The sequence below is a fragment of the Cavia porcellus genome, unplaced genomic scaffold (assembly GCF_034190915.1).
Source record: "Cavia porcellus strain 051 isolate PalLab524CR breed Dunkin Hartley unplaced genomic scaffold, mCavPor4.1 scaffold_19, whole genome shotgun sequence".
NCBI lineage: Eukaryota > Metazoa > Chordata > Mammalia > Rodentia > Caviidae > Cavia > Cavia porcellus.
The window spans coordinates 70578730-70650818 of NW_026947502.1; positions in this window are offsets into that span (position 1 = coordinate 70578730).

A 72089-nucleotide genomic window follows, 5' to 3' on the forward strand; every position below is an offset into this window, starting at 1 on the left:
ATTGCCACTCATTTCCTATCCTAATTCAGATCCTCCGATTCACACCACACCGCGATGTTTTTCTCACTCCTACTAGTGAATGTAATTTTACACACCCATACAATGCGCACCACCCCACGATGTTTTTCAGAAATCTATCCTACATTGTCACTGCATGTTCCCTGACCTCCACATGCTGACCACCCCGCGGTGCTTTTCCCCATCCTACATTGCCACTCACTGCCTATCCTAATTCAGACCCTCCGATTCAAACGACCCCTATAGGTTTTTCTCACTCCTACTAGTGAATGTAATGTTACCCACCCATATATTCTCACCACCCCGCGATGTTTTTCAGATACCTATCCTACATTGGCCCTGCATGTTCCCTGACCTCACCATGCTGACAACCCTACGGTGCTTTATCCATCCTAAATTGCCACTCACTGTCTATCCTAACTCAGACCCTCCAATTCAAACCAACCTGTGATGTTTTTCTCACTCCTACTAGTGAATGTAATGTTACTCACCCATACAAGGCGCACCATTCCATGTGTTTCTCACTCCTACTAGTGAATGTAATGTTACAGACCCATACAATGCGCACCACCCCGCGATGTTTTTCAGAAACCTATCCTTCATTGCCACTGCATGTTCCCTGACCTCCCCATGCTGACCACCCCGCGGTGCTTTTCTCCATGCTACATTGCCTCTCACTGCCTATTCTAATTCAGACCCTCCGATTCACACCACCCCGTGATGTTTTTCTCACTCCTACTAGTGAATGTAATGTTACACACCCATACAATGTGCATCACCCCGCGATGTTTTTCAGAAACTTATCCTACATTGCCACTGCATGTTCCCTGACTTCCCCATGCTGAACATCCAGCGGTGATTTTCTCCATCCTACATTGCCACTCACTGCCTATCCTAATTCAGACCCTCCAAATCTCACCACCCCGTGATGCTTTTCTCACTCCTGCTAGTGAATGTAACGTTACACACCCATACAATGCGCAACACCCCGCGAAGTTTTTCTCACTCCTACTAGTGAATGTAATGTTACACACCCGTACAATGCGTACCACCCCGCAATGTTTTTCTGAAACCTATCCTACATTGGCACTGCATGAACCCTGACTTCCGCATGCTGACCACCCCGCGGTGCTTTTCTCTATCCTACATTGCCACTCACTGCCTAACCTAATTCAGACCCTCTGATTCACACCACCCCGTTATGTTTTTCTCCTCCTACTAGTGAATGTAATGCTACACACCCATACAATGTGCACCACACCGCGATGTTTTTCAGAAACCAATCCTTCATTGCCACTGCATGTTCCCTGACTGCCACATGCTGACCACCCCGCAGTGCTTTTCTCCATCCTACATTGCCTCTCACTGCCTATTCTAATTCAGACCCTGCGGTTTGCACCACCCCGTGATGTTTTTCTCACTCTTACTAGTGAATGTAATGTTACAAACCCATACAATGTGCACCACCCCGCGATGTTTTTCAGAAACCTATCCTACATTGCCACTGCATGTTCCTTGACTTCCCCATGCTGACCATCCAGCGGTGCTTTTCTCCATCCTACATTGCCACTCACTGCCTATCCTAATTCAGACCCTCCAAATCACACCACCCCGTGATGTTTTTCTCACTCCTACTAGTGAATGTAAAGTTACACACCCATACAATGCGCAACACCCCGCGATGTTTTTCTCACTCCTACTAGTGAATGAAATGTTGCACACCCATACAATGCGCACCACACTGCGATGTTTTCAGAAACCTATCCTACATTTGCACTGCATGATCCCTGAATTCCCCATGCTGACCACCCCGCGGTGCTTTTCTCCATCCTACATTGCCACTCACTGCCTATCCTAATTCAGACCCTCCGATTCACACCACCCCGTGATGTTTTTCTGACTCCTACTATTGAATGTAATGTTACACACCCATACAATGCCCACCACCCCGCGATGTTTTTCACAAAACTATCCTACATTGCCACTGCATGTTCCCTGACCTCAACATGCTGACCACCCCGCGGTGTTTTTCTACATCCTACATTGCCACTCACTGCCTATCCTAATTCAGGCCCTCCGATTCACACCACCTCGTGATGTTTTTCTCACTCCTACTAGTGAATGTAATGTTACACACCCATACAATGCGCACCACTCCGCGAAGTTTTTCAGAAACTTATCCTACATTGCCACTGCACCTTCCCTAACCTCCACAGGCTGACCACCCCGCGGTGCTTCTCTCCATTGTACATTGACACTCACTGCCTATCCTAATTCAGACACTCCTATTCACACCACCCTGTGATGTTTTTCTCACTCCTACTAGTGAATGTAATGTTACACACCCATACAATGCGCACCACCCCGTGATGTTTTTCTCACTCATACTAGTGAATGTAATGTTACACACCCTTACAATGCGGACCACCCCAAGATGTTTTTCAGAAACATATCCTACATTGCCACTGCATGTTTCCTGACATCCACATGCTGACCACCCCGCGGTGCTTTTCTCCATCCTACATTGCCACTCACTGCCTATTCTAATTCAGACCCTCCGATTCACACCACCCCGTGATGTTTTTCTCACTCCTACTAGTGAATGTAATCTTACACACCTATACAATGCGCACCACCCCACGATGTGTTTCAGAAAATATCCTACATTGCCACGGCATGTTCCCTGACCTCCTCTTGCTGGCAACCCCGCGGTGCTTTTCTCCATCCTACATTGCCAATCACTGCCTATTCTAATTCAGACCCTCTGATTCACAACACCCCTTGTTGTTTTTCTCACTCCTACTAGTGAATGTAAAGTTACATACCCATAAAATGCGCACCACCCCGCGATGTGTTTCAGAAAACTATCCTACCTTGCCACAGCAAGTTCCCTGACCTCCCCATGCTGACCATCCCGCGGTGCTTTTCTCCATCCTACATTGCCACTCACTGCCTAACCTATTTAAGACACTCCGATTCACACCACCCCGTGATGTTTTTCTCCTCCTACTAGTGAATGTAATGCTACACACCCATACAATGTGCACCACCCCACGATGTTTTTCAGAAACCTATCCTACATTGTCACTGCATGTTCCCTGACCTCCACATGCTGACCACCGAGTGGTGCTTTTCCCCATCCTACATTGCCACTCAATGCCTATCCTAATTCAGACCGTCCGAATCCCAACACCCCGTGATATTTTTCTCTCTCCTTCTAGTGAATGTAATGTTACACACCCATGCAATGCGCACCACCCCGCGATGTTTTTCAGAAACCTATCCTACATTGCCACTGCATGTTCCCTGACCTCCACATGCTGACCACCCTGCGGTGTTTTTCCCCATCCTACATTGCCACTCACTGCCTATCCTAATTCAGACCCTAGGATTCACACGACCCCGTGATGTTTTTCTCACTCCTACTAGTGAATGTAATGTTACACACCCGTACAATGCGCACCACCCCCGGATGTTTTTCAGAAACCTATCCTACATTGCCACTGCATGTTCCCTGACTTCCCCATGCTGACCACCCCGAGGTGCTTTTCCCCATCCTACATTGCCAGTCACTGCCTATCCTAATTCAGACCCTACGATTCACACCACCCCGTGATGTTTTTCTCACTCCTACTAGTGAATGTAATGTTACACACCCATACAATGCGCACCACCCCCGGATGTTTTTCAGAAACCTATCCTACATTGCCACTGCATGTTCCCTGACTTCCCCATGATGACCACCCCGAGGTGCTTTTCTCCATCCTACATTGCCACTCTCTGCCTAACCTAATTCAGACCCTCCGATTCACACCACCCCGTTATGTTTTTCTCCTCCTACTTGTGAATGTAATGCTACACACCCATACAATGTGCACCACCCCGCGATGTTTTTCAGAAATCTATCCTAAATTGTCACTGCATGTTCCCTGACCTCCACATGCTGACTACCCCGCCGTTCTTTTCCCCATCCTACATTGCCACTCAATGCCTATCCTAATTCAGACACTCCGATTCACACCACCCCGTGATATTTTTCTCACTCCTACTAGTGAATGTAATGTTACACATGCATACAATGCGCACCACCCCGCCAAGTTTTTCAGAAACCTATCCTACATTGCCACTGCATTTTCCCTGACTTCCCCATGCTGACCACCCCGAGGTGCTTTTCTCCATCCTACATTGCCACTCACTGCCTATCCTAATTCAGGCCCTCCGATTCACACCACCTCGTGATGTTTTTCTCACTCCTACTAGTGAATGTAATGTTACACACCCATACAATGCGCACCACCCCGCGATGTTTTTCAGAAACCTATCCTACATTGCCACTGCATGTTTTCTGACCTCCCCTTGCTGACCACGCCGCGGTGCTTTTCTCCGCCTACATTGCCACTCACTGCCTAATCTAATTCAGACCCTCCAATTCACAACAACCTGTGATGTTTTTCTTAATCGTACTAGTGAATGTAATGTTACACACCCATACAACGCGCACCACCGCCGGATGTTTTTCAGAAACCTATCCTACATTGCCACTGCATGTTCCCTGACTTCCCTATGCTGAACACCCCGAGGGGCTTTTCTCCATCCTACATTGCCCCTCACTTCCTATCCTAATTCAAACCCTCCGATTCACACCACCACGTGATGTTTTTCTCACTCTTACTAGTGAATGTAATGTTACACCCACATACAATGCGCACCACCCCGTGATGTTTTTCTTACTCCTACTACTGAATGTAATGTTACACACCCTTACAATGCTCACTACCCCGAGATGTTTTTCAGAAATCTATCCTACATTGCCACTGCATGTTTCCTGACCTCCCCATGCTGACCACCCCGCGGTGCTTTTCTCCATCCTACATTGCCACTCACTGCCTATTCTCATTCAGACCATCCGATTCACACCACCCCGTGATGTTTTTCTCACTCCTACTAGTGAATGTAATGTTACACACCCATACAATGCGCACCACCCCGCGATGTGTTTCAGAAACCTATCCTACATTGCCACTGCATGTTCCCTGACCTCCCCGTGCTGACAACCCCGCGGTGCTTTTCTCCATCCTACATTGCCACTCACTGCCTATCCTAATTCAGACCCTCTGATTCACAACACCCCGTGATGTTTTTCTCACTCCTACTAGTGAATTTAATGTTACACACCCATACAATGCGCACCACCCCGCGATGTGTTTCAGAAACCTATCCTACATTGCCCCTGAATGTTCCCTGACCTCCCCATGCTGACCACCCCGTGGTGCTTTTCTCCATCCTACATCGCCACTCACTGCCAATCCTAATTCAGACCCACCGAATCACACCACCCCGTGATGTTTTTCTCACTCCTACTAGTGAATGTAATGTTTCACAACCACAATTCGCACCACCGCATGATGTGTTTCTCACTCCTTCTAGTGAATGTAATGTTACACACCGATGCAATGCTCACCACCCCGCGATGTTTTTCAAAAACATATCCTACATTGCCAGTGCATGTTCCATGACCTCCCAATGCTGACCACCCCGCGGTGCTTTTCTCCATCCTATATTGCCTCTCACTGCCTATCCTAATTGAGACACTCCGATTCACACCACCCCGTGATGTTTTTCTCACTCCTACAAGAGAATGTAATGTTACACACCCATACAATGCTCACCACCCCGCGATGTTTTTCAGCAACCTATCCTACATTGCTACTGCATGTTTCCTGACTTCCCCATGCGTACCATCCAGCGGTGCTTTTCTCCATCCTACATTGCGACTCACTGCCTATACTAATTCAGACCCTCCAAATCACACCACCCCGTGATGTTTTTCTCACACCTACTAGTGAATGTAAAGTTACACACCCATACAATGCGCAACACCCCGCGATGTTTTTCTCACTCCTACTAGTGAATGTAATGTTACACACCCATACAATGCGCACCACCCCGCGATGTTTTTCTGAAACCTATCCTTCATTGCCACTGCATGTTCCCTGACTTCCCCATGCTGACCACCCCGCGGTGCTTTTCCCAATCCTATATTGCCACTCACTGCCTATCCTAATTCAGACCCTCCGATTCACACGACCCCGTGATGTTTTTCTCACTCCTACTAGTGAATGTAATGTTACACACCCATACAATGCGCACCACCCTGCGATGTTTTTCAGAAACCTATCCTACATTGCCACTGCATGTTCCCTGACCTCCCCATGCTGACCATCCTGCGGTGCTTTTCTCCGTCCTACATTGCCACTCACTGCCTATCCTAATTCAGACCCTCCAAATCTCAACAACCCGTGATGTTTTTCTCACTCCTGCTTGTGAATGTAAAGTTACACGCCCATACAATGCGCAACACCCCGCGATGTTTTTCTCACTCCTACTTGTGAATGTAATGTTACACACCCATACAATGCGTACCACCCCGCGATGTTTTTCTGAATCCTATCCTACATTGGCACTGCATGATCCCTGACTTCCCCATGCTGACCACCCCGCGGTGCTTTTCTCCATCCTACATTGCCACTCAATGCCTATCCTAATTCAGACCCTCCAACTCACACCACCCCGTGACGTTTTTCTCACTCCTACTAGTGAATGTAATGTTACACACCCATACAATGAGCACCACCCCGCAATGATTTTCAGAAACCTATCCTGCATTGCCACTGCATATTCCCTGACCTCCCCATGCTGACCACCCCGCAGTACTTTTCTCCATCCTATGTTGCCACTCACTTCCTATCATAATTCAGACCCTCCGATTCACACCACCCCGTTTAGTTTTTCTCAATCTTACTCGTGAATGTAATGTTACAAACCCATACAATGCGCACCACCCCGCGCTGTTTTTCAGAAACCTATCCAACATTGCCACTGCATGTTCCCTGACCTCCCCTTGCTGACCACCCCGCGGTGCCTTTCTCCATACTACATTGCGACTCACTGCCTAGCCTAATTCAGACCCTCCGATTCACACCACCCCATGATGTTTTTCTCACTCCTACTAGTGAATGTAATGTTACACACCCATACAATGCGCACCACCCCGTGTTGTTTTTCTCACTCCTACTAGTGAATGTAATGTTACACACCCATACAATGCGCACCACCCCGCGATGTTTTTCAGAAAACTATAATACATTGCCAACGCATGATCCCAGACCTCCCCATGCTGACCACCCCGCGGTGCTTTTCTCCATCCTACATGGCCACTCACTGCCTATCCTAATTCAGACCCTCCAATTCACACCACACCGTGATGTTTTAATCACTCCTACTAGTGAATGTAATGCTACACACCCATACAATGTGCACCACCCCGCGATGTTTTTCAGAAACCTATCCTACATTGCCACTGCATGTTTCCTGACCTCCCCATGCTGACCACCCCGGGTGCTTATCCCCATCCTACATTGCCAGTCACTGCCTAACCTAATTCAGACCCTCCAATTCACACGACCCCGTGATGTTTTTCTCACTCCTACTAGTGAATGTAATGTTACACACACATATATGCTCACCACCCCGCGATGTTTTTCAGAAACCTATCCTACATTGCCACTGCATGTTCCCTATCCTCACCATGCTGACCCTCCCACGGTGCTTTTATCCATGCAAATTGCCACTCACTGTCTATCCTAATTCAGACCCTCCAATTCAAACCCCCCTGTGTTGTTTTTCTCACTCCTACTAGTTAATGTAATGTTACACACCCATACAATGCTCACCACCACGCGATGTTTTTCAGAAACTTATCCTTCATTGCCACTGCATGTTCCATGACCTCCCAATGCTGACCACCCCGCGGTGCTTTTCTCCATCCTACATTGCCTCTCACTGCCTATCCTAATTCAGACCCTCCGATTCACACCACCCCGTGATGTTTTTCTCACTCCTACTAGTGAATGTAATGTTACACACCCATAAAATGCTCACAACCCCGCGATGTTTTTCAGAAACCTATCCTACATTGCTACTGCATGTTCCCTGACTTCCCCATGCTGACCATCCAGCGGTGCTTTTCTACATCCTACATTGCCACTCACTGCCTATCCTAATTCACACACTCCGATTCACTCCACCCCGTGTTGTTTATCTCACTCCTACTAGTGAATGTAATGTTACACACCCATACAATGCGCACCACCCCGCGATGTTTCTCAGAAACCTATCCTACATTGCCACTGCATGTTTCCTGACCACCCCTTGCTGACCACCCCGCGGTGCTTTTCTCCATCCTACATTGCCACTCACTGCCTATCCTAATTCAGACCCTCCGATTCACACCAACCTGTGATGTTTTTCTCACTCGTACTATTGAATGTAATGTTACACACCCATACAACGCGCACCACCCACGGATGTTTTTCAGAAACCTATCCTACATTGCCACTGCATGTTCCCTGACTTCCCCATGCTGACCACCCCGAGGTGCTTTTCTCCATCCTACATTGCCCCTCACTTCCTATCCTAATTCAAACCCTCCGATTCACACCACCCCGTGATATTTTTCTCACTCTTACTAGTAAATGTAATGTTACACACACATACAATGCGCACCACCCCGTGATGTTTTTCTCACTCCTACTAGTGAATGTAATGTTACACACCCTTACAATGCGCACCACCCTAGATGTTTTTCAGAAACATATCCTACATTGCCACTGCATATTTCCTGACCTCCACAGGGTGAACACCCCGCGGTGTTTTTCTCCATCGTACATTGCCACTCACTCCCTATCCTAATTCAGGCCCTCCGATTCACACCACCCCGTGATGTTTTTCTCTCTCCTACTAGTGAATGTAATGTTACACACCCATGCAATGCGCACCACCCCGCGATGTTTTTAGAAACCTATCCTACATTGCCAGTACATGTTCCCTGACCTCCCCATGCTGACCACCCCACGGTGGTTTTCTCCATCCTACATTGCAACTCACTGCCTATCCTAATACAGACCCTATGATTCACACCACCCCGTGATGTTTTTCTCTCTCCTACTAGTGAATGTAATGTTACACACCAATACAATGCGCAACACCCCCGGATGTTTTTCAGAAACCTATCCTACATTGCAACTGCATGTTCCCTGACTTCCCCATGCTGACCACCCCGAGGTGCTTTTCTCCATCCTACATTGCCACTCACTGCCTAACCTAATTCAGACCCTCCGATTCACACCACCCCGTTATGTTTTTCTCCTCCTACTAGTGAATGTAATGCTACACACCCATACAATGTGCACCACACCGCGATGTTTTTCAGAAACCTATCCTTCATTGCCACTGCATGTTCCCTGACTGCCACATGCTGACCACCCCGCAGTGCTTTTCTCCATCCTACATTGCCTCTCACTGCCTATTCTAATTCAGACCCTGCGGTTCGCACCACCCCGTGATGTTTTTCTCACTCTTACTAGTGAATGTAATGTTACACACCCATACAATGCGCACCACCCTGCGATGTTTTTCAGAAACCTATCCTACATTGCCACTGCATGTTCCCTGACTTCCCCATGGTGACCATCCAGCGGTGCTTTTCTCCATCCTACATTGCCACTCACTGCCTATCCTCATTCAGACCCTCCAAATCACACCACCCCGTGATGTTTTTCTCACTCCTACTAGTGAATGTAAAGTTACACACCCATACAATGCGCAACACCCCGCGATGTTTTTCTCACTCCTACTAGTGAATGAAATGTTGCACACCCATACATAGCGCACCACACTGCGATGTTTTCAGAAACCTATCCTACATTTGCACTGCATGATCCCTGAATTCCCCATGCTGAGCACCCCGCGGTGCTTTTCTCCATCCTACATTGCCACTCACTGCCTATCCTAATTCAGACCCTCCGATTCACACCACCCCGTGATGTTTTTCTGACTCCTACTATTGAATGTAATGTTACACACCCATACAATGCCCACCACCCCGCGATGTTTTTCAGAAAACTATCCTACATTGCCACTGCATGTTCCCTGACCTCCACATGCTGACCACCCCGTGGTGTTTTTCTACATCCTACATTGCCACTCACTGCCTATCCTAATTCAGGCCCTCCGATTCACACCACCTCGTGATGTTTTTCTCACTCCTACTAGTGAATGTAATGTTACACACCCATACAATGCGCACCACTCCGCGAAGTTTTTCAGAAACTTATTCTACATTGCCACTGCACCTTCCCTAACCTCCACAGGCTGACCACCCCGCAGTGCTTCTCTCCATACTACATTGCCACTCACTGCCTATCCTAATTCAGACACTCCTATTCACACCACCCTGTGATGTTTTTCTCACTCCTACTAGTGAATGTAATGTTACACACCCATACAATGCGCACCACCCCGTGATGTTTTTCTCACTCATACTAGTGAATGTAATGTTACACACCCTTACAATGCGCACCACCCCAAGATGTTTTTCAGAAACATATCCTACATTGCCACTGCATGTTCCCTGACCTCCCCGTGCTGGCAACCCCGCGGTGCTTTTCTCCATCCTACATTGCCAATCACTGCCTATTCTAATTCAGACCCTCTGATTCACAACACCCCTTGTTGTTTTTCTCACTCCTACTAGTGAATGTAAAGTTACATACCCATACAATTCGCACCACCCCGCGATGTGTTTCAGAAACCTATCCTACATTGCCACTGCATGTTCCCTGACCTCCCCGTGCTGGCAACCCCGCGGTGCTTTTCTCCATCCTACATTGCCACTCACTGCCTAACCTATTTAAGACCCTCCGATTCACACCACCCCGTGATGTTTTTCTCTTCCTACTAGTGAATGTAATGCTACACACCCATACAATGTGCACCACCCCGCGATGTTTTTCAGAAACCTATCCTACATTGTCACTGCATGTTCCCTGACCTCCACATGCTGACGACCGTGTGGTGCTTTTCCCCATCCTACATTGCCACTCAATGCCTATCCTAATTCAGACCGTCCGATTCCCAACACCCCGTGATGTTTTTCTCACTCCTACTAGTGAATGTAATGTTACACACCCGTACAATGCGCACCACCCCCGGATGTTTTTCAGAAACCTATCCTACATTGCCACTGCATGTTCCATGACCTCCCAATGCTGACCACCCCGCGGTGCTTTTCTCCATCCTACATTGCCTCTCACTGCCTATCCTAATTCAGACCCTCCGATTCACACCACCTCGTGATGTTTTTCTCACTCCTACTAGTGAATGTAATGTTACACACCCATACAATTCGCACCACTCCGCAAAGTTTTCAGAAACTTATCCTACATTGCCACTGCACCTTCCCTAACCTCCATATGCTGACCACCCCGCAGTGCTTCTCTCCATACTACATTGCCACTCACTGCCTATCCTAATTCAGACACTCCTATTCACTCCACACCGTGATGTTTTTCTCACTCCTACTAGTGAATGTAATGTTACACACCCATACAACGCGCACCACCCCGCGATGTTTTTCAGAAACCTATCCTACATTGCCATTGCATGTTTCCTGACCTCCCCATGATGACCACCCCGCGGTGCTTTTCTTCCTCCTACATTGCCACTCACTGCCTAACCTAATTCAGACCCTCCGATTCACACCACCCTGTGTTGTTTTTCTCACTCCTACTAGTGAATGTAATGTTACACACCCATACAAGGCGCACCACCCCCGGATGTTTTTCAGAAACCTATCCTACATTGCCACTGCATGTTCCCTGACTTCCCCATGATTACGACCCCGAGGTGCTTTTCTCCATCCTACATTGCCACTCACTTCCTATCCTAATTCAAACCCTCCGATTCACACCACCCCGTGATGTTTTTCTCACTCTTACTAGTGAATGTAATATTACACACCCATACAATGCGCACCACCCCGTGGTGTTTTTCTCACTCCTACTAGTGAATGTAATGTTACACACCCTTACATTGCGCACCACCCCAAGATGTTTTTCAGAAACATATCCTACATTGCCACTGCATATTTCCTGACCTCCACAGGCTGAACACCCCTTGGTGTTTTTCTCCATCCTACATTGCCACTCACTCCCTATCCTAATTCAGGCCCTCCGATTCACACCATCCCGTGATGTTTTTCTCTCTCCTACTAGTGAATGTAATGTTACACACCCATGCAATGCGCACCACCCCGCGATGTTTTTAGAAACCTATCCTACATTGCCAGTACATGTTCCCTGACCTCCCCATGCTGACCACCCCACGGTGGTTTTCTCCATCCTACATTGCCACTCACTGCCTATCCTAATACAGACCCTACGATTCACACCACCCCGTGATGTTTTTCTCACTCCTACTAGTGAATGTAATGTTACACACCAATACAATGCGCAACACCCCCAGATGTTTTTCAGAAACCTATCCTACATTGCCACTGCATGTTCCCTGACTTCCCCATGCTGACCAACCCGAGGTGCTTTTCTCCATCCTACATTGCCACTCACTGCCTAACCTAATTCAGACCCTCCGATTCACACCACCCCGTTATGTTTTTCTCCTCCTACTAGTGAATGTAATGCTACACACCCATACAATGTGCACCACACCGCGATGTTTTTCAGAAACCTATCCTTCATTGCCACTGCATGTTCCCTGACTGCCACATGCTGACCACCCCGCAGTGCTTTTCTCCATCCTACATTGCCTCTCACTGCCTATTCTAATTCAGACCCTGCGGTTCGCACCACCCCGTGATGTTTTTCTCACTCTTACTAGTGAATGTAATGTTACACACCCATACAATGCGCACAACCCCGCGATGTTTTTCTCACTCCTACTAGTGAATGAAATATTGCACACCCATACAATGCGCACCACACTGCGATGTTTTCAGAAACCTATCCTACATTTGCACTGCATGATCCCTGAATTCCCCATGCTGACCACCCCGCGGTGCTTTTCTCCATCCTACATTGCCACTCACTGCCTATCCTAATTCAGAACCTCCGATTCACACCACCCCGTGATGTTTTTCTGACTCCTACTATTGAATGTCATGTTACACACCCATACAATGCCCACCACCCCGCGATGTTTTTCAGAAAACTATCCTACATTGCCACTGCATGTTCCCTGACCTCCACATGCTGACCACCCCGCGGTGTTTTTCTACATCCTACATTGCCACTCACTGCCTATCCTAATTCAGGCCCTCCGATTCACACCACCTCGTGATGTTTTTCTCACTCCTACTAGTGAATGTAATGTTACACACCCATACAATGCGCACCACTCCGCGAAGTTTTTCAGAAACTTATCCTACATTGCCACTGCACCTTCCCTAACCTCCACAGGCTGACCACCCCGCGGTGCTTCTCTCCATACTACATTGCCACTCACTGCCTATCCTAATTCAGACACTCCTATTCACACCACCCTGTGATGTTTTTCTCACTCCTACTAGTGAATGTAATGTTACACACCCATACAATGCGCACCACCCCGTGATGTTTTTCTCACTCATACTAGTGAATGTAATGTTACACACCCTTACAATGCGCACCACCCCAAGATGTTTTTCAGAAACATATCCTACATTGCCACTGCATGTTTCCTGACCTCCACATGCTGACCACCCCGCGGTGCTTTTCTCCATCCTACATTGCCACTCACTGCCTATCCTAATTCAGACCCTCCGATTCACACCACCCCGTGATGTTTTTCTCACTCCTACTAGTGAATGTAATCTTACACACCTATACAATGCGCACCACCCCGCGATGTTTTTCAGAAAACTATCCTACATTGCTACGGCATGTTCCCTGACCTCCCCGTGCTGGCAACCCCGCTCTGCTTTTCTCCATCCTACATTGCCAATCACTGCGTATTCTAATTCAGACCCTCTGATTCACAACACCCCTTGTTGTTTTTCTCACTCCTACTAGTGAATGTAAAGTTACATACCCATACAATGCGCACCACCCCGCGATGTGTTTCAGAAACCTATCCTACCTTGCCACAGCAAGTTCCCTGACCTCCCCATGCTGAACATCCCGCGGTGCTTTTCTCCATCCTACATTGCCACTCACTGCCTAACCTATTTAAGACCCTCTGATTCACACCACCCCGTGATGTTTTTCTCCTCCTACTAGTGAATGTAATGCTACACACCCATACAATGTGCACCACCCCGCGATGTTTTTCAGAAACCTATCCTACATTGTCACTGCATGTTCCCTGACCTCCACATGCTGACCACCGCGTGGTGCTTTTCCCCATCCTACATTGCCACTCACTGCCTATCCTAATTCAGACCCTACGATTCACACGACCCCGTGATGTTTTTCTCACTCCTACTAGTGAATGTAATGTTACACACCCGTAGAATGCGCACCACCCCCGGATGTTTTTCAGAAACCTATCCTACATTGCCACTGCATGTTCCCTGACTTCCCCATGCTGACCACCCCGAGGTGCTTTTCCCCATCCTACATTGCCACTCACTGCCTATCCTAATTCAGACCCTACGATTCACACCACCCCGTGATGTTTTTCTCACTCCTACTAGTGAATGTAATGTTACACACCCATACAATGCGCACCACCCCCGGATGTTTTTCAGAAACCTATCCTACATTGCCACTGCATGTTCCCTGACTTCCCCATGCTGACCACCCCGAGGTGCTTTTCTCCATCCTACATTGCCACTCTCTGCCTAACCTAATTCAGACCCTCCGATTCACACCACCCCGTTATGTTTTTCTCCTCCTACTAGTGAATGTAATGCTACACACCCATACAATGTGCACCACCCCGCGATGTTTTTCAGAAATCTATCCTAAATTGTCACTGCATGTTCCCTGACCTCCACATGCTGACCACCCCGCCGTGCTTTTCCCCATCCTACATTGCCACTCAATGCCTATCCTAATTCAGACACTCCGATTCACATCACCCCGTGATGTTTTTCTCACTCCTACTAGTGAATGTAATGTTACACATGCATACAATGCGCACCACCCCGCCAAGTTTTTCAGAAACCTATCCTACATTGCCACTGCATTTTCCCTGACTTCCCCATGCTGACCACCCCGAGGTGCTTTTCTCCATCCTACATTGCCACTCACTTCCTATCCTAATTCAGATACTCCGATTCACACCACACTGCGATGTTTTTCTCACTCCTACTAGTGAATGTAATGTTACACACCCACACAATGCGCACCACCCCGCGATGTTTTTCAGAAACCTATCCTATATTGCCACTGCATGTTTTCTGACCTCCCCTTGCTGACCACGCCGCGGTGCTTTTCTCCGCCTACATTGCCACTCACTGCCTAATCTAATTCAGACCCTCCAATTCACACCAACCTGTGATGTTTTTCTTAATCATACTAGTGAATGAAATGTTACACACCCATACAATGCGCACCACCCCGCGATGTTTTTCAGAAACCTATCCTACATTGCCACTGCATGTTCCCTGACCTCCACATGCTGACCACCCTGCGGTGCTTTTCCCCATCCTACATTGCCACTCACTGCCTATCCTAATTCAGACCCTACGATTCACACGACCCCGTGATGTTTTTCTCACTCCTACTAGTGAATGTAATGTTACACACCCGTACAATGCGCACCACCCCCGGATGTTTTTCAGAAACCTATCCTACATTGCCACTGCATGTTCCCTGACTTCCCCATGATGACCACCCCGAGGTGCTTTTCTCCATCCTACATTGCCACTCTCTGCCTAACCTAATTCAGACCCTCCGATTCACACCACCCCGTTATGTTTTTCTCCTCCTACTTGTGAATGTAATGCTACACACCCATACAATGTGCACCACCCCGCGATGTTTTTCAGAAATCTATCCTAAATTGTCACTGCATGTTCCCTGACCTCCACATGCTGACTACCCCGCCGTTCTTTTCCCCATCCTACATTGCCACTCAATGCCTATCCTAATTCAGACACTCCGATTCACACCACCCCGTGATATTTTTCTCACTCCTACTAGTGAATGTAATGTTACACATGCATACAATGCGCACCACCCCGCCAAGTTTTTCAGAAACCTATCCTACATTGCCACTGCATTTTCCCTGACTTCCCCATGCTGACCACCCCGAGGTGCTTTTCTCCATCCTACATTGCCACTCACTGCCTATCCTAATTCAGGCCCTCCGATTCACACCACCTCGTGATGTTTTTCTCACTCCTACTAGTGAATGTAATGTTACACACCCATACAATGCGCACCACCCCGCGATGTTTTTCAGAAACCTATCCTACATTGCCACTGCATGTTTTCTGACCTCCCCTTGCTGACCACGCCGCGGTGCTTTTCTCCGCCTACATTGCCACTCACTGCCTAATCTAATTCAGACCCTCCAATTCACAACAACCTGTGATGTTTTTCTTAATCGTACTAGTGAATGTAATGTTACACACCCATACAACGCGCACCACCGCCGGATGTTTTTCAGAAACCTATCCTACATTGCCACTGCATGTTCCCTGACTTCCCTATGCTGAACACCCCGAGGGGCTTTTCTCCATCCTACATTGCCCCTCACTTCCTATCCTAATTCAAACCCTCCGATTCACACCACCACGTGATGTTTTTCTCACTCTTACTAGTGAATGTAATGTTACACCCACATACAATGCGCACCACCCCGTGATGTTTTTCTTACTCCTACTACTGAATGTAATGTTACACACCCTTACAATGCTCACCACCCCGAGATGTTTTTCAGAAATCTATCCTACATTGCCACTGCATGTTTCCTGACCTCCCCATGCTGACCACCCCGCGGTGCTTTTCTCCATCCTACATTGCCACTCACTGCCTATTCTCATTCAGACCATCCGATTCACACCACCCCGTGATGTTTTTCTCACTCCTACTAGTGAATGTAATGTTACACACCCATACAATGCGCACCACCCCGCGATGTGTTTCAGAAACCTATCCTACATTGCCACTGCATGTTCCCTGACCTCCCCGTGCTGACAACCCCGTGGTGCTTTTCTCCATCCTACATTGCCACTCACTGCCTATCCTAATTCAGACCCTCTGATTCACAACACCCCGTGATGTTTTTCTCACTCCTACTAGTGAATTTAATGTTACACACCCATACAATGCGCACCACCCCGCGATGTGTTTCAGAAACCTATCCTACATTGCCCCTGAATGTTCCCTGACCTCCCCATGCTGACCACCCCGTGGTGCTTTTCTCCATCCTACATCGCCACTCACTGCCAATCCTAATTCAGACCCACCGAATCACACCACCCCGTGATGTTTTTCTCACTCCTACTAGTGAATGTAATGTTTCACAACCACAATTCGCACCACCGCATGATGTGTTTCTCACTCCTTCTAGTGAATGTAATGTTACACACCCATGCAATGCTCACCACCCCGCGATGTTTTTCAAAAACATATCCTACATTGCCAGTGCATGTTCCATGACCTCCCAATGCTGACCACCCCGCGGTGCTTTTCTCCATCCTATATTGCCTCTCACTGCCTATCCTAATTGAGACACTCCGATTCACACCACCCCGTGATGTTTTTCTCACTCCTACAAGAGAATGTAATGTTACACACCCATACAATGCTCACCACCCCGCGATGTTTTTCAGCAACCTATCCTACATTGCTACTGCATGTTTCCTGACTTCCCCATGCGTACCATCCAGCGGTGCTTTTCTCCATCCTACATTGCGACTCACTGCCTATACTAATTCAGACCCTCCAAATCACACCACCCCGTGATGTTTTTCTCACACCTACTAGTGAATGTAAAGTTACACACCCATACAATGCGCAACACCCCGCGATGTTTTTCTCACTCCTACTAGTGAATGTAATGTTACACACCCATACAATGCGCACCACCCCGCGATGTTTTTCTGAAACCTATCCTTCATTGCCACTGCATGTTCCCTGACTTCCCCATGCTGACCACCCCGCGGTGCTTTTCCCAATCCTATATTGCCACTCACTGCCTATCCTAATTCAGACCCTCCGATTCACACGACCCCGTGATGTTTTTCTCACTCCTACTAGTGAATGTAATGTTACACACCCATACAATGCGCACCACCCTGCGATGTTTTTCAGAAACCTATCCTACATTGCCACTGCATGTTCCCTGACCTCCCCATGCTGACCATCCTGCGGTGCTTTTCTCCGTCCTACATTGCCACTCACTGCCTATCCTAATTCAGACCCTCCAAATCTCAACAACCCGTGATGTTTTTCTCACTCCTGCTTGTGAATGTAAAGTTACACGCCCATACAATGCGCAACACCCCGCGATGTTTTTCTCACTCCTACTTGTGAATGTAATGTTACACACCCATACAATGCGTACCACCCCGCGATGTTTTTCTGAATCCTATCCTACATTGGCACTGCATGATCCCTGACTTCCCCATGCTGACCACCCCGCGGTGCTTTTCTCCATCCTACATTGCCACTCAATGCCTATCCTAATTCAGACCCTCCAACTCACACCACCCCGTGACGTTTTTCTCACTCCTACTAGTGAATGTAATGTTACACACCCATACAATGAGCACCACCCCGCAATGATTTTCAGAAACCTATCCTGCATTGCCACTGCATATTCCCTGACCTCCCCATGCTGACCACCCCGCAGTACTTTTCTCCATCCTATGTTGCCACTCACTTCCTATCATAATTCAGACCCTCCGATTCACACCACCCCGTTTAGTTTTTCTCAATCTTACTCGTGAATGTAATGTTACAAACCCATACAATGCGCACCACCCCGCGCTGTTTTTCAGAAACCTATCCAACATTGCCACTGCATGTTCCCTGACCTCCCCTTGCTGACCACCCCGCGGTGCCTTTCTCCATACTACATTGCGACTCACTGCCTAGCCTAATTCAGACCCTCCGATTCACACCACCCCATGATGTTTTTCTCACTCCTACTAGTGAATGTAATGTTACACACCCATACAATGCGCACCACCCCGTGTTGTTTTTCTCACTCCTACTAGTGAATGTAATGTTACACACCCATACAATGCGCACCACCCCGCGATGTTTTTCAGAAAACTATAATACATTGCCAACGCATGATCCCAGACCTCCCCATGCTGACCACCCCGCGGTGCTTTTCTCCATCCTACATGGCCACTCACTGCCTATCCTAATTCAGACCCTCCAATTCACACCACACCGTGATGTTTTAATCACTCCTACTAGTGAATGTAATGCTACACACCCATACAATGTGCACCACCCCGCGATGTTTTTCAGAAACCTATCCTACATTGCCACTGCATGTTTCCTGACCTCCCCATGCTGACCACCCCGGGTGCTTATCCCCATCCTACATTGCCAGTCACTGCCTAACCTAATTCAGACCCTCCAATTCACATGACCCCGTGATGTTTTTCTCACTCCTACTAGTGAATGTAATGTTACACACACATATATGCTCACCACCCCGCGATGTTTTTCAGAAACCTATCCTACATTGCCACTGCATGTTCCCTATCCTCACCATGCTGACCCTCCCACGGTGCTTTTATCCATGCAAATTGCCACTCACTGTCTATCCTAATTCAGACCCTCCAATTCAAACCCCCCTGTGTTGTTTTTCTCACTCCTACTAGTTAATGTAATGTTACACACCCATACAATGCTCACCACCACGCGATGTTTTTCAGAAACTTATCCTTCATTGCCACTGCATGTTCCATGACCTCCCAATGCTGACCACCCCGCGGTGCTTTTCTCCATCCTACATTGCCTCTCACTGCCTATCCTAATTCAGACCCTCCGATTCACACCACTCCGTGATGTTTTTCTCACTCCTACTAGTGAATGTAATGTTACACACCCATAAAATGCTCACAACCCCGCGATGTTTTTCAGAAACCTATCCTACATTGCTACTGCATGTTCCCTGACTTCCCCATGCTGACCATCCAGCGGTGCTTTTCTACATCCTACATTGCCACTCACTGCCTATCCTAATTCACACACTCCGATTCACTCCACCCCGTGTTGTTTATCTCACTCCTACTAGTGAATGTAATGTTACACACCCATACAATGCGCACCACCCCGCGATGTTTCTCAGAAACCTATCCTACATTGCCACTGCATGTTTCCTGACCACCCCTTGCTGACCACCCCGCGGTGCTTTTCTCCATCCTACATTGCCACTCACTGCCTATCCTAATTCAGACCCTCCGATTCACACCAACCTGTGATGTTTTTCTCACTCGTACTATTGAATGTAATGTTACACACCCATACAACGCGCACCACCCACGGATGTTTTTCAGAAACCTATCCTACATTGCCACTGCATGTTCCCTGACTTCCCCATGCTGACCACCCCGAGGTGCTTTTCTCCATCCTACATTGCCCCTCACTTCCTATCCTAATTCAAACCCTCCGATTCACACCACCCCGTGATATTTTTCTCACTCTTACTAGTAAATGTAATGTTACACACACATACAATGCGCACCACCCCGTGATGTTTTTCTCACTCCTACTAGTGAATGTAATGTTACACACCCTTACAATGCGCACCACCCTAGATGTTTTTCAGAAACATATCCTACATTGCCACTGCATATTTCCTGACCTCCACAGGGTGAACACCCCGCGGTGTTTTTCTCCATCGTACATTGCCACTCACTCCCTATCCTAATTCAGGCCCTCCGATTCACACCACCCCGTGATGTTTTTCTCTCTCCTACTAGTGAATGTAATGTTACACACCCATGCAATGCGCACCACCCCGCGATGTTTTTAGAAACCTATCCTACATTGCCAGTACATGTTCCCTGACCTCCCCATGCTGACCACCCCACGGTGGTTTTCTCCATCCTACATTGCAACTCACTGCCTATCCTAATACAGACCCTATGATTCACACCACCCCGTGATGTTTTTCTCTCTCCTACTAGTGAATGTAATGTTACACACCAATACAATGCGCAACACCCCCGGATGTTTTTCAGAAACCTATCCTACATTGCAACTGCATGTTCCCTGACTTCCCCATGCTGACCACCCCGAGGTGCTTTTCTCCATCCTACATTGCCACTCACTGCCTAACCTAATTCAGACCCTCCGATTCACACCACCCCGTTATGTTTTTCTCCTCCTACTAGTGAATGTAATGCTACACACCCATACAATGTGCACCACACCGCGATGTTTTTCAGAAACCTATCCTTCATTGCCACTGCATGTTCCCTGACTGCCACATGCTGACCACCCCGCAGTGCTTTTCTCCATCCTACATTGCCTCTCACTGCCTATTCTAATTCAGACCCTGAGGTTCGCACCACCCCGTGATGTTTTTCTCACTCTTACTAGTGAATGTAATGTTACACACCCATACAATGCGCACCACCCTGCGATGTTTTTCAGAAACCTATCCTACATTGCCACTGCATGTTCCCTGACTTCCCCATGGTGACCATCCAGCGGTGCTTTTCTCCATCCTACATTGCCACTCACTGCCTATCCTCATTCAGACCCTCCAAATCACACCACCCCGTGATGTTTTTCTCACTCCTACTAGTGAATGTAAAGTTACACACCCATACAATGCGCAACACCCCGCGATGTTTTTCTCACTCCTACTAGTGAATGAAATGTTGCACACCCATACATAGCGCACCACACTGCGATGTTTTCAGAAACCTATCCTACATTTGCACTGCATGATCCCTGAATTCCCCATGCTGAGCACCCCGCGGTGCTTTTCTCCATCCTACATTGCCACTCACTGCCTATCCTAATTCAGACCCTCCGATTCACACCACCCCGTGATGTTTTTCTGACTCCTACTATTGAATGTAATGTTACACACCCATACAATGCCCACCACCCCGCGATGTTTTTCAGAAAACTATCCTACATTGCCACTGCATGTTCCCTGACCTCCACATGCTGACCACCCCGTGGTGTTTTTCTACATCCTACATTGCCACTCACTGCCTATCCTAATTCAGGCCCTCCGATTCACACCACCTCGTGATGTTTTTCTCACTCCTACTAGTGAATGTAATGTTACACACCCATACAATGCGCACCACTCCGCGAAGTTTTTCAGAAACTTATTCTACATTGCCACTGCACCTTCCCTAACCTCCACAGGCTGACCACCCCGCAGTGCTTCTCTCCATACTACATTGCCACTCACTGCCTATCCTAATTCAGACACTCCTATTCACACCACCCTGTGATGTTTTTCTCACTCCTACTAGTGAATGTAATGTTACACACCCATACAATGCGCACCACCCCGTGATGTTTTTCTCACTCATACTAGTGAATGTAATGTTACACACCCTTACAATGCGCACCACCCCAAGATGTTTTTCAGAAACATATCCTACATTGCCACTGCATGTTCCCTGACCTCCCCGTGCTGGCAACCCCGCGGTGCTTTTCTCCATCCTACATTGCCAATCACTGCCTATTCTAATTCAGACCCTCTGATTCACAACACCCCTTGTTGTTTTTCTAACTCCTACTAGTGAATGTAAAGTTACATACCCATACAATTCGCACCACCCCGCGATGTGTTTCAGAAACCTATCCTACATTGCCACTGCATGTTCCCTGACCTCCCCGTGCTGGCAACCCCGCGGTGCTTTTCTCCATCCTACATTGCCACTCACTGCCTAACCTATTTAAGACCCTCCGATTCACACCACCCCGTGATGTTTTTCTCTTCCTACTAGTGAATGTAATGCTACACACCCATACAATGTGCACCACCCCGCGATGTTTTTCAGAAACCTATCCTACATTGTCACTGCATGTTCCCTGACCTCCACATGCTGACGACCGTGTGGTGCTTTTCCCCATCCTACATTGCCACTCAATGCCTATCCTAATTCAGACCGTCCGATTCCCAACACCCCGTGATGTTTTTCTCACTCCTACTAGTGAATGTAATGTTACACACCCGTACAATGCGCACCACCCCCGGATGTTTTTCAGAAACCTATCCTACATTGCCACTGCATGTTCCATGACCTCCCAATGCTGACCACCCCGCGGTGCTTTTCTCCATCCTACATTGCCTCTCACTGCCTATCCTAATTCAGACCCTCCGATTCACACCACCTCGTGATGTTTTTCTCACTCCTACTAGTGAATGTAATGTTACACACCCATACAATTCGCACCACTCCGCAAAGTTTTCAGAAACTTATCCTACATTGCCACTGCACCTTCCCTAACCTCCATATGCTGACCACCCCGCAGTGCTTCTCTCCATACTACATTGCCACTCACTGCCTATCCTAATTCAGACACTCCTATTCACTCCACACCGTGATGTTTTTCTCACTCCTACTAGTGAATGTAATGTTACACACCCATACAACGCGCACCACCCCGCGATGTTTTTCAGAAACCTATCCTACATTGCCATTGCATGTTTCCTGACCTCCCCATGATGACCACCCCGCGGTGCTTTTCTTCCTCCTACATTGCCACTCACTGCCTAACCTAATTCAGACCCTCCGATTCACACCACCCTGTGTTGTTTTTCTCACTCCTACTAGTGAATGTAATGTTACACACCCATACAAGGCGCACCACCCCCGGATGTTTTTCAGAAACCTATCCTACATTGCCACTGCATGTTCCCTGACTTCCCCATGATTACGACCCCGAGGTGCTTTTCTCCATCCTACATTGCCACTCACTTCCTATCCTAATTCAAACCCTCCGATTCACACCACCCCGTGATGTTTTTCTCACTCTTACTAGTGAATGTAATATTACACACCCATACAATGCGCACCACCCCGTGGTGTTTTTCTCACTCCTACTAGTGAATGTAATGTTACACACCCTTACATTGCGCACCACCCCAAGATGTTTTTCAGAAACATATCCTACATTGCCACTGCATATTTCCTGACCTCCACAGGCTGAACACCCCTTGGTGTTTTTCTCCATCCTACATTGCCACTCACTCCCTATCCTAATTCAGGCCCTCCGATTCACACCATCCCGTGATGTTTTTCTCTCTCCTACTAGTGAATGTAATGTTACACACCCATGCAATGCGCACCACCCCGCGATGTTTTTAGAAACCTATCCTACATTGCCAGTACATGTTCCCTGACCTCCCCATGCTGACCACCCCACGGTGGTTTTCTCCATCCTACATTGCCACTCACTGCCTATCCTAATACAGACCCTACGATTCACACCACCCCGTGATGTTTTTCTCACTCCTACTAGTGAATGTAATGTTACACACCAATACAATGCGCAACACCCCCAGATGTTTTTCAGAAACCTATCCTACATTGCCACTGCATGTTCCCTGACTTCCCCATGCTGACCAACCCGAGGTGCTTTTCTCCATCCTACATTGCCACTCACTGCCTAACCTAATTCAGACCCTCCGATTCACACCACCCCGTTATGTTTTTCTCCTCCTACTAGTGAATGTAATGCTACACACCCATACAATGTGCACCACACCGCGATGTTTTTCAGAAACCTATCCTTCATTGCCACTGCATGTTCCCTGACTGCCACATGCTGACCACCCCGCAGTGCTTTTCTCCATCCTACATTGCCTCTCACTGCCTATTCTAATTCAGACCCTGCGGTTCGCACCACCCCGTGATGTTTTTCTCACTCTTACTAGTGAATGTAATGTTACACACCCATACAATGCGCACAACCCCGCGATGTTTTTCTCACTCCTACTAGTGAATGAAATATTGCACACCCATACAATGCGCACCACACTGCGATGTTTTCAGAAACCTATCCTACATTTGCACTGCATGATCCCTGAATTCCCCATGCTGACCACCCCGCGGTGCTTTTCTCCATCCTACATTGCCACTCACTGCCTATCCTAATTCAGAACCTCCGATTAACACCACCCCGTGATGTTTTTCTGACTCCTACTATTGAATGTCATGTTACACACCCATACAATGCCCACCACCCCGCGATGTTTTTCAGAAAACTATCCTACATTGCCACTGCATGTTCCCTGACCTCCACATGCTGACCACCCCGCGGTGTTTTTCTACATCCTACATTGCCACTCACTGCCTATCCTAATTCAGGCCCTCCGATTCACACCACCTCGTGATGTTTTTCTCACTCCTACTAGTGAATGTAATGTTACACACCCATACAATGCGCACCACTCCGCGAAGTTTTTCAGAAACTTATCCTACATTGCCACTGCACCTTCCCTAACCTCCACAGGCTGACCACCCCGCGGTGCTTCTCTCCATACTACATTGCCACTCACTGCCTATCCTAATTCAGACACTCCTATTCACACCACCCTGTGATGTTTTTCTCACTCCTACTAGTGAATGTAATGTTACACACCCATACAATGCGCACCACCCCGTGATGTTTTTCTCACTCATACTAGTGAATGTAATGTTACACACCCTTACAATGCGCACCACCCCAAGATGTTTTTCAGAAACATATCCTACATTGCCACTGCATGTTTCCTGACCTCCACATGCTGACCACCCCGCGGTGCTTTTCTCCATCCTACATTGCCACTCACTGCCTATCCTAATTCAGACCCTCCGATTCACACCACCCCGTGATGTTTTTCTCACTCCTACTAGTGAATGTAATCTTACACACCTATACAATGCGCACCACCCCGCGATGTTTTTCAGAAAACTATCCTACATTGCTACGGCATGTTCCCTGACCTCCCCGTGCTGGCAACCCCGCTCTGCTTTTCTCCATCCTACATTGCCAATCACTGCGTATTCTAATTCAGACCCTCTGATTCACAACACCCCTTGTTGTTTTTCTCACTCCTACTAGTGAATGTAAAGTTACATACCCATACAATGCGCACCACCCCGCGATGTGTTTCAGAAACCTATCCTACCTTGCCACAGCAAGTTCCCTGACCTCCCCATGCTGACCATCCCGCGGTGCTTTTCTCCATCCTACATTGCCACTCACTGCCTAACCTATTTAAGACCCTCTGATTCACACCACCCCGTGATGTTTTTCTCCTCCTACTAGTGAATGTAATGCTACACACCCATACAATGTGCACCACCCCGCGATGTTTTTCAGAAACCTATCCTACATTGTCACTGCATGTTCCCTGACCTCCACATGCTGACCACCGCGTGGTGCTTTTCCCCATCCTACATTGCCACTCACTGCCTATCCTAATTCAGACCCTACGATTCACACGACCCCGTGATGTTTTTCTCACTCCTACTAGTGAATGTAATGTTACACACCCGTAGAATGCGCACCACCCCCGGATGTTTTTCAGAAACCTATCCTACATTGCCACTGCATGTTCCCTGACTTCCCCATGCTGACCACCCCGAGGTGCTTTTCCCCATCCTACATTGCCACTCACTGCCTATCCTAATTCAGACCCTACGATTCACACCACCCCGTGATGTTTTTCTCACTCCTACTAGTGAATGTAATGTTACACACCCATACAATGCGCACCACCCCCGGATGTTTTTCAGAAACCTATCCTACATTGCCACTGCATGTTCCCTGACTTCCCCATGCTGACCACCCCGAGGTGCTTTTCTCCATCCTACATTGCCACTCTCTGCCTAACCTAATTCAGACCCTCCGATTCACACCACCCCGTTATGTTTTTCTCCTCCTACTAGTGAATGTAATGCTACACACCCATACAATGTGCACCACCCCGCGATGTTTTTCAGAAATCTATCCTAAATTGTCACTGCATGTTCCCTGACCTCCACATGCTGACCACCCCGCCGTGCTTTTCCCCATCCTACATTGCCACTCAATGCCTATCCTAATTCAGACACTCCGATTCACATCACCCCGTGATGTTTTTCTCACTCCTACTAGTGAATGTAATGTTACACATGCATACAATGCGCACCACCCCGCCAAGTTTTTCAGAAACCTATCCTACATTGCCACTGCATTTTCCCTGACTTCCCCATGCTGACCACCCCGAGGTGCTTTTCTCCATCCTACATTGCCACTCACTTCCTATCCTAATTCAGATACTCCGATTCACACCACACTGCGATGTTTTTCTCACTCCTACTAGTGAATGTAATGTTACACACCCACACAATGCGCACCACCCCGCGATGTTTTTCAGAAACCTATCCTATATTGCCACTGCATGTTTTCTGACCTCCCCTTGCTGACCACGCCGCGGTGCTTTTCTCCGCCTACATTGCCACTCACTGCCTAATCTAATTCAGACCCTCCAATTCACACCAACCTGTGATGTTTTTCTTAATCATACTAGTGAATGAAATGTTACACACCCATACAATGCGCACCACCCCGCGATGTTTTTCAGAAACCTATCCTACATTGCCACTGCATGTTCCCTGACCTCCACATGCTGACCACCCTGCGGTGCTTTTCCCCATCCTACATTGCCACTCACTGCCTATCCTAATTCAGACCCTACGATTCACACGACCCCGTGATGTTTTTCTCACTCCTACTAGTGAATGTAATGTTACACACCCGTACAATGCGCACCACCCCCGGATGTTTTTCAGAAACCTATCCTACATTGCCACTGCATGTTCCCTGACTTCCCCATGCTGACCACCCCGAGGTGCTTTTCCCCATCCTACATTGCCACTCACTGCCTATCCTAATTCAGACCCTACGATTCACACCACCCCGTGATGTTTTTCTCACTCCTACTAGTGAATGTAATGTTACACACCCATACAATGCGCACCACCCCCGGATGTTTTTCCGAAACCTATCCTACATTGCCACTGCATGTTCCCTGAGTTCCCCATGCTGACCACCCCGAGGTGCTTTTCTCCATCTTACATTGCCACTCTCTGCCTAACCTAATTCAGACCCTCCGATTCACACCACCCCGTTATGTTTTTCTCCTCCTACTAGTGAATGTAATGCTACACACCCATACAATGTGCACCACCCCGCGATGTTTTTCAGAAATCTATCCTAAATTGTCACTGCATGTTCCCTGACCTCCACATGCTGACCACCCCGCCGTGCTTTTCCCCATCCTACATTGCCACTCAATGCCTATCCTAATTCAGACACTCCGATTCACATCACCCCATGATGTTTTTGTCACTCCTACTAGTGAATGTAATGTTACACATGCATACAATGCGCACCACCCCGCCAAGTTTTTCAGAAACCTATCCTACATTGCCACTACATTTTCCCTGACTTCCCCATGCTGACCACCCCGAGGTGCTTTTCTCCATCCTACATTGCCACTCACTTCCTATCCTAATTCAGATACTCCGATTCACACCACACCGCGATGTTTTTCTCACTCCTACTAGTGAATGTAATGTTACACACCCATACAATGCGCACCACCCCGCGATGTTTTTCAGAAACCTATCCTACATTGCCACTGCATGTTTTCTGACCTCCCCTTGCTGACCACGCCACGGTGCTTTTCTCCGCCTACATTGCCACTCACTGCCTAATCTAATTCAGACCCTCCAATTCACACCAACCTGTGATGTTTTTCATAATCATACTAGTGAATGTAATGTTACACACCCATACAACGCGCACCACCGCCGGATGTTTTTCAGAAACCTATCCTACATTGCCACTGCATGTTCCCTGACTTCCCCATGCTGACCACTCCGAGGGGCTTTTCTCCATCCTACATTGCCACTCACTTCCTATCCTAATTCAAACCCTCCGATTCACACCACCACATAATGTTTTTCTCACTCTTACTAGTGAATGTAATGTTACACACACATACAATGCGCACCACCCTGTGATGTTTTTCTCACTCCTACTACTGAATGTAATGTTACACACCCTTACAATGCTCACCACCCCGAGATGTTTTTCAGAAATCTATCCTACATTGCCACTGCATGTTTCCTGACCTCCCCATGCTGACCACCCCGCGGTGCTTTTCTCCATCCTACATTGCCACTCACTGCCTATCCTAATTCAGACCCTCCGATTCACACCACCCCGTGATGTTTTTCTCACTCCTACTAGTGAATGTAATGTTACACACCCATACAATGCGCACCACCCCGCGATGTGTTTCAGAAACCTATCCTACATTGCCACTGCATGTTCCCTGACCTCCCCGTGCTGACAACCCCGCGGTGCTTTTCTCCATCCTACATTGCCACTCACTGCCTATCCTAATTCAGACCCTCTGATTCACAACACCCCGTGATGTTTTTCTCACTCCTACTAGTGAATTTAATGTTACACACCCATACAATGCGCACCACCCCGCGATGTGTTTCAGAAACCTATCCTACATTGCCACTGCATGTTCCCTGACGTCCCCATGCTGACCATGCCGCGGAGCTTTTCTCCATTCTACATTGCCACTCACTGCCTAACCTAATTCAGACCCTCTGATTCACACCACCCCGTTATGTTTTTTTCCTCCTACTAGTGAATGTAATGTTACACACCCATACAATGCGCACCACCCCCGGATGTTTTTCAGAAACCTATCCTACATTGCCACTGCATGTTCCCTGACTTCCCCATGCTGACCCCCCCGAGGTGCTTTTCTCCATCCTACATTGCCACTAACTTCCTATCCTAATTCAGACCCTCCGATTCACACCACACCGTGAATTTTTTCTCACTCTTACTAGTGAATGTAATGTTACACACCCATACAATGCGCACCACCCCGTGATGTTTTTCTCACTCCTACTAGTGAATGTAATATTACACACCCATACAATGCACTCCACCCTGCGATGTTTTTTAGAAACCTATCCTACATTGCCCCTGAATGTTCCCTGACCTCCCCATGCTGACCACACCGTGGTGCTATTCTCCATCCTACATCGCCACTCACTGCCAATCCTAATTCAGACCCACCGAATTACACCACCCCGTGATGTTTTTCTCACTCCTACTAGTGAATGTAATGTTTCACAACCACAATTCGCACCACCCCATGATGTGTTTCTCACTCCTTCTAGTGAATGTAATGTTACACACCCATACAATGCTCACCACCCCGCGATGTTTTTCAAAAACATATCCTACATTGCCAGTGCATGTTCCATGACCTCCCAATGCTGACCACCCCGCGGTGCTTTTCTCCATCCTACATTGCCTCTCACTGCCTATCCTAATTCAGACACTCCGATTCACACCACCCCGTGATGTTTTTCTCACTCCTACTAGAGAATGTAATGTTACACACCCATACGATGCTCACCACCCCGCGATGTTTTTCAGAAACCTATCCTACATTGCTACTGCATGTTTCCTGACTTCCCCATGTGTACCATCCAGTGGTGCTTTTCTCCATCCTACATTGCGACTCACTGCCTATACTAATTCAGACCCTCCAAATCACACCACCCCGTGATGTTTTTCTCACACCTACTAGTGAATGTAAAGTTACACACCCATACAATGCGCAACACCCCGCGATGTTTTTCTCACTCCTACTAGTGAATGTAATGTTACACATGCATACAATGCGCACCACCCCGCCATGTTTTTCAGAAACCTATTCTACATTGCCACTGCATTTTCCCTGACTTCCCCATGCTGACCACCCCGAGGTGCTTTTCTCTATCCTACATTGCCACTCACTTCCTATCCTAATTCAGAGACTCCGATTCACACCACACGCGATGTTTTTCTCACTCCTACTAGTGAATGTAATGTTACACACCCATACAATGCGCACCACCCCGCGATGTTTTTCAGAAACCTATCCTACATTGCCACTGCATGTTCCCTGACTTCCCCATGCTGACCACCCCGCGGTGCTTTTCCCAATACTATATTGCCACTCACTGCCTATCCTAATTCAGACCCTCCGATTCACACCACCCCGTGATGTTTTTCTCACTCCTACTAGTGAATGTAATGTTACACACCCATACAATGCGCACCACCCTGCGATGTTTTTCAGAAACCTATCCTACATTGCCACTGCATGTTCCCTGACCTCCCCATGCTGACCATCCAGCGGTGCTTTTCTCCATCCTACATTGCCACTCACTGCCTATCCTAATTCAGACCCTCCAAATCTCAACAACCCGTGATGTTTTTCTCACTCCTGCTTGTGAATGTAAAGTTACACACCCATACAATGCGCAACACCCCGCGATGTTTTTCTCACTCCTACTAGTGAATGTAATGTTACACACCCATACAATGCGTACCACCCCGCGATGTTTTTCTGAATCCTATCCTACATTGGCACTGCATGATCCCTGACTTCCGCATGCTGACCACCCCGCGGTGCTTTTCTCCATCCTACATTGCCACTCAATGCCTATCCTAATTCAGACACTCCAATTCACACCACCCCGTGACGTTTTTCTCACTCGTACTAGTGAATGTAATGTTACACACCCATACAATGAGCACCACCCCGCAATGATTTTCAGAAACCTATCCTGCATTGCCACTGCATATTCCCTGACCTCCCCATGCTGACCACCCCGCAGTACTTTTCTCCATCCTATGTTGCCAGTCACTTCCTATCATAATTCAGACCCTCCGATTCACACCACCCCGTTTAGTTTTTCTCAATCTTACTCGTGAATGTAATGTTACACACCCATACAATGCGCACCACCCCGCGATGTTTTTCAGAAAACTATAATACATTGCCAACGCATGATCCCAGACCTCCCCATGCTGACCACCCCGCGGTGCTTTTCTCCATCCTACATGGCCACTCACTGCCTATCCTAATTCAGACCCTCCAATTCACACCACACCGTGATGTTTTAATCACTCCTACTAGTGAATGTAATGCTACACACCCATACAATGTGCACCACCCCGCGATGTTTTTCAGAAACCTATCCTACATTGCCACTGCATGTTTCCTGACCTCCCCATGCTGACCACCCCGCGGTGCTTTTCTCCATCCTACATTGCCAGTCACTGCCTAACCTAATTCAGACCCTCCAATTCACACGACCCCGTGATGTTTTTCTCACTCCTACTAGTGAATGTAATGTTACACACACATATATGCTCACCACCCCGCGATGTTTTTTAGAAACCTATCCTACATTGCCACTGCATGTTCCCTATCCTCACCATGCTGACCCTCCCACGGTGCTTTTATCCATGCAAATTGCCACTCACTGTCTATCCTAATTCAGACCCTCCGATTCAAACCCCCCTGTGTTGTTTTTCTCAATCCTACTAGTTAATGTAATGTTACACACCCATACAATGCGCACCAATCCATGATGTGTTTCTCACTCCTACTAGTGAATGTAATGTTACACACCCATACAATGCGCACCACCCCGCGATTTTTTTCAGAAACCTATCCTACATTGCCACTGCATGATGCCTGACTTCCCCATGCTGACCACCCCGCGGTGCTTTTCTCCATCCTACATTGCCACTCAATGCCTATCCTAATTCAGACACTCCAATTCACACCACCCCGTGATGTTTTTCTCACTCCTACTAGTGCATGTAATGTTACACACCCATACAATGCGCACCACCCCGCGATGTTTTTCAGAAACCTATCCTACATTGCCACTGCATATTCCCAGACCTCCCCATGCTGACCACCCCGCAGTGCTTTTCTCCATCCTACATTGCCACTCACTTCCTAACCTAATTCAGACCCTCCGATTCACACCACCCCGTTATGTTTTTCTCAATCTTACTAGTGAATGTAATGTTACACACCCATACAATGCGCAGCACCCCGCGCTGTTTTTGAGAAACCTATCCTACATTGCCACTGCATGTTCCCTGACCTCCCCTTGCTGACCACCCCGCGGTACCTTTCTACGTACTACATTGCCACTCACTGCCTATCCTAATTCAGACCCTCTGATTCACACCACCCCATGATGTTTTTCTCACTCCTACTAGAGAATGTAATGTTACACACCCATAAAATGCGCACCACCCCGCGATGTTTTTCAGAAAACTATCCTACATTGCCATTGCATGTTTCCTGACCTCCCCATGCTGACCACCCCGCGGTGCTTTTCTCCATCCTACATTGCCACTCACTGCCTATCCTAATTCAGATCCTCCGATTCACACCACCCTGTGATGTTTTTCTCACTCCTACTAGTGAATGTAATGTTACACACCCATACAACGCGCACCACCCCCGGATGTTTTTGAGAAACCTATCCTACATTGCCACTGCACGTTCCCTGACTTCACCATGCTGACCACTCCGAGGTGCTTTTCTCCATCCTACATTGCCACTCACTTCCTATCCTAATACAGACCCTCTGATTCACACCACCCCGTGATGTTTTTCTCAGTCTTACTAGTGAATGTAATGTTACACACCCATACAATGCGCACCACCCCGCGATGTTTTTCAGAAACCTATCCTACATTGCCACTGCATGTTTTCTGACCTCCCCTTGCTGACCACGCCGCGGTGCTTTTCTCCGCCTACATTGCCACTCACTGCCTAATCTAATTCAGACCCTCCAATTCACACCAACCTGTGATGTTTTTCATAATCATACTAGTGAATGTAATGTTACACACCCATACAACGCGCACCACCGCCGGATGTTTTTCAGAAACCTATCCTACATTGCCACTGCATGTTCCCTGACTTCCCCATGCTGACCACTCCGAGGGGCTTTTCTCCATCCTACATTGCCACTCACTTCCTATCCTAATTCAAACCCTCCGATTCACACCACCACATGATGTTTTTCTCACTCTTACTAGTGAATGTAATGTTACACACACATACAATGCGCACCACCCTGTGATGTTTTTCTCACTCCTACTACTGAATGTAATGTTACACACCCTTACAATGCTCACCACCCCGAGATGTTTTTCAGAAATCTATCCTACATTGCCACTGCATGTTTCCTGACCTCCCCATGCTGACCACCCCGCGGTGCTTTTCTCCATCCTACATTGCCACTCACTGCCTATCCTAATTCAGACCCTCCGATTCACACCACCCCGTGATGTTTTTCTCACTCCTACTAGTGAATGTAATGTTACACACCCATACAATGCGCACCACCCCGCGATGTGTTTCAGAAACCTATCCTACATTGCCACTGCATGTTCCCTGACCTCCCCGTGCTGACAACCACGCGGTGCTTTTCTCCATCCTACATTGCCACTCACTGCCTATCCTAATTCAGACCCTCTGATTCACAACACCCCGTGATGTTTTTCTCACTCCTACTAGTGAATTTAATGTTACACACCCATACAATGCGCACCACCCCGCGATGTGTTTCAGAAACCTATCCTACATTGCCACTGCATGTTCCCTGACGTCCCCATGCTGACCATGCCGCGGAGCTTTTCTCCATTCTACATTGCCACTCACTGCCTAACCTAATTCAGACCCTCTGATTCACACCACCCCGTTATGTTTTTTTCCTCCTACTAGTGAATGTAATGTTACACACCCATACAATGCGCACCACCCCCGGATGTTTTTCAGAAACCTATCCTACATTGCCACTGCATGTTCCCTGACTTCCCCATGCTGACCCCCCCGAGGTGCTTTTCTCCATCCTACATTGCCACTAACTTCCTATCCTAATTCAGACCCTCAGATTCACACCACACCGTGAATTTTTTCTCACTCTTACTAGTGAATGTAATGTTACACACCCATACAATGCGCACCACCCCGTGATGTTTTTCTCACTCCTACTAGTGAATGTAATATTACACACCCATACAATGCACTCCACCCTGCGATGTTTTTTAGAAACCTATCCTACATTGCCCCTGAATGTTCCCTGACCTCCCCATGCTGACCACACCGTGGTGCTATTCTCCATCCTACATCGCCACTCACTGCCAATCCTAATTCAGACCCACCGAATTACACCACCCCGTGATGTTTTTCTCACTCCTACTAGTGAATGTAATGTTTCACAACCACAATTCGCACCACCCCATGATGTGTTTCTCACTCCTTCTAGTGAATGTAATGTTACACACCCATACAATGCTCACCACCCCGCGATGTTTTTCAAAAACATATCCTACATTGCCAGTGCATGTTCCATGACCTCCCAATGCTGACCACCCCGCGGTGCTTTTCTCCATCCTACATTGCCTCTCACTGCCTATCCTAATTCAGACACTCCGATTCACACCACCCCGTGATGTTTTTCTCACTCCTACTAGAGAATGTAATGTTACACACCCATACGATGCTCACCACCCCGCGATGTTTTTCAGAAACCTATCCTACATTGCTACTGCATGTTTCCTGACTTCCCCATGTGTACCATCCAGTGGTGCTTTTCTCCATCCTACATTGCGACTCACTGCCTATACTAATTCAGACCCTCCAAATCACACCACCCCGTGATGTTTTTCTCACACCTACTAGTGAATGTAAAGTTACACACCCATACAATGCGCAACACCCCGCGATGTTTTTCTCACTCCTACTAGTGAATGTAATGTTACACATGCATACAATGCGCACCACCCCGCCATGTTTTTCAGAAACCTATTCTACATTGCCACTGCATTTTCCCTGACTTCCCCATGCTGACCACCCCGAGGTGCTTTTCTCTATCCTACATTGCCACTCACTTCCTATCCTAATTCAGAGACTCCGATTCACACCACACGCGATGTTTTTCTCACTCCTACTAGTGAATGTAATGTTACACACCCATACAATGCGCACCACCCCGCGATGTTTTTCAGAAACCTATCCTACATTGCCACTGCATGTTCCCTGACTTCCCCATGCTGACCACCCCGCGGTGCTTTTCCCAATACTATATTGCCACTCACTGCCTATCCTAATTCAGACCCTCCGATTCACACCACCCCGTGATGTTTTTCTCACTCCTACTAGTGAATGTAATGTTACACACCCATACAATGCGCACCACCCTGCGATGTTTTTCAGAAACCTATCCTACATTGCCACTGCATGTTCCCTGACCTCCCCATGCTGACCATCCAGCGGTGCTTTTCTCCATCCTACATTGCCACTCACTGCCTATCCTAATTCAGACCCTCCAAATCTCAACAACCCGTGATGTTTTTCTCACTCCTGCTTGTGAATGTAAAGTTACACACCCATACAATGCGCAACACCCCGCGATGTTTTTCTCACTCCTACTAGTGAATGTAATGTTACACACCCATACAATGCGTACCACCCCGCGATGTTTTTCTGAATCCTATCCTACATTGGCACTGCATGATCCCTGACTTCCGCATGCTGACCACCCCGCGGTGCTTTTCTCCATCCTACATTGCCACTCAATGCCTATCCTAATTCAGACACTCCAATTCACACCACCCCGTGACGTTTTTCTCACTCGTACTAGTGAATGTAATGTTACACACCCATACAATGAGCACCACCCCGCAATGATTTTCAGAAACCTATCCTGCATTGCCACTGCATATTCCCTGACCTCCCCATGCTGACCACCCCGCAGTACTTTTCTCCATCCTATGTTGCCAGTCACTTCCTATCATAATTCAGACCCTCCGATTCACACCACCCCGTTTAGTTTTTCTCAATCTTACTCGTGAATGTAATGTTACACACCCATACAATGCGCACCACCCCGCGATGTTTTTCAGAAAACTATAATACATTGCCAACGCATGATCCCAGACCTCCCCATGCTGACCACCCCGCGGTGCTTTTCTCCATCCTACATGGCCACTCACTGCCTATCCTAATTCAGACCCTCCAATTCACACCACACCGTGATGTTTTAATCACTCCTACTAGTGAATGTAATGCTACACACCCATACAATGTGCACCACCCCGCGATGTTTTTCAGAAACCTATCCTACATTGCCACTGCATGTTTCCTGACCTCCCCATGCTGACCACCCCGCGGTGCTTTTCTCCATCCTACATTGCCAGTCACTGCCTAACCTAATTCAGACCCTCCAATTCACACGACCCCGTGATGTTTTTCTCACTCCTACTAGTGAATGTAATGTTACACACACATATATGCTCACCACCCCGCGATGTTTTTTAGAAACCTATCCTACATTGCCACTGCATGTTCCCTATCCTCACCATGCTGACCCTCCCACGGTGCTTTTATCCATGCAAATTGCCACTCACTGTCTATCCTAATTCAGACCCTCCGATTCAAACCCCCCTGTGTTGTTTTTCTCAATCCTACTAGTTAATGTAATGTTACACACCCATACAATGCGCACCAATCCATGATGTGTTTCTCACTCCTACTAGTGAATGTAATGTTACACACCCATACAATGCGCACCACCCCGCGATTTTTTTCAGAAACCTATCCTACATTGCCACTGCATGATGCCTGACTTCCCCATGCTGACCACCCCGCGGTGCTTTTCTCCATCCTACATTGCCACTCAATGCCTATCCTAATTCAGACACTCCAATTCACACCACCCCGTGATGTTTTTCTCACTCCTACTAGTGCATGTAATGTTACACACCCATACAATGCGCACCACCCCGCGATGTTTTTCAGAAACCTATCCTACATTGCCACTGCATATTCCCAGACCTCCCCATGCTGACCACCCCGCAGTGCTTTTCTCCATCCTACATTGCCACTCACTTCCTAACCTAATTCAGACCCTCCGATTCACACCACCCCGTTATGTTTTTCTCAATCTTACTAGTGAATGTAATGTTACACACCCATACAATGCGCAGCACCCCGCGCTGTTTTTGAGAAACCTATCCTACATTGCCACTGCATGTTCCCTGACCTCCCCTTGCTGACCACCCCGCGGTACCTTTCTACGTACTACATTGCCACTCACTGCCTATCCTAATTCAGACCCTCTGATTCACACCACCCCATGATGTTTTTCTCACTCCTACTAGAGAATGTAATGTTACACACCCATAAAATGCGCACCACCCCGCGATGTTTTTCAGAAAACTATCCTACATTGCCATTGCATGTTTCCTGACCTCCCCATGCTGACCACCCCGCGGTGCTTTTCTCCATCCTACATTGCCACTCACTGCCTATCCTAATTCAGATCCTCCGATTCACACCACCCTGTGATGTTTTTCTCACTCCTACTAGTGAATGTAATGTTACACACCCATACAACGCGCACCACCCCCGGATGTTTTTGAGAAACCTATCCTACATTGCCACTGCACGTTCCCTGACTTCACCATGCTGACCACTCCGAGGTGCTTTTCTCCATCCTACATTGCCACTCACTTCCTATCCTAATACAGACCCTCTGATTCACACCACCCCGTGATGTTTTTCTCAGTCTTACTAGTGAATGTAATGTTACACACCCATACAAAGCGTACCACCCGGTGATGTTTTTCTCACTCCTACTAGTGAATGTAATGTTACACACCCATACAATGCGCACCACCCCGCGATGTTTTTCAGAAACCTATCCTACATTGCCACTGCATTTTCCCTGACTTCCCCATGCTGACCACCCCTAGGTGCTTATCTCCATCCTACATTGCCACTCATTTCCTATCCTAATTCAGATCCTCCGATTCACACCACACCGCGATGTTTTTCTCACTCCTACTAGTGAATGTAATTTTACACACCCATACAATGCGCACCACCCCGCCAAGTTTTTCAGAAACCTATCCTACATTGCCACTGCATTTTCCCTGACTTCCCCATGCTGACCACCCCGAGGTGCTTTTCTCCATCCTACATTGCCACTCACTTCCTATCCTAATTCAGATACTCCGATTCACACCACACTGCGATGTTTTTCTCACTCCTACTAGTGAATGTAATGTTACACACCCACACAATGCGCACCACCCCGCGATGTTTTTCAGAAACCTATCCTATATTGCCACTGCATGTTTTCTGACCTCCCCTTGCTGACCACGCCGCGGTGCTTTTCTCCGCCTACATTGCCACTCACTGCCTAATCTAATTCAGACCCTCCAATTCACACCAACCTGTGATGTTTTTCTTAATCATACTAGTGAATGAAATGTTACACACCCATACAATGCGCACCACCCCGCGATGTTTTTCAGAAACCTATCCTACATTGCCACTGCATGTTCCCTGACCTCCACATGCTGACCACCCTGCGGTGCTTTTCCCCATCCTACATTGCCACTCACTGCCTATCCTAATTCAGACCCTACGATTCACACGACCCCGTGATGTTTTTCTCACTCCTACTAGTGAATGTAATGTTACACACCCGTACAATGCGCACCACCCCCGGATGTTTTTCAGAAACCTATCCTACATTGCCACTGCATGTTCCCTGACTTCCCCATGCTGACCACCCCGAGGTGCTTTTCCCCATCCTACATTGCCACTCACTGCCTATCCTAATTCAGACCCTACGATTCACACCACCCCGTGATGTTTTTCTCACTCCTACTAGTGAATGTAATGTTACACACCCATACAATGCGCACCACCCCCGGATGTTTTTCCGAAACCTATCCTACATTGCCACTGCATGTTCCCTGAGTTCCCCATGCTGACCACCCCGAGGTGCTTTTCTCCATCTTACATTGCCACTCTCTGCCTAACCTAATTCAGACCCTCCGATTCACACCACCCCGTTATGTTTTTCTCCTCCTACTAGTGAATGTAATGCTACACACCCATACAATGTGCACCACCCCGCGATGTTTTTCAGAAATCTATCCTAAATTGTCACTGCATGTTCCCTGACCTCCACATGCTGACCACCCCGCCGTGCTTTTCCCCATCCTACATTGCCACTCAATGCCTATCCTAATTCAGACACTCCGATTCACATCACCCCATGATGTTTTTGTCACTCCTACTAGTGAATGTAATGTTACACATGCATACAATGCGCACCACCCCGCCAAGTTTTTCAGAAACCTATCCTACATTGCCACTGCATTTTCCCTGACTTCCCCATGCTGACCACCCCGAGGTGCTTTTCTCCATCCTACATTGCCACTCACTTCCTATCCTAATTCAGATACTCCGATTCACACCACACCGCGATGTTTTTCTCACTCCTACTAGTGAATGTAATGTTACACACCCATACAATGCGCACCACCCCGCGATGTTTTTCAGAAACCTATCCTACATTGCCACTGCATGTTTTCTGACCTCCCCTTGCTGACCACGCCGCGGTGCTTTTCTCCGCCTACATTGCCACTCACTGCCTAATCTAATTCAGACCCTCCAATTCACACCAACCTGTGATGTTTTTCATAATCATACTAGTGAATGTAATGTTACACACCCATACAACGCGCACCACCGCCGGATGTTTTTCAGAAACCTATCCTACATTGCCACTGCATGTTCCCTGACTTCCCCATGCTGACCACTCCGAGGGGCTTTTCTCCATCCTACATTGCCACTCACTTCCTATCCTAATTCAAACCCTCCGATTCACACCACCACATGATGTTTTTCTCACTCTTACTAGTGAATGTAATGTTACACACACATACAATGCGCACCACCCTGTGATGTTTTTCTCACTCCTACTACTGAATGTAATGTTACACACCCTTACAATGCTCACCACCCCGAGATGTTTTTCAGAAATCTATCCTACATTGCCACTGCATGTTTCCTGACCTCCCCATGCTGACCACCCCGCGGTGCTTTTCTCCATCCTACATTGCCACTCACTGCCTATCCTAATTCAGACCCTCCGATTCACACCACCCCGTGATGTTTTTCTCACTCCTACTAGTGAATGTAATGTTACACACCCATACAATGCGCACCACCCCGCGATGTGTTTCAGAAACCTATCCTACATTGCCACTGCATGTTCCCTGACCTCCCCGTGCTGACAACCCCGCGGTGCTTTTCTCCATCCTACATTGCCACTCACTGCCTATCCTAATTCAGACCCTCTGATTCACAACACCCCGTGATGTTTTTCTCACTCCTACTAGTGAATTTAATGTTACACACCCATACAATGCGCACCACCCCGCGATGTGTTTCAGAAACCTATCCTACATTGCCACTGCATGTTCCCTGACGTCCCCATGCTGACCATGCCGCGGAGCTTTTCTCCATTCTACATTGCCACTCACTGCCTAACCTAATTCAGACCCTCTGATTCACACCACCCCGTTATGTTTTTTTCCTCCTACTAGTGAATGTAATGTTACACACCCATACAATGCGCACCACCCCCGGATGTTTTTCAGAAACCTATCCTACATTGCCACTGCATGTTCCCTGACTTCCCCATGCTGACCCCCCCGAGGTGCTTTTCTCCATCCTACATTGCCACTAACTTCCTATCCTAATTCAGACCCTCCGATTCACACCACACCGTGAATTTTTTCTCACTCTTACTAGTGAATGTAATGTTACACACCCATACAATGCGCACCACCCCGTGATGTTTTTCTCACTCCTACTAGTGAATGTAATATTACACACCCATACAATGCACTCCACCCTGCGATGTTTTTTAGAAACCTATCCTACATTGCCCCTGAATGTTCCCTGACCTCCCCATGCTGACCACCCCGTGGTGCTATTCTCCATCCTACATCGCCACTCACTGCCAATCCTAATTCAGACCCACCGAATTACACCACCCCGTGATGTTTTTCTCACTCCTACTAGTGAATGTAATGTTTCACAACCACAATTCGCACCACCCCATGATGTGTTTCTCACTCCTTCTAGTGAATGTAATGTTACACACCCATACAATGCTCACCACCCCGCGATGTTTTTCAAAAACATATCCTACATTGCCAGTGCATGTTCCATGACCTCCCAATGCTGACCACCCCGCGGTGCTTTTCTCCATCCTACATTGCCTCTCACTGCCTATCCTAATTCAGACACTCCGATTCACACCACCCCGTGATGTTTTTCTCACTCCTACTAGAGAATGTAATGTTACACACCCATACGATGCTCACCACCCCGCGATGTTTTTCAGAAACCTATCCTACATTGCTACTGCATGTTTCCTGACTTCCCCATGTGTACCATCCAGTGGTGCTTTTCTCCATCCTACATTGCGACTCACTGCCTATACTAATTCAGACCCTCCAAATCACACCACCCCGTGATGTTTTTCTCACACCTACTAGTGAATGTAAAGTTACACACCCATACAATGCGCAACACCCCGCGATGTTTTTCTCACTCCTACTAGTGAATGTAATGTTACACATGCATACAATGCGCACCACCCCGCCATGTTTTTCAGAAACCTATTCTACATTGCCACTGCATTTTCCCTGACTTCCCCATGCTGACCACCCCGAGGTGCTTTTCTCTATCCTACATTGCCACTCACTTCCTATCCTAATTCAGAGACTCCGATTCACACCACACGCGATGTTTTTCTCACTCCTACTAGTGAATGTAATGTTACACACCCATACAATGCGCACCACCCCGCGATGTTTTTCAGAAACCTATCCTACATTGCCACTGCATGTTCCCTGACTTCCCCATGCTGACCACCCCGCGGTGCTTTTCCCAATACTATATTGCCACTCACTGCCTATCCTAATTCAGACCCTCCGATTCACACCACCCCGTGATGTTTTTCTCACTCCTACTAGTGAATGTAATGTTACACACCCATACAATGCGCACCACCCTGCGATGTTTTTCAGAAACCTATCCTACATTGCCACTGCATGTTCCCTGACCTCCCCATGCTGACCATCCAGCGGTGCTTTTCTCCATCCTACATTGCCACTCACTGCCTATCCTAATTCAGACCCTCCAAATCTCAACAACCCGTGATGTTTTTCTCACTCCTGCTTGTGAATGTAAAGTTACACACCCATACAATGCGCAACACCCCGCGATGTTTTTCTCACTCCTACTAGTGAATGTAATGTTACACACCCATACAATGCGTACCACCCCGCGATGTTTTTCTGAATCCTATCCTACATTGGCACTGCATGATCCCTGACTTCCGCATGCTGACCACCCCGCGGTGCTTTTCTCCATCCTACATTGCCACTCAATGCCTATCCTAATTCAGACACTCCAATTCACACCACCCCGTGACGTTTTTCTCACTCGTACTAGTGAATGTAATGTTACACACCCATACAATGAGCACCACCCCGCAATGATTTTCAGAAACCTATCCTGCATTGCCACTGCATATTCCCTGACCTCCCCATGCTGACCACCCCGCAGTACTTTTCTCCATCCTATGTTGCCAGTCACTTCCTATCATAATTCAGACCCTCCGATTCACACCACCCCGTTTAGTTTTTCTCAATCTTACTCGTGAATGTAATGTTACACACCCATACAATGCGCACCACCCCGCGATGTTTTTCAGAAAACTATAATACATTGCCAACGCATGATCCCAGACCTCCCCATGCTGACCACCCCGCGGTGCTTTTCTCCATCCTACATGGCCACTCACTGCCTATCCTAATTCAGACCCTCCAATTCACACCACACCGTGATGTTTTAATCACTCCTACTAGTGAATGTAATGCTACACACCCATACAATGTGCACCACCCCGCGATGTTTTTCAGAAACCTATCCTACATTGCCACTGCATGTTTCCTGACCTCCCCATGCTGACCACCCCGCGGTGCTTTTCTCCATCCTACATTGCCAGTCACTGCCTAACCTAATTCAGACCCTCCAATTCACACGACCCCGTGATGTTTTTCTCACTCCTACTAGTGAATGTAATGTTACACACACATATATGCTCACCACCCCGCGATGTTTTTTAGAAACCTATCCTACATTGCCACTGCATGTTCCCTATCCTCACCATGCTGACCCTCCCACGGTGCTTTTATCCATGCAAATTGCCACTCACTGTCTATCCTAATTCAGACCCTCCGATTCAAACCCCCCTGTGTTGTTTTTCTCAATCCTACTAGTTAATGTAATGTTACACACCCATACAATGCGCACCAATCCATGATGTGTTTCTCACTCCTACTAGTGAATGTAATGTTACACACCCATACAATGCGCACCACCCCGCGATTTTTTTCAGAAACCTATCCTACATTGCCACTGCATGATGCCTGACTTCCCCATGCTGACCACCCCGCGGTGCTTTTCTCCATCCTACATTGCCACTCAATGCCTATCCTAATTCAGACACTCCAATTCACACCACCCCGTGATGTTTTTCTCACTCCTACTAGTGCATGTAATGTTACACACCCATACAATGCGCACCACCCCGCGATGTTTTTCAGAAACCTATCCTACATTGCCACTGCATATTCCCAGACCTCCCCATGCTGACCACCCCGCAGTGCTTTTCTCCATCCTACATTGCCACTCACTTCCTAACCTAATTCAGACCCTCCGATTCACACCACCCCGTTATGTTTTTCTCAATCTTACTAGTGAATGTAATGTTACACACCCATACAATGCGCAGCACCCCGCGCTGTTTTTGAGAAACCTATCCTACATTGCCACTGCATGTTCCCTGACCTCCCCTTGCTGACCACCCCGCGGTACCTTTCTACGTACTACATTGCCACTCACTGCCTATCCTAATTCAGACCCTCTGATTCACACCACCCCATGATGTTTTTCTCACTCCTACTAGTGAATGTAATGTTACACACCCATAAAATGCGCACCACCCCGCGATGTTTTTCAGAAAACTATCCTACATTGCCATTGCATGTTTCCTGACCTCCCCATGCTGACCACCCCGCGGTGCTTTTCTCCATCCTACATTGCCACTCACTGCCTATCCTAATTCAGATCCTCCGATTCACACCACCCTGTGATGTTTTTCTCACTCCTACTAGTGAATGTAATGTTACACACCCATACAACGCGCACCACCCCCGGATGTTTTTGAGAAACCTATCCTACATTGCCACTGCACGTTCCCTGACTTCACCATGCTGACCACTCCGAGGTGCTTTTCTCCATCCTACATTGCCACTCACTTCCTATCCTAATACAGACCCTCTGATTCACACCACCCCGTGATGTTTTTCTCAGTCTTACTAGTGAATGTAATGTTACACACCCATACAAAGCGTACCACCCGGTGATGTTTTTCTCACTCCTACTAGTGAATGTAATGTTACACACCCATACAATGCGCACCACCCCGCGATGTTTTTCAGAAACCTATCCTACATTGCCACTGCATTTTCCCTGACTTCCCCATGCTGACCACCCCTAGGTGCTTATCTCCATCCTACATTGCCACTCATTTCCTATCCTAATTCAGATCCTCCGATTCACACCACACCGCGATGTTTTTCTCACTCCTACTAGTGAATGTAATTTTACACACCCATACAATGCGCACCACCCCACGATGTTTTTCAGAAACCTATCCTACATTGTCACTGCATGTTCCCTGACCTCCCCATGCTGACCACCCCACGGTGCTTTTCCCCATCCTACATTGCCACTCACTGCCTATCCTAATTCAGACCCTCCGATTCAAACGACCCCGAGATGTTTTTCTCACTCCTACTAGTGAATGTAATGTTACCCACCCATATATTCTCACCACCCCGCGATGTTTTTCAGATACCTATCCTACATTGGCCCTGCATTTTCCCTGACCTCACCATGCTGACAACCCCACGGTGCTTTATCCATCCTAAATTGCCACTCACTGTCTATCCTAATTCAGACCCTCCAATTCAAACCAACCTGTGATGTTTTTCTCACTCCTACTAGTGAATGTAATGTTACTCACCCATACAATGCGCACCATTCCATGTGTTTCTCACTCCTACTAGTGAATGTAATGTTACAGACCCATACAGTGCGCACCACCCCGCGATGTTTTTCAGAAACCTATCCTTCATTGCCACTGCATGTTCCCTGACCTCCCCATGCTGACCACCCCGCGGTGCTTTTCTCCATGCTACATTGCCTCTCACTGCCTATTCTAATTCAGACCCTCCGATTCACACCACCCCGTGATGTTTTTCTCACTCCTACTAGTGAATGTAATGTAACACACACCCATACAATGCGCACCACCCCGTGATGTTTTTCTCACTCCTACTAGTGAATGTAATATTACACACCCATACAATGTGCATCACCCCGCGATGTTTTTCAGAAACCTATGCTACATTGCCACTGCATGTTCCCTGACTTCCCCATGCTGAACATCCAGCGGTGATTTTCTCCATCCTACATTGCCACTCACTGCCTATCCTAATTCAGACCCTCCAAATCTCACCACCCCGTGATGCTTTTCTCACTCCTGCTAGTGAATGTAAAGTTACACACCCATACAATGCGCAACACCCCGCGAAGTTTTTCTCACTCCTACTAGTGAATGTAATGTTACACACCCGTACAATGCGTACCACCCCGCGATGTTTTTCTGAAACCTATCCTACATTGGCACTGCATGAACCCTGACTTCCGCATGCTGACCACCCCGCGGTGCTTTTCTCCATCCTACATTGCCACTCAATGCCTATCCTAATTCAGTCCCTCCAATTCACACCACCCCGTGATGTTTTTCTCACTCCTACTAGTGAATGTAATGTTACACACCCATACAATGCGCACCACCCCGCAATGTTTTTCAGAAACCTATCCTGCATTGCCATGGCATATTCCCTGACCTCCCCATGCTGACCACCCCGCAGTGCTTTTCTCCATCCTATATTGCCACTCACTTCCTATCATAATTCAGACCCTTCGATTCACACCACCCCGTTATGTTTTTCTCAATCTTACTCGTGAATGTAATGTTACACACCCATAAAATGCGCACCACCCCGCGTTGATTTTCAGAAACCTATCCTATATTGCCACTGCCTGTTCCCTCACCTCCCCTTGCTGACCAACCCACGGTGCTTTTATCCATGCAAATTGCCACTCACTTTCTATCCTAATTCAGACCCTCCGATTCAAACCCCCTGTGTTGTTTTTCTCACTCCTGCTAGTGAATGTAATGTTACACACCCATACAATGCGCACCAATCCATGATGTGTTTCTCACTCCTACTAGTGAATGTAATGTTACACACCCATACAATGCGCACCACCCCGCGATGTTTTTCAGAAACCTATCCTTCATTGCCACTGCATGTTCCCTGACCTCCCCATGCTGACCAACCCGCGGTGCTTTTCTCCATGCTACATTGCCTCTCACTGAATATTCTAATTCAGACCCTCCGATTCACACCACCCCGTGATGTTTTTTCTCACTCCTGCTAGTGAATGTAATGTTACACACCTATGCAATGCGCACCACCACGCTATGTTTTTCAGAAACCTATCCTACATTGCCACTGCATGTTCCCTGACCTCCCCATGCTGACCATCCAGCGGTGCTTTTCTCCATCCTACATTGCCACTCACTGCCTATCCTAATTCAGACCCTCCAAATCACACCACGCCGTGATTTTTTTCTCACTCCTGCTAGTGAATGTAAAGTTACACACCCATACAATGCGCAACACCCCGCGAAGTTTTTCTCACTCCTACTAGTCAATGTAATGTTACACACCCGTACAATGCGCACCACCCCGCGATGTTTTTCAGAAAGCTATTCTACATTGGCCCTGCATGATCCCTGACTTCCCCATGCTGACCACCCCGCGGTGCTTTTCTCCATCCGACATTGCCACTCAATGCCTATCCTAATTCAGACCCTCCAATTCACACCACCCCGTGATGTTTTTCTCACTCCTACTAGTGCATGTAATGTTACACACCCATACAATGTGCACCAACCCGCGATGTTTTTCAGAAACCTATCCTGCATTGCCACTGCATATTCCCTGACCTCCACATGCTGACCACCCCGCAGTGCTTTTCTCCATCCTACATTGCGACTCATTGCCTATCCTAATTCAGAGCCTCCGATTCACACCACCCCTGATGTTTTTCTCACTCCTACAGGTGAATGTAATATTACACACGTATACAATGCGCACCAACCCGCGATGTTTTTCAGAAACCTATCCTTCATTGCCACTGCATGTTCCCTGACCTCCCCTTGCTGACCACCCCGCGGATCTTTTCTCCATCCTACATTGCCACTCACTGCCTATCCTAATTCAGACCCTCCGATTCACATCACCCTGTGATGTTTTTCTCACTCCTACAGGTGAATGTAATATTACACACGTATACAATGCGCACCAACCCGCGATGTTTTTCAGAAACCTATCCTTCATTACCACTGCATGTTCCCTGACCTCCCCATGATGACCATCCTGTTGTGCTTTTCTCCATCCTACATTGCCACTCACTGCCTATCCCAATTCAGAGCCTCCGATTCACACCACCCCTGATGTTTTTCTCACAACTACTAGTGAATGTAATGTTACACACCCATACAATGTGCAACCCCACGATGTGTTTCAGAAAACTATCCTAAATTGTCACTGCCTGTTCCCCGACCTCCCAATGCTGACCACCCCGCGGTGCTTTTCTCCATCCTACATTGCCACTCACTAGCTATCCTAATTCATAGACTCCGATTCACACGACCCCATGATGTTTTTCTCACTCCTACTAGTGAATGTAATGTTACACACCCTTACAATGCGCACCACACCAAGATGTTTTTCAGAAACGTCTCCTACATTGCCACTGCATGTTTCATGACCTCCACATGCTGACCACCTCGCGGTGTTTTTCTCCATCCTATATTGCCACTAACTGCCTATCCTAATTCAGGCCCTCCGATTCACACCACCCCATGACTTTTTTCTCACTCCTACTAGTGAATGTAATGTTACACACCCATACAATGCGCACCACCCCGCGATGTTTTTCAGAAACCTATCCTACATTGCCACTGCATGTTCCCTGACCTCCCCGTGCTGACCAGGCCGCGGAGCTTTTCTCCATCCTACATTGCCACTCACTGCCTATCCAAATTCAGAGCCTCGGATTCACACCACCTCGTGATGTTTTTCTCACTACTACTAGTGAATGCAATGTTACACACCAATACAATGGGCAACACCCCGTTATGTTTTTCTCACTCCTACTAGTGTATGTAATTTTACACACCCATACAATGCGCACCACCCCGCGATGTTTTTCAGAAACCTATCCTACATTGCCACTACATGTTCCCTGACCTCCCCATGTTAACCACCCCGTGTGCTTTTCTCCATCCTACATTGCCACTCACTGCCTATCGTAATTCACACCCTACGATTCACACCACCCCGTGATGTTATTCTCACTCTTACTAGTGAATGTAATGTTACACACCCTTACAATGCGCACCTCCCCGCGATGTTTTTCAGAAACTTATTCTACAATCCCACTGGATGTTCCCTGACATCCCCATGCTGACCACCCCACGGTGCTTTACTCCATCCTACATTTGCCACTCACTGCCTATCCTAATTCACACCCTACGATTCACACCACACCGTGATGTTTTTCTCACTCTTACTAGTGAATGTAATGTTACACACCCTTACAATGCGCACCTCCCCGCGATGTTTTTCAGAAACCTATCCTACATTGCCACTGCATGTTCCCTGACCTCACCATGCTGACCACCCCACGGTGCTTTTGTCCATGCAAATTGCGACTCACTGTCTATCCTAATTCAGACCCTCCGATTCAAACCCCTCTGTGTTGTTTTTCTCACTCCTACTAGTGAATGTAATGTTACACACCTATACAATGCGCACCAATCCATGATGTGTTTCTCACTCCTACTAGTGAATGTAATGTTACAGACCCATACAGTGCGCACCACCCCGCGATGTTTTTCAGAAACCTATCCTTCATTGCCACTGCATGTTCCCTGACCTCCCCATGCTGACCACCCCGCGGTGCTTTTCTCCATGCTACATTGCCTCTCACTGACTATCCTAATTCAGACCCTCCGATTCACACCACCCCGTGATGTTTTTCTCACTCCTACTAGTGATTGTAATGTTACACACCCATACAATGCGCACCACCCAGCGATGTTTTTCAGAAACCTATCCTACATTGCCACTACATGTTCCCTGACCTCCCCATGCTGACCATCCAGCGGTGCTTTTCTCCATCCTACATTGCCACTCACTGCCTATCCTAATTCAGACCCTCCAAATCACACCACCCCGTGACGGTTTTCTCAATCTTACTAGTGAATGTAATGTTACACACCCATACAATGCGCACCACCCCACGCTGTTTTTCAGAAACCTATCCTACATTGCCACTGCATGTTCTTTAACCTCCCCTTGCTGACCACCCCACGGTGCCTTTCTCCATACTACATTGCCACTCACTGTCTATCCTAATTCAGACCCTCCGATTCACACCACCCCATGATGTGTTTCTCACTCCTACTAGTGAATGTAATGTTACACACCCATACAATGCGCACCACCCCGTGATGTTTTTCTCACTCCTACTAGTGAATATAATGTTACACACCCATACAATGCGCACCACCCCGCGATGTTTTTCAGAAACCTATCCTACATTGCCACTGCATGTTCCCAGACCTCCCCATGCTGACCACCCCGCGGTGCTTTTCTCCATCCTACATTGCCACTCACTGCCTATTCTAATTGAGACCCTCCAAATTACACAACCCTGTGATGTTTTTCTCACTCCTACTAGTGAATGTAATGTTACACACCCATACAATGTGCACCACCCCGCGATGTTTTTCAGAAACCTATCCTACATTGCCACTGCGTGTTCCCTGACCTCCCCATGCTGACCAACCCGCGGTGATTTTCCCCATCCTACATTGCCACTCACTGCCTATCCTGATTCAGACCCTCCGATTCACACCACCCCGTATTGTTTTTCTCACTCCTACTAGTGAATGTAATGTTACAAACCCATACAATGCGCACCAACACGTTATGTTTTTCTCACTCCTACAAGTGAATGTAATGTTCCACACGTATACAATGCGCACCACCCCGCGATGTTTTTCAGAAACCTATCCTACATTGCAACTGCATGTTCCCTGACCTCACCATGATGACCACCCTGTGGTGCTTTTCTCCATCCTACATTGCCACTCACTGCCTCTCCTAATTCAGAGCCTCCGATTCACACCACCCCGTGATGTTTTTCTCACTCCTACTAGTGAATGTAATGTTACACACCCATACAATGCGCACACCCCGCGATATGTTTCAGAAACCTATCCTAAATTGTCACTGCCTGTTCCCTGACCTCCCCATGCTGACCACCCCGCGGTGCTTTTCTCCATCCTACATTTCCACGCACTGCCTATCCTTATTCAGACCCTCCGATTCACACCACCCCGTGATGTTTTTCTCACTCCTACTTATGAATGTAATGTTACACACCCATACAATGCGCACCAACACGTTATGTTTTTCTCACTCCTACTAGTGAATGTAATGTTACACATCCATACAATTCCCACCACCCCGCAATGTTTTTCAGAAACCTATCATTCATTGTCACTGCATTTTCCCTGACTTCCCCATTCTGTCCACCCCGCGGTGCTTTTCTCCATCCTACATTGCCTCTCACTGCCTATTCTAATTCAGACCCTCCGATTCGCACCACCCCATGATGTTTTTCACACTACTACTAGTGAATGTAATGTTACACACCCATACAATGCGCACCACCCCGCGATGTTTTTCAGAAACCTATCCTACACTGCCACTGCATGTTCCCTGACTTCCCCATGCTGACCATCCAGCGGTGCTTTTCTCCATCCTACATTCCCACTCACTGCGTATCCTAATTCAGACCCTCCAAATCACACCACCCCGTGATGTTTTTCTCACTCCTACTAGTGAATGTAAAGTTACACACCCATACAATGCGCAACACCCCGCGATGTTTTTCTCACTCCTACTAGTGAATGTAATGTTACACACCCATACAATGCGCACCACCCCGGGATGTTTTTCAGAAACCTATCCTACATTGGCACTGCATGTTCCCTGACCTCCCCATTGTGACCACCCCGCGGTGCATTTCTCCATCCTACATTGCCACTCACTGCCTATCCTAATTCAGACCCTCCGATTCACACCACCCCGTGATGTTTTTCTCACTCCTACAAGTGAATGTAATGTTACACACGTATACAATGCGCACCACCCCGCGATGTTTTTCAGAAACCTATCCTACATTGCAACTGCATGTTCCCTGACCTCCCCATGCTGACCACCCTGTGGTGCTTTTCTCCATCCTACATTGACACTCAATGCCTATCCTAATTCAGACCCTCCGATTCACACCACCCCGTGATGTTTTTCTCACTCCTACTAGTCAATGTAATGGTACACAACCATACAATGCGCACACCCCGCGATGTGTTTCAGAAACCTATCCTAAATTGTCACTGCCTGTTCCCCGACCTCCCCATGCTGACCACCCCGCGGTGCTTTGCTCCATCCTATATCGCCACTCACTGCCTATCCTAATTCAGACCCTCCGATTCACACCACCCCATGATATTTTTCTCACTCCTAGTAGTGAATGTAATGTTACAGACCCTTACAATGCACACCACCCCGAGATGTTTTTCAGAAACGTATCCTACATTGCCACTGCATGATTCCTGACCTCCACATGCTGACCACCCCGCGGTGTTTTTCTCCATCCTACATTACCACTCACTGCCTATCCTAATTCAGGCCCTCCGATTCACACCACCCTGTAATGTTTTTCTCACTCCTACAGGGGAATGTAATGTTACACACCCATACAATGCTCACCACTCCGCGATGTTTTTCAGAAACCTCTCCTACATTGCCACTGCATGTTCCCTGACCTCCCCTTGCTGACCACCCCGCGGTTCTTTTCTCCATCCTACATTGCCACTCACTGCCTATCCTAATTCAGACCCTCCGATTCACACCACCCTGTGATGTTTTTCTCACTCCTACAGGTGAATGTAATGTTACACACGTATACAATGCGCACCAATCCGCGATGTTTTTCAGAAACCTATCCTACATTGCAACTGCATGTTCCCTGACCTCCCCATGATGACCACCCTTTTGTGCTTTTCTCGATCGTACATTGCCACTCACTGCCTATCCTAATTCAGAGCCTCCGATTCACACCACCCCGTGATGTTTCTCTCACTCCTACTAGTGAATGTAATGTTACACACCCATACAATGCGCACACCCCGCGATGTGTTTCAGAAACCTATCATAAATTGTCACTGCCTGTTCCCCGACCTCCCCATGCTGACCACCCCACGGTGCTTTTCTCCATCCTACATTGCCACTCACTGCCTATCCTAATTCCGACCTTCCGATTCAGACCACCCCATGATGTTTTTCTCACTCCTACTAGTGAATGTAATGTTACAGACCCTTACAATGCGCACCACCCAGAGATGATTTTCAGAAACGTATCCTACATTGCCACTGCATGTTTCCTGACCTCCACATGCTGACCACCCCGCGATGTTTTTCTCCATCCTACATTGCCACTCACTGCGTATCCTAATTCAGACCCTCCAAATCACACCACCCCGTGATGTTTTTCTCACTCCTACTAGTGAATGTAAAGTTACACACCCATACAATGCGCACCACCCCGTGATGTTTTTCTCACTCCTACTAGTGAATGTAATGTTACACATCCATACAGTTCCAACCACCCCGCAATATTTTTCAGAAACCTATCCTTCATTGCCACTGCATGTTCCCTGCCTTCCCCATGCTGACCACCCCGCAGTGCTTTTCTCCATCCTACATTGCCTCTCACTGCCTATTCTAATTCAGACCCTCCGATTCGCACCACCCCATGATGTTTTTCTCACTCCTACTAGTGAATGTAATGTTACACACCCATACAATGCGCACCACCCTGCGATGTTTTTCAGAAACCTATCCTACATTGCCACTGCATGTTCCCTGACTTCCCCATGCTGACCATCCAGCGGTGCTTTTCTCAATCCTACATTGCCACTCACTGCGTATCCTAATTCAGACCCTCCAAATCACACCACCCCGTGATGTTTTTCTCACTCCTACTAGTGAATGTAATGTTACACACCCATACAATGCGCACCAACAGCGATGTTTTTCAGAATCCTATCCTACATTGCCACTGCATGTTCCCTGACCTCCCCATGCTGACCAACCCGCGGTGCTTTTCTCCATCCTACATTGCCACTCACTGCCTATCCTAATTCAGACCCTACGATTCACACCACCCCGTGATGTTTTTCTCACTCCTACTAGTGAATGTAATGTTACACACCCATACAATGCGCACCACCCCCGGATGTTTTTCAGAAACCTATCCTACATTGCCACTGCATGTTCCCTGACTTCCCCATGCTGACCACCCCGAGGTGATTTTCTCCATCCTATTTTGCCACTCACTTCCTATCCTAATTCAGACCCTCCGATTCACACCACACCGTGATGTTTTTCCCACTCCTACTAGTGAATGTAATGTTACACACCCATACAATGCGCACCACCTCGTGATGTTTTTCTCACTCCTACTAGTGAATGTAATGTTACACACCCATACAATGCGCACCACCCCGCGATGTTTTTCAGAAACCTATCCTACATTTCCACTGCATGTTCCCTGACCTCCCCATGCTGACCACCCCGCGGTGCTTTTCTCCATCCTACATTGCCACTCACTGCCTATCCTTATTCAGACCCTCCGATTCACACCACCCCGTGATGTTTTTCTCACTCCTACTAGTGAATGTAATGTTACACACCCATACAATGCGCAAAAACACGTTATGTTTTTCTCACTCCTACTAGTGAATATAATGTTACACATCCATACAATTCCCACCACCCCGCAATGTTTTTCAGAAACCTATCCTACATTGCCACTGCATGTTCCATGACCTCCCCATGGTGATCACCCCGCGGTGCTTTTCTCCATCCTACATTGCCACTCACTGCCTATCCTAATTCAGACCCTCCGATTCACACCACCCCGTGATCTTTTTCTCACTCCTACTACTGAATGTAATGTTACACACGCATACAATGCGCACCACCCCGCGATGTTTTTCAGAAACCTATCATACATTGCCACTGCTAGTTCCCTGACCTCCCAATGCTGACCAACTGCGGTGCTTTTCCCCATGCTACATTGCCACTCACTGCCTATCCTAATTCAGACCCTCCAATTCAAACCACCCTGTGATGTTTTTCTCACTTCTACTAGTGAATGTAATGTTACACACCCATACAATGCGCACGAATCCCATGATGTGTTTCTCACTCCTACTAGTGAATGTAATGTTACACACCCATACAATGCGCACCACTCCGCGATGTTTTTCAGAAACCTATCCTTCATTGCCACTGCATGTTCCCTGACTTCCCCATGCTGACCAACACGCGGTGCTTTTCTCCATCCTACATTGCCTCTCACTGCCTATTCTAATTCAGATCCTCCGATTCGCACCACCCCGTGATGTTTTTCTCACTCCTACTAGTGAATGTAATGTTACACACCCACACAATGCGCACCACCCCGCGATGTTTTTCAGAAACCTATCCTACATTGCCACTGCATGTTCCCTGACTTCCCCATGCTGACCATCCAGCGGTGCTTTTCTCCATCCTACATTTCCACTCACTGCGTATCCTAATTCAGACCCTCCAAATCACACCACCCCGTGATGTTTTTCTCACTCCTACTAGTGAATGTAAAGTTACACACCCATACAATGCACAACACCCCGTGATGTTTTTCACACTCCTACTAGTGAATGTAATGTTACACACCCATACAATGCGCACCACCCCGCGATGTTTTTCAGAAACCTTTCCTACATTGGCACTGCATGATCCCTGACCTCCCCATGCTGACCACCCCGCGGTGCTTTTCTCCATCCTACATTGCTACTCACTGCCTATCCTAATTCAGACCCTCCGATTCACACCTCTACATGATGTTTTTCTCTCTCCTACTAGTGAATGTAATGTTACACACCCTTACAATGCGCACCACCCCGAGATGTTTTTCAGAAACCTATCCTGCATTGCCACTGAATGTTTCCTGACCTCCACATGCTGACCACCCCGCGGTGTTTTTCTCCATCCTACATTGCCACTCTCTGCCTATCCTAATTCAGGCCTTCCGATTTACACCACCCCGTGATGTTTTTCTCACTCCTACTAGTGAATGTAATGTTACACACCCATACAATGCGCACCACTCCGCGATGTTTTTCAGAAACTTATCCTACATTGCCACTGCACGTTCCCTAACCTCCACATGCTGACCACCCCGCGGTGCTTCTCTCCATTGTACATTGACACTCACTGCCTATTCTAATTCAGACATTCCGATTCACTCCACCCCGTGATGTTTTTCTCACTCCTACTAGTGAATGTAATGTTACACACCCATACAATTCGCACCACCCTGCGATGTTTTTCAGAAACCTATCCTACATTGCCACTACATGTTTCCTGACCTCCCCATGCTGACCACCCCGCGGTGCTTTTCTCCATCCTACATTGCCACTCACTGCCTATCCTAATTCAGACCCTCCGATTCACACCACCCCGTGATGTTTTTCTCACACCTACTAATGAATGTAATGTTACACACCCATACAATGCGCACCACCCCGCGAGGTTTTTCAGAAACCTATCCTACATTGCCACTGCATGTTCCCTGACCTCCCTGTGCTGACCACGCCGCGGAGCTTTTCTCCATCCTACATTGCCACTCACTGCATATACAAATTCAGAGCCTCGGATTCACACCACCCTGTGATGTTTTTCTCACTCCTACTAGTGAATGCAATGTTACATACCAATACAATGGGCAAAACCCCGTTATGTTTTTCTCACTCCTACTAGTGAATGTAATTTTACACACCCATACAATGCGCACCACCCCGCGATGTTTTTCAGAAATCTATATTACATTGCCACTGCATGTTCCCTGACATCCCCATGTTGACCACCCCTCGGTGCTTTTCCCCATCCTACATTGCCACTCACTGCCTATTCTATTTAGACCTCCCATTCACACTACCTCGTGATGTTTTTCTCACACCTACTAGTGAATGTAATGTTACACACCCATACAATGCGCACAACCCCGCGATGTTTTTCAGAATCCTATCCTACATTGCCACTGCATGTTCCCTGACCTCACCATGGTGACCACCCCGCGGTGCTTTTCTCTATCCTTCATTGCACTCACTGCCTATCCTATTTAGACCCCCCGATTCACACCACCCAGTTATGTTCTTCTCCTCCTACTAGTGAATGTAATGTTACAAACCCATACATTGCGCACCACCCCGTGATGTTTTTCTCACTCCTACTAGTGAATGTAATGTTACACACCCATACATTGCAAACCACCCCGCGATGTTTTTCAGAAACTTATCCTACATTATCCCTGCTAGTTCAGTGACCTCCCCATGCTGACCCCCCGTCGGTGCTTTTCTCCATCCTACATTGCCACTCACTGCCTATCCTATTTAGACCCCCCGATTCACACCACCCAGTTATGTTCTTCTCCTCCTACTAGTGAATGTAATGTTACAAACCCATACATTGCGCACCACCCCGCGATGTTTTTCAGAAACCTATCCTACATTGTCACTGCATGTTCCCTGACATCCACATGTTGACGACCCCGCGGTGCTTTTCTCCATCCTACATTGCCACTCACTGCCTATCCTAATTCAGACCCTACGATTCACACCACCCCGTGATGTTTTTCTCACTCCTAGTAGTGAATGTAATCTTAAACACCCATACAATGCTCACCACCCCCGGATGTTTTTCAGAAACCTATCCTACATTGCCCCTGCATGTTCCCTGACTTCCCCATGCTGACCACCCCGAGGTGATTTTCTCCATCCTACATTTCCACTCACTTCCTATCCTAATTCAGACCCTCCGATTCACACCACCCCGTGATGTTTTTCTCACTCCTACTAGTGAATGTAATGTTACACACCCATACAATGCGCACCACTCCACGATGTTTTTCAGAAACCTATCCTACATTGCCACTGCATGTTCCCTGACCTCCCCTTTCTGACCACCCCGCGGTTCTTTTCTCCATTCTACATTGCCACTCACTGCCTATCATAATTCAGACCCTCCGATTGACACCACCCTGTGATGTTTTTCTCACTCCTACAGGTGAATGTAATGTTACACACGTATACAATGCGCACCAACCCGCGATGTTTTTCAGAAACCTATCCTACATTGAAACTGCATGTTCCCTGACCTCCCCATGCTAACCACCCTGTTGTGCTTTTCTCCATCCTACATTGCCACTCACTGCCTATCCTAATTCAGAGCCTCCGATTCACACCACCCCGTGATGTTTTTCTCACTCCTACTAGTGAATGTAATGTTACACACCCATACAATGCGCACACCCCACGATGTTTTTCAGAAACCTATGCTAAATAGTCACTGCCTGTTCCCCGACCTCCCCATGCTGACCACCCCGCGGTGCTTTTCTCCATCCTATATTGCCACTCACTGCCTATCCTAATTCAGACCTTCCGATTCACACCACCCCATGATGTTTTTCTCACTCCTACTAGTGAATGTAATGTTACACACCCTTACAATGCGCACCACCCCGAGATGTTTTTCAGAAACGTATCCTACTTTGCCACTGCATGTTTCCTGACCTCCACATGCTGACCACGCCGCGGTGTTTTTCTCCATCCTTCATTGCCTCTAACTGCCTATACTAATTCAGGCCCTCCGATTCACACCGCCCCGTGACGTTTTTCTTACTCCTACTAGTGAATGTAATGTTACACAACCATACAATGCGCACCACCCCGAGATGTTTTTCAAAAATCTATCCTACATTGCCACTGCATGTTCCCTGACCTCCCTGTGCTGAACACGCCGCGGAGCTTTTCTCCATCCTACATTGCCACTCACTGCCTATGCAAATAAAGAGCCTCGGATTCACACCACCCCGTGATGTTTTTCTCACTCCTACTAGTGAATGCAATGTTACACACCAATACAATGGGCAACACCCCGTTATGTTTTTCTCACTCCTACTAGTGAATGTCATTTTACACACCCATACAATACGCACCACCCCGCGATGTTTTTCAGAAACCTATCATACATTGCCACTGCATGTTCCCTGACCTCCCCATGCTGACCAACCGCGGTGCTTTTCCCCATGCTACATTGCCACTCACTGCCTATCCTAATTCAGACCCTCCGATTCAAACCACCCTGTGATGTTTTTCTCACTTCTACTAGTGAATGTAATGTTACACACCCATACAATGCGCACGAATCCCATGATGTTTTTCTCACTCCTACTAGTGAATGTAATGTTACACACCCATACAATGTGCACCACCCCGCGATGTTTTTCAGAAACCTATCCTACATTGCCACTGCGTGTTCCCTGACCTCCCCATGCTGACCAACCCGGGGTGATTTTCCCCATCCTACATTGCCACTCACTGCCTATCCTGATTCAGACCCTCCGATTCACACCACCCCGTATTGTTTTTCTCACTCCTACTAGTGAATGTAATGTTACAAACCCATACAATGCGCACCAACACGTTATGTTTTTCTCACTCCTACAAGTGAATGTAATGTTCCACACGTATACAATGCGCACCACCACGCGATGTTTTTCAGAAACCTATCCTACATTGCAACTGCATGTTCCCTGACCTCACCATGATGACCACCCTGTGGTGCTTTTCTCCATCCTACATTGCCACTCACTGCCTCTCCTAATTCAGAGCCTCCGATTCACACCACCCCGTGATGTTTTTCTCACTCCTACTAGTGAATGTAATGTTACACACCCATACAATGCGCACACCCCGCGATATGTTTCAGAAACCTATCCTAAATTGTCACTGCCTGTTCCCTGACCTCCCCATGCTGACCACCCCGCGGTGCTTTTCTCCATCCTACATTTCCACGCACTGCCTATCCTTATTCAGACCCTCCGATTCACACCACCCCGTGATGTTTTTCTCACTCCTACTTATGAATGTAATGTTACACACCCATACAATGCGCACCAACACGTTATGTTTTTCTCACTCCTACTAGTGAATGTAATGTTACACATCCATACAATTCCCACCACCCCGCAATGTTTTTAGAAACCTATCATTCATTGTCACTGCATGTTCCCTGACTTCCCCATTCTGTCCACCCCGCGGTGCTTTTCTCCATCCTACATTGCCTCTCACTGCCTATTCTAATTCAGACCCTCCGATTCGCACCACCCCATGATGTTTTTCACACTACTACTAGTGAATGTAATGTTACACACCCATACAATGCGCACCACCCCGCGATGTTTTTCAGAAACCTATCCTACACTGCCACTGCATGTTCCCTGACTTCCACATGCTGACCATCCAGCGGTGCTTTTCTCCATCCTACATTCCCACTCACTGCGTATCCTAATTCAGACCCTCCAAATCACACCACCCCGTGATGTTTTTCTCACTCCTACTAGTGAATGTAAAGTTACACACCCATACAATGCGCAACACCCCGCGATGTTTTTCTCACTCCTACTAGTGAATGTAATGTTACACACCCATACAATGCGCACCACCCCGGGATGTTTTTCAGAAAGCTATCCTACATTGGCACTGCATGTTCCCTGACCTCCCCATTGTGACCACCCCGTGGTGCATTTCTCCATCCTACATTGCCACTCACTGCCTATGCTAATTCAGACCCTCCGATTCACACCACCCCGTGATGTTTTTCTCACTCCTACAAGTGAATGTAATGTTACACACGTATACAATGCGCACCACCCCGCGATGTTTTTCAGAAACCTATCCTACATTGCAACTGCATGTTCCCTGACCTCCCCATGCTGACCACCCTGTGGTGCTTTTCTCCATCCTACATTGACACTCAATGCCTATCCTAATTCAGACCCTCCGATTCACACCACCCCGTGATGTTTTTCTCACTCCTACTAGTCAATGTAATGTTACACAACCATACAATGCGCACACCCCGCGATGTGTTTCAGAAACCTATCCTAAATTGTCACTGCCTGTTCCCCCACCTCCCCATGCTGACCACCCCGCGGTGCTTTGCTCCATCCTATATCGCCACTCACTGCCTATCCTAATTCAGACCCTCCGATTCACACCACCCCATGATATTTTTCTCACTCCTAGTAGTGAATGTAATGTTACAGACCCTTACAATGCACACCACCCCGAGATGTTTTTCAGAAACGTATCCTACATTGCCACTGCATGATTCCTGACCTCCACATGCTGACCACCCCTCGGTGTTTTTCTCCATCCTACATTACCACTCACTGCCTATCCTAATTCAGGCCCTCCGATTCACAAAACCCTGTAATGTTTTTCTCACTCCTACAGGGGAATGTAATGTTACACACCCATACAATGCTCACCACTCCGCGATGTTTTTCAGAAACCTCTCCTACATTGCCACTGCATGTTCCCTGACCTCCCCTTGCTGACCACCCCGCGGTTCTTTTCTCCATCCTACATTGCCACTCACTGCCTATCCTAATTCAGACCCTCCGATTCACACCACCCTGTGATGTTTTTCTCACTCCTACAGGTGAATGTAATGTTACACACGTATACAATGCGCACCAATCCGCGATGTTTTTCAGAAACCTATCCTACATTGCAACTGCATGTTCCCTGACCTCCCCATGATGACCACCCTTTTGTGCTTTTCTCGATCGTACATTGCCACTCACTGCCTATCCTAATTCAGAGCCTCCGATTCACACCACCCCGTGATGTTTCTCTCACTCCTACTAGTGAATGTAATGTTACACACCCATACAATGCGCACACCCCGCGATGTGTTTCAGAAACCTATCATAAATTGTCACTGCCTGTTCCCCGACCTCCCCATGCTGACCACCCCACGGTGCTTTTCTCCATCCTACATTGCCACTCACTGCCTATCCTAATTCCGACCTTCCGATTCAGACCACCCCATGATGTTTTTCTCACTCCTACTAGTGAATGTAATGTTACAGACCCTTACAATGCGCACCACCCAGAGATGATTTTCAGAAACGTATCCTACATTTCCACTGCATGTTTCCTGACCTCCACATGCTGACCACCCCGCGATGTTTTTCTCCATCCTACATTGCCACTCACTGCGTATCCTAATTCAGACCCTCCAAATCACACCACCCCGTGATGTTTTTCTCACTCCTACTAGTGAATGTAAAGTTACACACCCATACAATGCGCACCACCCCGTGATGTTTTTCTCACTCCTACTAGTGAATGTAATGTTACACATCCATACAGTTCCAACCACCCCGCAATGTTTTTCAGAAACCTATCCTTCATTGCCACTGCATGTTCCCTGCCTTCCCCATGCTGACCACCCCGCAGTGCTTTTCTCCATCCTACATTGCCTCTCACTGCCTATTCTAATTCAGACCCTCCGATTCGCACCACCCCATGATGTTTTTCTCACTCCTACTAGTGAATGTAATGTTACACACCCATACAATGCGCACCACCCTGCGATGTTTTTCAGAAACCTATCCTACATTGCCACTGCATGTTCCCTGACTTCCCCATGCTGACCATCCAGCGGTGCTTTTCTCAATCCTACATTGCCACTCACTGCGTATCCTAATTCAGACCCTCCAAATCACACCACCCCGTGATGTTTTTCTCACTCCTACTAGTGAATGTAATGTTACACACCCATACAATGCGCACCAACAGCGATGTTTTTCAGAATCCTATCCTACATTGCCACTGCATGTTCCCTGACCTCCCCATGCTGACCAACCCGCGGTGCTTTTCTCCATCCTACATTGCCACTCACTGCCTATCCTAATTCAGACCCTACGATTCACACCACCCCGTGGTGTTTTTCTCACTCCTACTAGTGAATGTAATGTTACACACCCATACAATGCGCACCACCCCCGGATGTTTTTCAGAAACCTATCCTACATTGCCACTGCATGTTCCCTGACTTCCCCATGCTGACCACCCCGAGGTGATTTTCTCCATCCTATTTTGCCACTCACTTCCTATCCTAATTCAGACCCTCCGATTCACACCACACCGTGATGTTTTTCTCACTCCTACTAGTGAATGTAATGTTACACACCCATACAATGCGCACCACCTCGTGATGTTTTTCTCACTCCTACTAGTGAATGTAATGTTACACACCCATACAATGCGCACCACACCGCGATGTTTTTCAGAAACCTATCCTACATTTCCACTGCATGTTCCCTGACCTCCCCATGCTGACCACCCCGCGGTGCTTTTCTCCATCCTACATTGCCACTCACTGCCTATCCTTATTCAGACCCTCCGATTCACACCACCCCGTGATGTTTTTCTCACTCCTACTAGTGAATGTAATGTTACACACCCATACAATGCGCAAAAACACGTTATGTTTTTCTCACTCCTACTAGTGAATATAATGTTACACATCCATACAATTCCCACCACCCCGCAATGTTTTTCAGAAACCTATCCTAAATTGCCACTGCATGTTCCCTGACCTCCCCATGGTGATCACCCCGCGGTGCTTTTCTCCATCCTACATTGCCACTCACTGCCTATCCTAATTCAGACCCTCCGATTCACACCACCCCGTGATCTTTTTCTCACTCCTACTACTGAATGTAATGTTACACACGCATACAATGTGCACCACCCCGCGATGTTTTTCAGAAACCTATCATACATTGCCACTGCTAGTTCCCTGACCTCCCAATGCTGACCAACCGCGGTGCTTTTCCCCATGCTACATTGCCACTCACTGCCTATCCTAATTCAGACCCTCCAATTCAAACCACCCTGTGATGTTTTTCTCACTTCTACTAGTGAATGTAATGTTACACACCCATACAATGCGCACGAATCCCATGATGTGTTTCTCACTCCTACTAGTGAATGTAATGTTACACACCCATACAATGCGCACCACTCCGCGATGTTTTTCAGAAACCTATCCTTCATTGCCACTGCATGTTCCCTGACTTCCCCATGCTGACCAACACGCGGTGCTTTTCTCCATCCTACATTGCCTCTCACTGCCTATTCTAATTCAGATCCTCCGATTCGCACCACCCCGTGATGTTTTTCTCACTCCTACTAGTGAATGTAATGTTACACACCCACACAATGCGCACCACCCCGCGATGTTTTTCAGAAACCTATCCTACATTGCCACTGCATGTTCCCTGACTTCCCCATGCTGACCATCCAGCGGTGCTTTTCTCCATCCTACATTTCCACTCACTTCGTATCCTAATTCAGACCCTCCAAATCACACCACCCCGTGATGTTTTTCTCACTCCTACTAGTGAATGTAAAGTTACACACCCATACAATGCACAACACCCCGTGATGTTTTTCTCACTCCTACTAGTGAATGTAATGTTACACACGCATACAATGCGCACCACCCCGCGATGTTTTTTAGAAACCTTTCCTACATTGGCACTGCATGATCCCTGACCTCCCCATGCTGACCACCCCGCGGTGCTTTTCTCCATCCTACATTGCTACTCACTGCCTATCCTAATTCAGACCCTCCGATTCACACCTCTCCATGATGTTTTTCTCTCTCCTACTAGTGAATGTAATGTTACACACCCTTACAATGCGCACCACCACGAGATGTTTTTCAGAAACCTATCCTGCATTGCCACTGAATGTTTCCTGACCTCCACATGCTGACCACCCCGCGGTGTTTTTGTCCATCCTACATTGCCACTCTCTGCCTATCCTAATTCAGGCCTTCCGATTTACACCACCCCGTGATGTTTTTCTCACTCCTACTAGTGAATGTAATGTTACACACCCATACAATGCGCACCACTCCGCGATGTTTTTCAGAAACTTATCCTACATTGCCACTGCACGTTCCCTAACCTCCACATGCTGACCACCCCGCGGTGCTTCTCTCCATTGTACATTGACACTCACTGCCTATTCTAATTCAGACATTCCGATTCACTCCACCCCTTGATGTTTTTCTCACTCCTACTAGTGAATGTAATGTTACACACCCATACAATTCGCACCACCCTGCGATGTTTTTCAGAAACCTATCCTACATTGCCACTACATGTTTCCTGACCTCCCCATGCTGACCACCCCGCGGTGCTTTTCTCCATCCTACATTGCCACTCACTGCCTATCCTAATTCAGACCCTCCGATTCACACCACCCCGTGATGTTTTTCTCACACCTACTAGTGAATGTAATGTTACACACCCATACAATGCGCACCACCCCGCGAGGTTTTTCAGAAACCTATCCTACATTGCCACTGCATGTTCCCTGACCTCCCCGTGCTGACCACGCCGCGGAGCTTTTCTCCATCCTACATTGCCACTCACTGCATATACAAATTCAGAGCCTCGGATTCACACCACCCTGTGATGTTTTTCTCACTCCTACTAGTGAATGCAATGTTACATACCAATACAATGGGCAAAACCCCGTTATGTTTTTCTCACTCCTACTAGTGAATATAATTTTACACACCCAAACAATGCGCACCACCCCGCGATGTTTTTCAGAAATCTATATTACATTGCCACTGCATGTTCCCTGACATCCCCATGTTGACCACCCCTCGGTGCTTTTCTCCATCCTACATTGCCACTCACTGCCTATTCTATTTAGACCTCCCATTCACACCACCTCGTGATGTTTTTCTCACACCTACTAGTGAATGTAATGTTACACACCCATACATTGCAAACCACCCCGCGATGTTTTTCAGAAACTTATCCTACATTTTCCCTGCTAGTTCAGTGACCTCCCCATGCTGACCCCCCGTCGGTGCTTTTCTCCATCCTACATTGCCACTCACTGCCTATCCTATTTAGACCCCCCGATTCACACCACCCAGTTATGTTCTTCTCCTCCTACTAGTGAATGTAATGTTACAAACCCATACATTGCGCACCACCCCGCGATGTTTTTCAGAAACCTATCCTACATTGTCACTGCATGTTCCCTGACATCCACATGTTGACGACCCCGCGGTGCTTTTCTCCATCCTACATTGCCACTCACTGCCTATCCTAATTCAGACCCTACGATTCACACCACCCCGTGATGTTTTTCTCACTCCTAGTAGTGAATGTAATCTTAAACACCCATACAATGCTCACCACCCCCGGATGTTTTTCAGAAACCTATCCTACATTGCCCCTGCATGTTCCCTGACTTCCCCATGCTGACCACCCCGAGGTGATTTTCTCCATCCTACATTTCCACTCACTTCCTATCCTAATTCAGACCCTCCGATTCACACCACCCCGTGATGTTTTTCTCACTCCTACTAGTGAATGTAATGTTACACACCCATACAATGCGCACCACTCCACGATGTTTTTCAGAAACCTATCCTACATTGCCACTGCATGTTCCCTGACCTCCCCTTTCTGACCACCCCGCGGTTCTTTTCTCCATTCTACATTGCCACTCACTGCCTATCATAATTCAGACCCTCCGATTCACACCACCCTGTGATGTTTTTCTCACTCCTACAGGTGAATGTAATGTTACACACGTATACAATGCGCACCAACCCGCGATGTTTTTCAGAAACCTATCCTACATTGAAACTGCATGTTCCCTGACCTCCCCATGCTAACCACCCTGTTGTGCTTTTCTCCATTCTACATTGCCACTCACTGCCTATCCTAATTCAGAGCCTCCGATTCACACCACCTCGTGATGTTTTTCTCACTCCTACTAGTGAATGTAATGTTACACACCTATACAATGCGCACACCCCACGATGTTTTTCAGAAACCTATGCTAAATAGTCACTGCCTGTTCCCCGACCTCCCCATGCTGACCACCCCGCGGTGCTTTTCTCCATCCTATATTGCCACTCACTGCCTATCCTAATTCAGACCTTCCGATTCACACCACCCCATGATGTTTTTCTCACTCCTACTAGTGAATGTAATGTTACACACCCTTACAATGCGCACCACCCCGAGATGTTTTTCAGAAACGTATCCTACTTTGCCACTGCATGTTTCCTGACCTCCACATGCTGACCACGCCACGGTGTTTTTCTCCATCCTTCATTGCCTCTAACTGCCTATACTAATTCAGGCCCTCCGATTCACACCGCCCCGTGACGTTTTTCTTACTCCTACTAGTGAATGTAATGTTACACAACCATACAATGCGCACCACCCCGAGATGTTTTTCAAAAATCTATCCTACATTGCCACTGCATGTTCCCTGACCTCCCTGTGGTGAACACGCCGCGGAGCTTTTCTCCATCCTACATTGCCACTCACTGCCTATGCAAATAAAGAGCCTCGGATTCACACCACCCCGTGATGTTTTTCTCACTCCTACTAGTGAATGCAATGTTACACACCAATACAATGGGCAACACCCCGTTATGTTTTTCTCACTCCTACTAGTGAATGTCATTTTACACACCCATACAATACGCACCACCCCGCGATGTTTTTCAGAAACCTATCATACATTGCCACTGCATGTTCCCTGACCTCCCCATGCTGACCAACCGCGGTGCTTTTCCCCATGCTACATTGCCACTCACTGCCTATCCTAATTCAGACCCTCCGATTCAAACCACCCTGTGATGTTTTTCTCACTTCTACTAGTGAATGTAATGTTACACACCCATACAATGCGCACGAATCCCATGATGTGTTTCTCAATCCTACTAGTGAATGTAATGTTACACACCCATACAATGCGCACCACTCCGCGATGTTTTTCAGAAACCTATCCTTCATTGCTACTGCATGTTCCCTTACTTCCCCATGCTTACCACCCCGCGGTGCTTTTCTCCATCCTACATTGCCTCTCACTGCCTATTCTAATTCAGATCCTCCGATTCGCACCACCCCGTGATGTTTTTCTCACTCCTACTAGTGAATGTAATGTTACACACCCACACAATGCGCACCACCCCGCGATGTTTTTCAGAAACCTATCCTACATTGCCACTGCATGTTCCCTGACTTCCCCATGCTGACCATCCAGCGGTGCTTTTCTCCATCCTACATTTCCACTCACTGCGTATTCTAATTCAGACCCTCCAAATCACACCACCCCGTGATGATTTTCTCACTCCTACTAGTGAATGTAAAGTTACACACCCATACAATGCACAACACCCCGTGATGTTTTTCTCACTCCTACTAGTGAATGTAATGTTACACACCCATACAATGCGCACCACCCCGCGACGTTTTTCAGAAACCTTTCCTACATTGGCACTGCATGATCCCTGACTTCCCAATGCTGACCACCCCGCGGTGCTTTTCTCCATCCTACATTGCCACTCACTGCCTATCATAATTCAGACCCTCCGATTCACACCACCCTGTGATGTTTTTCTGACTCCTACTATTGAATGCAATGTTACACACCCATACAATGCCCACCACCCCGCGATGTTGTTCAGAAACGTATCCTACATTGCCGCTGTATGTTCCCTGACCTCCCCTTGCTGACCACCCTGCGGTGCTTTTCTCCATCCTACATTGCCACTCACTGCCTATCCTAATTCAGGCCTTCCGATTTACACCACCCCGTGATGTTTTTCTCACTCCTACTAGTGAATGTAATGTTACACACCCATACAATGCGCACCACTCCGCGATATTTTTCAGAAACCTACCCTACATTGTCACTGCATGATCCCAGACTTCCCCATGCTGACCACGCCGCGGTGCTTTTCTCCATCCTACATTGCTACTCACTGCCTATCCTAATTCAGACCCTCCGATTCACACCTCTCCATGATGTTTTTCTCTCTCCTACTAGTGAATGTAATGTTACACACCCATACAATTCGCACCACCCTGCGATGTTTTTCAGAAACCTATCCTACATTGCCATTGCATGTTTCCTGACCTCCCCATGCTGACCACCCCGCGGTGCTTTTCTCCATCCTACATTGCCACTCACTGCCTATCCTAATTCAGACCCTCCGATTCAAACCACCCCATGATGTTTTTCTCACTCCTAATAGTGAATGTAATGTTACACACCTATACAATGCGCACCACCCCGCGATGTTTTTCAGAAACCTACCCTACATTGGCACTGCATGATCCCAGACTTCCCCATGCTGACCACCCCGCGGTGCTTTTCTCCATCCTACATTGCCACTCACTGCCTATCCTAATTCAGACCCTCCGATTCACAAAACCCCGTGATGTTGTTCTCACTCCTACTAGTGAATGTAATGTTACACACCCATACAATGCGCACCACCCCGCGATGTTTTTCAGAAACCTATCCTACTTTGTCACTACATGTTCCCTTACTTCCCCGTGCTGACCATCCAGCGGTGCTTTTCTCCATCCTACATTGCCACTCATGCCTATCCTAATTCAGACCCTCCAAATCACACCACCCCGTGATGTTTTTCTCACTCCTACTAGTGAATGTAAAGTTACACCCATACAATGCGCAACACCCCGCGATGTTTTTCTCACTCCTGCTATTGAATGTAATGTTACCACACCCAAAACAATGCGCACCACCCTGCGATGTTTTTCAGAAACCTATCCTACATTGGCACTGCATGATCCCTGACTTCCCCATGCTGACCACCACGCGGTGCTTTTCTCCATCCTACATTGCCACTCACTGCCTATCCTAATTCAGACCCTCCGATTCACACCGCCCCGTGACGTTGTTCTCACTCCTACTAGTGAATGTAATGTTACACACCCATACAATGCGCACCACCCCGCGATGTTTTTCAGAAACCTATCCTACATTGCCACTGCATGTTCCCTGACCTCCCCGTGCTGACCACGCCGCGGAGCTTTTCTCCATCCTACATTGCCACTCACTGCCTATACAAATTCAGAGCCTCGGATTCACACCACCCTGTGATGTTTTTCTCACTCCTACTAGTGAATGCAATGTTACATACCAATACAATGGGCAAAACCCCGTTATGTTTTTCTCACTCCTACTAGTGAATGTAATTTTACACACCCATACAATGCGCACCACCCCGCGATGTTTTTCAGAAATCTATCCTACATTGCCACTGCATGTTCCCTGACATCCCCATGTTGACCACCCCGCGGTGCTTTCTCCATCCTACATTGCCACTCACTGCCTATCCTAATTCACACCCTACGATTCACACCACCCCGTGATGTTTTTCTCACACCTACTAGTGAATGTAATTTTACACACCTATACAATGCGCACCACCCCGCGATGTTTTTCTCAAATCTATCTTACATTGCCACTGCATGTTCCCTGACATCCCCAAGCTGACCACCCCGCGGTGCTTTTCTCCATCCTACATTGCCACTCACTGCCTATTCTATTTAGACCCCCCATTCACACCACCCCGTGATGTTTTTCTCACACCTACTAGTGAATGTAATGTTACACACCCATACAATGCGCACAACCCCGCGATGTTTTTCAGAATCCTATCCTACATTGCCACTGCATGTTCCCTGACCTCACCATGGTGACCACCCCGCGGTGCTTTTCTCTATCCTTTATTGCACTCACTGCCTATCCTATTTAGACCCCCCGATTCACAACACCCAGTTATGTTCTTCTCCTCCTACTAGTGAATGTAATGTTACAAGCCCATACACTGCGCACCACCCCGTGATGTTTTTCTCACTCCTACTAATGAATGTAATGTTAACACCCATACAATGCGCACTACCCCGTGATGTTTTTCTCAATCCTACTAGTGAATGTAATGTTACACACCCATACAATGCAAACCACCCCGCGATGTTTTTCAGAAACCTATCCTACATTTTCCCTGCTAGTTCCCTGACCTCCCCATGCTGACCCCCCGGCGGTGCTTTTCTCCATCCTACATTGCCACTCACTGCCTATCCTATTTAGACCCCCGATTCACACCACCCAGTTATGTTCTTCTCCTCCTTCTAGTGAATGTAATGTTACAAACCCATACATTGCGCACCACCCCGCGAAGTTTTTCAGAAACCTATCCTACATTGTCACTGCATGTTCCCTGAAATCCACATGCTGATCACCCCGCGGTGCTTTTCCCCATCCTACATTGCCACTCAATAAATATCCTAATTCAGACCCTCCGATTCACACCACCCCGTGATGTTTTTCTCACTCCTACTAGTGAATGAAATGTTACACACCCATACAATGCGCACCAACAGCGATGTTTTTCAGAATCCTATCCTACATTGCCACTGCATGTTCCCTGACCTCCCCATGCTGACCAACCCGCGGTGCTTTTCTCCATCCTACATTGCCACTCACTGCCTATCCTAATTCAGACCCTACGATTCACACCACCCCGTGATGTTTTTCTCACTCCTATTAGTGAATGTAATCTTAAACACCCATACAATGCTCACCACCCCCGGATGTTTTTCAGAAACCTATCCTACATTGCCACTGCATGTTCCCTGACTTCCCCATGCTGACAACCCCGAGGTGATTTTCTCCATCCTACATTTCCACTCACTTCCTATCCTAATTCAGACCCTCCGATTCACACCACCCCGTGATGTTTTTCTCACTCCTACTAGTGAATGTAATGTTACACACCCATACAATGCGCACCACCTCATGATGTTTTTCTCACTCCTACTAGTGAATGTAATGTTACACACCCATACAATGCGCACCACCTCGCGATGTTTTTCAGAAACCTATCCTACATTTCCACTGCATGTTCCCTGACCTCCCCATGCTGACCACCCCGGGTGCTCTTCTCCATCCTACATTGCCACTCACTGCCTATCCTAATTCAGACCTTCCGATTCACACCGCCCCGTGATGTTTTTCTCACTCCTACTAGTGAATGTAATGTTACACACCCATACAATGCGCACCACCCCGCGATGTTTTTCAGAAACCTATCCTACTTTATCACTGCATGTTCCCTGACTTCCCCATGATGACCATCCAGCGGTGCTTTTCTCCATCCTACATTGCCACTCATGCCTATCCTAATTCAGACCCTCCAAATCACACCACCCCGTGATGTTTTCTCACTCCTACTAGTGAATGTAAAGTTACACACCCATACAATGCGCACCACCCCGCGATGTTTTTCAGAAACCTATTCTACATTGTCACTGCAGGATCCCTGACTTCCCCATGCTGACCACCCCGCAGTGCTTTTCTCCATCCTACATTGCCACTCACTGCCTATCCTAATTCAGATCCTCCGATTCAC